This window comes from Halichoeres trimaculatus, unplaced genomic scaffold (assembly GCF_033239565.1).
Source record: "Halichoeres trimaculatus isolate MK-OKI-2021-1 unplaced genomic scaffold, fHalTri1.1 fHalTri1_scaffold_29, whole genome shotgun sequence".
NCBI classification, from domain to species: domain Eukaryota; kingdom Metazoa; phylum Chordata; class Actinopteri; order Labriformes; family Labridae; genus Halichoeres; species Halichoeres trimaculatus.
In genome coordinates this window covers 385,611-457,699 of record NW_027437207.1, presented here as the reverse complement: position 1 = coordinate 457,699, position 72,089 = coordinate 385,611, and the positions used below count along the sequence as shown (strand labels likewise).

Genomic DNA, 72,089 nt, shown 5'->3' with positions numbered 1-72,089 from the left:
AGATTTTGCATGTTTATTATGGGTCAAACTTTTTGAACCACAATACTTGGTCTTTGGCATTACACTTACTATTGAAGCTGGGTGTGGATATAGGCCCGTAAGAAAAGGTAGAGTTCAACTGCCTCCTCGGAAGAATTTGGAGGGTGCAGATAGTTTTCTGACATTGCAAGACAACAAATGTCAAAAATAGTCTCATCACATGGATATGGACCTCTTGGCAGGCATTCCTCTCTACAAGCCTGTATCTGCTGATGGGACACCTCCTTGATGTAGTCCGTGGTTTCAAACAGGTGGGGAAGGCTGTACATCAGCAGTGGTTTTCCACTTGGGGAAACAGAGTCTCTACTGAGGCGAATTCTGTGGCAATTCCACAGGTGAGCAACATCCTGCAGCTCTCTCTGAAAAAAAGAAAAGCAAATAAGAAACTTAACAAACATAATATACCTATAACTTATAGGCCTCTACACTTACTTTAACACCTTACTTAAACTCTTACTTTAACTTAAAAGATCATATGACACCTTTGAGTGATACTACAATCATTCTTCCCGCTAAAGATTGTATTAAATTCTTATAGGGACTGTAGCGGCTAAGCCTAAACTTAAAGCCCCTGAGGGGCTGCATAGACAGGCTAAGACTAACCGACGCGCATGATGCTACTACACGCCTATGAGTGGCGTCTGATGAAAACAAAACAGCTTCCGGCTGCATCATTTGATGCTTTCTTTATTTTTACCATCTGGATCTTCGATCCGTGCAATAATCCATTTGTGCATATAAAGTCTAGCTTTGTTCCCCTCAAACAACAAACAATACATCCATGAACGTGACAGTAGCGGAGCGGTCGAAAAACTGTGTGCTCCTTCCGTCTAGCAACACCTGGACCCTGCCAGTAGGTTTACTTTTATAGAAACACACACACACACACAGTACAATGAGGACACCTACTGGTCAAATTTGGTACACACTCACATAGAAATGGCTCCTACAGGGACAGTGCAGTCTTATAATCATCCTAAATCTAAGCTGAAAATCATATTTTCAACAATTATTTTCAACAATACAATATATTCAAACACGAACAAGTTTAAACTAACAATTATTAAGATAAAATGACTAGCACTCTGGGCTTATAACCAGAATTGTATTAATTAGTTATTGACAGAATAAAAAACAAGTCTTGCCCAGTTAAGTGTTTCTTTAAATGAGAACTCCGGCCAAGCTTCATGTCAGCCTCCATAGCTTCGGGTCCCTGAATGTATACACTGGAAAAATCTGATCGCCTATCTCGCTGGTAACCGCACTTTTATTGCCGCTATGTAGCAAGCAAATGGGACGCGTCTGACCTTTACTACGTTCAAAATACCACAACACCATACACAACACATGCTTCAAAACATCCACCAGCTCCTTTGCTCATGAACACGAGCTTAGACAAACTCCACAAATGAGCGATAGAGCGGCATTGCGGCTGTTTTTCCAGCTTACCTCTGTTTACTAGGAGGAGGTCATAAAAGAAATAAGAAGTGTTCTTTTCGCCAGCCTCCATCCACTTTGCTCAAGGTAATTGAAAGTGTATCTTTTATGCCGCTCTATCGCTCATTTGTGGAGTTTGTCGAAGCTCGTGTTCATGAGCAAAGGAGCTGGTGGATGTTCTGAAGCATGTGTTGTGTATGGTGTTGTGATATTTTGAACGTAGGACCCGAAGCTATGGAGGCTGACATGAAGCTTGGCCGGAGTTCTCATTCAATGTAATCAAAAGGGCAGGAAGACTTACCTCAATTATTTCCAAGCATGTGAACTGTATGAGATTTTTGTCAATAAAGTCCCCCGAGAAGTGGTCATGGTCCTTTAAATCTTGAAAAACATTGATCCAGTACTGAGCATGGTGTTTTCTCAAAAATCCCCACCACTGTTCAATTCTTTGATTGTGATTACTTGAGCCCGCGATGTAGCATCTCTCGCTGAACTCGTCGTCATGGGTATCTCGTAAAAATATCTGCATCTGCTCCACTGAGCGGTCCTCAGTGCCCAGGTCTGCCCTGATTCTTGTGGGAGTGCCGCTCCTCTTTTCAACTTCATCAATGAAGTAACCAGCAATAACGCTGGGGTTGCTACTTGTGGTGTAAGCATGCAGCCACATGACCATCCGCGAAAAACCATCAACGGCACCATTAATACATATTCCGTAAGGTTTCAGTTTGTCGTATGAATCCAAATGCCACAAGAAGTTTGGACCTGGGTTTGTGTACATACGTCTTCTTAGACGGTTCCTTTGCCTCAGCTGTACTCCTTCGGGGGTCAAGGATTTTTAACAGGTGCCGTACAGTAGTCTGAGTCACTACCAACCCCGACTGGATGCATTTCAGATGCATGAATTTGTAGCCATAAAGCATCCCATGCTGGCTCAACTGCTCCTGCAGAAAAACAGCAACATCCAGCACGTCAGACTGGGCTTTCCGCCGGAACAATCCCAAAGCTTTGAGATGCCTACGCAATGTAGACATACTAATGGTCAAACTGTTCTCGTTTTTCAGAAACATAAGCATTTCCCAGTGTCTCAAACCGAGAAGGTGGTAAAAGCATAGCAACTGGGACAGCTCCATCACTGCAGTAGGATACGCGTCTGTACTTCCGTAGAGTATATTCCACGAAGAAGAAACTTCCACTTCCTTCTTTTCTCGTAATTATGAGATCCTTATGTCATAATTACGAGATCCTGATCTCGTAATTATGAGATCTTATCTCGTAATTATGAGATCTTTTCTCGTAATTACGAGATCCTGATCTCGTAATTATGAGATCTTATCTCATAATTATGAGATCTTTTCTCGTAATTATGAGATCTTTTCTCGTAATTACGAGATCAGGATCTCGTAATTATGAGATAAGGTGTCTATTTTTTTTTTTTATCCAGTGAATGCAATACGCTTCCGTAATTTTGCAGAGATTATGTGCCGCGCCGAAGCTCCCTTGCCATGGCCTCCGCGAAGTGCGGCTAAAATCGGTTGGATCTAAATAACTTCTGAAGGACTCCGAGCTGCACGATGTTTGTCTGAATGAGTATAGAGCATGCAAACACCTACAAATAAGGTCCAGGTGTCAAAAAACCCGAGTTGCTCTTTAAACACCGACATTTAAACTGTGATACACGGTTGCAGTATAACGTAATTTACATTAGTCAGTTTTCTTTTGGCCGCCGCCCTTGGGTGCATGGGGGTGGGGGAACAGCGGGCATATCTCCACGGACCTACCTGCTTTATGCAGCAGTCTGGTTGTGCACCGCTGTGAAGTTAGTTTTGCGTTGGGTCTTCGACGGTTAAGCAGTTGTATGGATATAAGGACCAACAGGTGCCTGGGAAGATCCAACCTGAAACGAACTTCACCGAGGTGGGACATGACAGCCGTAAATGATTAATATTGTCCTGCAAAGGCCCAGATTCGCCTTTCATCCGGTGAATTTTAGATTGATTTTGTGATACAATAGTTTAACATTCATTTTATATACCACTTTAGGGTTGCGCATGAGAAAGGACTCTTTCACGCAGATACCTGCTAGTTATAAATGTAGAGAGTGAGGATCAGAAGGTCAAGCTTGAAAACATAGATATAGTTCTCTTTCCTTTATCTCAGACATGTAGATTTTTCACCTACCTTGACATGTTTCGGCGGAAACTTCCGCCTTCCTCAGAAATGTCACCAGATGATAGGTGTGACGTGTTAAATCTGCTGGTGTTACCCTCCTGTCAAATTTTCTGACAGGAGGGTCACGCGTCCCGCTGTCTGTTCTCCTGTGCAGGACGCTGCTCCAGGTGTGTGAGAGCATGTATGCCCCCACCTCCCTGTTCATCATCCCTGGGCCCTGTTTCCTGATCTCAATGGCTTCCCTATTCGTAATTCAGGAAACGGGACCCAGGGACGATGCACAGGGAGGTGGGGGCATACATGCTCTCACACACCTGGAGCAGCGTCCTGCTCAGGGGAATGGACAGCGTGACCCCGTCAGAAAAATTAACAGGAGAGTCACACCTCCATAACACCAGCTGATTTAACACGTCATATCTATCATCTGTTGACACTTCTGAGGAAGGCGGAAGTTTCCGCCGAAACATGTCAAGGTACGTGAAGAATCTACATGTCTGAGATAAAAGAAAGAGAACTATATCTGTACAACTTCAAGACATAATGAACACCTAAGCTTGAAAACAACATTTAACTTCAGCCACTATGTCTGATAAGCATAAACTGAGGCCCAGATGTAGCTCACACAAGACCAAATCCAGTATGACAAGTGCAAATACAGGCCAGGATGTCATTTTTGAAAGATGGGTAGTCCTTATAATGCCCTGGAATGCGCAAGGTCTCAAAACAGGTAGATGATGTGGGGTATCTGCCCCCAATGATTTCCACAGAGAGACTCTGTGGTACGACCTCCCATCCGGTCCAGAATTTCACCAAGTTGGTGAGTTCAGCTGGTGTTGCTACGAAGTAGATTCAAATGGGTGATGATTAGTCATTAGAATAAATAGCCAACTATTGCACAAACAGCTTAACTTAACAGAAGATTAGACAAACTCTTAAGACGAGTAAACTTACCATTGGTTATGAACTGTCGCAGATAGCCTGACATGCGGCACTTAGTTTCGATGGAACAGTCTTCATCATCACTGTCATCCTCACGAGGCCATGTGATTCGCTGAAGAAGTACCTATGTTGAAAAAAAGAAAATAGAATGACTAAGACAATAATTTTGATTCTTAAATCAATACTCATTACACTCTTTGGTCAAACATAACTGGTTGATACCAATGATGTCAATTGTAAGTAATGTATAGGAATACATCAGTAACAAGAACAAGACAAAAATGGACAGTAATGGATGCCTACAAGGTATAAAAAACATTTTCTACAGCACTCAAAGATAATATTAAAATAAATTCAACCTCCGCGCAGACATTTCCTGCCACATCTTTAGGAAAGAGTAGGGCCACTGTGTCAGGTCTTTTGGTCATCAGTGTCCACAATGGTGTCTCTTTAAGACCTCGTCTCAGCTGTTTTATTTGCCGTGTCACACGTCCTATTACCTGTTAAAAGTAAAAAGAGAGTAAGAACAGAAACCATCAGGAAAAAGTGCAGTATTTTTTATTTTTTTATTTTACCAAAAAGTAACTCAAAAGACTCAAAAACAAATGTACAGTCTGTTTGGATAGACATTTATCAAACTAAGTTTCACTCACAGCATGGATCAACAGCTTCTCAAAAAGCCACCTCCTGTTGTTCTCAGTTAGGGAAGGGAGGTCCCATGCAAAGGCCAAGTCCTGGATGCTTTGTTTATCTTTATCAGACAGTATGGATCCCCCTTCAAGCTTTAAGACAATAAGGGATGTAAAATATCTTGTCAAGGACAATGGATACCAGAGATGGCAGTTAGTGATGGCATGTTGTGGGCTGATACAAATACTCTGCTGATATTAACACACATTCCTAATGGATACACAATAAAAGGGATATACGGATTCATTTTGGTGTTGGGAGTATATATTTGTATACATATGTGTTTTTGTTTTTTATAGGGCAGTTACTTTAGTGCATTAATTAGATTAATTACACCACAAATTAGTGCGTCATAAAAATGTATCGCAATTAATCATAGCACACAAACATTTTAATATTGGCCAGCAGGAGGACTCGTACATGGCAGTGGCACGTCACTTCACACATGCGTCTCTAGTCAAACAAAACAAAGCCCAGGTGACAACAGGAATGGCATATTTAAGACTTAGTCTTGTTTTATTATTGAATTGGTTTATCTATATTTTTACTACATTCTTTAATAATGCATCAGGCCTAACTGGTTTGCTGGATGTCCTCAACCTTTTTCTTATTTTGAATTTGATTTATGAAACACACTGAAAGTGAAATTTGAGTTGCCTGATTGAGCTAAGAATTTTCTGGACAAGTTGCCCTGACTTTTGTTTTATTTAATCACCAATAAAAATGTGGATTTATAAATCTTCACTTCTTAGTGTATTCATTTGATTAGTCATGCACAAAAATTTTATAATATCCTAGAATTCAAATTCTTTATTAGGGTACTTTAAGCAGATATGAGATTAAAATGTGATTAATTAGATTTATTAATAATAAATCCGCTAATTAATTAGATTATTTTTTTTAATCGTCTGACAGCACTAGTTTTTATATATGTTTATATGTGTATCCACAAAATGAAGAGTTTTATGCTCTACTGTTAAGTGTCTTGGGATAACACTTGTTATGAATTGGCGCTATACAAATAAAGATTGATCAAATAAAAAGGTATCCACATTGTACAACGTATTACCGAAAGACAGAAAACTGTTTTTTAATTAAACATACAAGCCTAATTGTTTCCCTGATGTCCAGGTCTGGACAGTCCTCCAATGTAACGGTGGCAGTGTCAGGACTCCCACCAAGCAGAATATGTACAAAAGCAGGGCTGAGTCCCTGAAGACTTGGGGTGCGTCTCAATGCGTTAACTTCGTGCTTCCTCCATCCTATCTCCTCCACGACACCGGAAGTACTTTCCCAGTCGCCATTTTGAAGACTGTCCCAAAGCGATAATTGCGCTCAGAGGAGAGAGGAGAGAGGAGAGAGGAGACTGATCGGAGGAGCTATGATCGACGAGACACGAGAGCCGGCTTTGCGGAAGTCTTTTCACTGACCGACACGCCCCCATATGGAATATCACTCTCTGATTGGACGCTGCAGCAGCTCAGACTTCACATGAAACTTCACAAACACAACGGAGTTTAATGAGAGAAAAGACGAGCTGAAGACGGGCACAGAGGATCGTTCAGAAACTGATCATAAATCTGGTATTAAAGGGTTTGCTGTGAGTTTAGATCACAAAACACTGAACACAACCATCATCAAATCAATATAATCAGAGGATTAATACAAAAAACTGACTGATCAATAATATCTTCCTGAGACACAATAAGGTGGGTCATATTGATAGTAATATAACCCACTTTATCTGATCGTAAACTCTGAAGCTTCAGAGTTCACGATCAGATGGGCTCAAGATAAAGGATAAATAATTCATAAATAATCTCACAATTACGCATTTTACCGGAAAAGTGATCCGTGAGCTTCTAAACAGCACACAGAATAAACAGAGAGCAAGTTTTCTTTATGGTTACGTGTGTGTTTAACTGGTTAAAAGAACAGACAAATCTCTGTTACTGTTTCTGTTTGATCAGAGTTATTACAGCGCACGTGCCCAGACGCACAAACAGCTGTTAGAGCTGACTGACAGATGATCCAGAGGTGATCAGCTGATGCCGTCATCACTGAAACTCGTCGCTTCATGTGACGCTCCGAAGGAGAGGATGTCCCATTGCTCTATAAAACGAATCTCCTCCGTTGCTCTCTCCTCTCTTTATTTCCTCGCGTCTCTCCCATGCATCTCTGGTGGGAGGGACTAAGACGCAAGAGAACGACGCAAGTGGAGGAAGGAAGGATGGAACTTTGGAGCTTTGAGACGCACCCATGGTCCTCCATGAAGAAAGGAGTGGCCTATCATTCTCCCCGCCATCATGAACATCTCACTCTCCACTAGAAAGTGAGAAGCTGAGGGGACTAAATGCCCAGGCTCCCCCTCAAAAAGACGTGTAAGCTTTTTACCTGCTGTTAAGACATAAAAAACATTAATCAAGAACAATAAGAAGAAATAGGCCTTGTAGTATATTGGATTACCAGAAGTGCTATACTAAGTTTGGTCCATAGGTGGCACTGTAGCTTTGTGGTGTTGTTACTTTGTTGATGTTGAGACCACAGAATAAATGTGGCGATACACTGAAATGAACATGGCTCTGTCCGCATTTGTGTTTCCCCTGGGTGTGTATGAGAGTGATTCCTCAGAAACTGCATTTTATTTTGGTGATAGTCTGGCCAACATTAAGAGGAGCTTTTAGAAATTTGACAATGCTGAAAATGCTAAAAAAAAAAATACATACCAAAATTTATGCAAAACCCTGACTTCAGTTTTTCTATGCATGTTGAGAAGAAAAAATGGGTTACGCCCTCTCCAATAGCAGTATCTCCTGTAAAACAATGTCAATTTTGGTAGCAAAAGCACAAGGTAAATAAGTGAGTTAGATTTTGACAATTGTAGCTTTTAACTGAAGCTACCTTCAAGTTTGCAATTGAGGGGTCGTCCCCATTCCACATTAGGCCGCTTGTAGAAGGAGATCAGTGCCATGTCCTGTTCTTCAAGGCTTTTTCTGATGTCCATGCTGAGAAGTAAGGGACTCTCTGTATCATGATTACGCAGAGAACTGCCAGCACACTGAGAAATGGCCTTGCTGGGGTCAGTGATGGTTAACCAGTCTAATATGAAAACAAAGGAAATAAGGTTGTTTCATTACCAATATTTGTTGTTGAGACAGCAAAAAGAATTCAAAATTTCAGATGTAACATTATATCTTCCTTAACTTTCCTATGCTACTGCTAAGCCTGAACAGCACCTACCATCTGTAATAGCTGTAGAAGATCTGGATGGTCCAGGCATTGCTTCTTGGTCTCCCTCAAATGTAACGCTTTCATGTGTCACCTCTTTCCCTGCCCTTCTACCCTCACAAAATTATTTTTGTTACAACTGTAGAATAGGCAGGACAAAGACTGAAAAGACAATGAGAATAAAAAGTACATAGATACCTTTCCACACACGAGGAAGTATGTACCTCAATGATATCAGTAGGAATCATCTTCGTGCAGACAGGACATTCCTGCACACCTGCTGATTAGAGGTTGAGAAGAGTTTCAAAAAAGGGGTTTCTGTTTTTTCAATACCAATACTCACAAAAGCTGAACATTAAGAGTTCTTACACTGTCTCTCTTCAAGCCGACTGGTTTCCCCATTGGCCAGGTTATCGTCGCTACAGAAATCCATGACGTCACAAGATTTGATGTGCTCTGTCAGGAGTGGAAGGGGAACTTCTAATCCACACTTCTGACATGTGGCTTTTGGCATGTTGCTGAATGCTACATCAGTTAGTGGCAGGGGGTTTGTGCTGAGTTCTTCTTGGATTGGGGCAATGTAAAGGTTTTTACACCCACGACTTAAAGATTTCAGCATCACGCCAGTATAGCCAGTATCACTGGGAGTCACAAGATTGAGTTGTCGGCTCCCCCATCCACCTACAGATAGCAGGAGTGGAAGATTACATTACAATCAAAAGTTATTAGATAATCCAAACATTTAGTCAAAGCACCTAAATATGTCATCAGAACAGACCAGGCTGAAGAAGTAACCTAAAACAAACCAGGTGTTTTTTTTTTGTTGTTTTGTTTTTTCCCACTTCTGCCAAGGAAGTTATGCAATAATCAGCATCTGTTTGTTTGTTTCTCTGTTCGTTACATATCTAAAAAAAAAAAATGGACGGATTTCAATGAAATTTTCAGGAAATGTCAGGATTGGGACAAGAAACAAATGATTACATTTTGGGAGTGATCCTGATCACCGTCTGGATCCAGCATGATGAAAAATGCAATTTTTTTGAATAACCACTGAACTAAATTAGATATGATTATGAATCCACTTGCTAATGGTATGTTTTCATAGTCAATGATTTTAAATAGTTAGATGAAATAAAGGTAGGACTAACATTAATGGTGAAAATTACAATCTGAGTGAGGACTGTGGTGCTGGTGGAGGTCTGCGCTCTCTGACCTCAGCTCAGATATGCTTGATATTAAACATGCAGAGTTCAAAGTATAGAGGTTACTGTGAAGAATACATTTTAAGTATTTTGTTTTATGAAAAAGTACCAGTATCACACAAACTAGTGTTGGCCTACCTGAAGGTTTGTAGAGCAGCCACCCACCAGTAACTGACCCCAATTTTGGGAATAAAACTTTGAGGGCATCACATAACTGTAAGCAAAAAATGTATACACATATAATCTTTCCCAAAAATAGTGTCAAAACTTGAAATCATGAAGAGCATCAATAACACTGCATGGAATTCTAAAAAATCCATATAACTTCAAAACCTACAATACTAAGTTAACAATTGCATGTTTTTACCTCCTCATGTGTTGTGCTTTCATCTAGATGAGCAGTCCTACGGCCCAGTCCTGCATGCATATGGACTATTTGCTCCTCCTCTTTTGGAGTTTTTTCACATCGCTTTGGCAACAAATAGAAAGCCACATCCAGTGGCCTAGGCCTCCTGGCAGGAACAGGACTTGCTGTGGGAAATCGCCTTTTTCCCCTGTCCCTGGTGAAAATACCTGGAAAGGACCTACAGAAAACAAACAAACAAAAAACACTAACTACAACCATATGTGACATTATTAGAAGATTATGTATTATCAAGTCCTGCTATAACTTCGCTCATTTCATAATTACTTTAATATTAGCCTTAAGTGAGAAGTTTATGTTTTAAACTTAAACAAACTTTTCTTCACCTGGTCATTTCCATTTGAACTGGTTCTGTTCGTCTCTGTTCTCTGCAGAATTGTATCCAAGAAAATCTATTAATAATCAATACATCTAAAATGTATGAGTAGTATAAGCCATATGTACACAAAGTAAATTTCAATACTAAACCTCATTTGTTGATTTGTGACTCCAACACTTGCTGAACCCTGCTGACCTGATGAGTTGAGTAGTTGTAAAAGGCGGTTGGCTGACTGTAAAATATTATCAGCATGACTGCCCTGCAACAATGCAGAAAAAGCAAGAGGAGCATTAAAAATTGGCAGAACGAGAACATGAATACATTTTACAAAGTTACTCGTTACTGCACTATAATTATGGTGACCCTACTGTGGTTTCCAAAGGGTGAACACTTAAGATATGCGTCCTACATTATACAACAATTTGAAACAAGCTATAAAACTATTATCTAGATGGCGCCGCGGATGGTCGCCTCGGTACTGCGCTCTCTCGTACTTTGTGCGTTTTTGTGTTTTTTCAGTGCACTCTGCTCTCCTTCTCTGGTCACTTTCACCAGGGAAGAGCTCATAAACATTGGCCTGACATCTGGTACAATTTTTCCACCGGTTTTCACTGAACCAGGGAACTTTACAGATGTTTTGGTCAGAGGAGCAGCAGCTCTGTATGGAGTTTACAGAAGACGCCGGCGCGGGAAGCGAGCAGGCGCGCTCGTGAAACTGAGGCAGCGGGGATTACGCACTGCGCTCCCGTCTATCCACCTGGCCAACGTCCGCTCTCTGTCAAACAAGATGGATGAACTGCTGCTCCTCAACAGGAAAAACTCAGACTTTGGCAGATCCGCCGCCCTGTGTTTCACTGAAACTTGGCTCAGTGAACACATCCCCGACAGCGCTCTACATCTGCCCGGCTTCCAGCTCCTGCGCGCGGACCGCGTAACGGAGCTCTCAGGGAAGACGAGGGGAGGCGGAACATGCTTTTATATTAACGAAGGTTGGTGTACAGATGTCACAGTGTTGAAGAGGACATGTAGCCCCCAGTTGGAATCCTTTTTCATAAACTGTCGCCCGTTTTATTCACCGCGGGAGTTCTCCTCGTTTGTGCTGGTCAGTGTTTACCTTCCACCTCAGGCGTGCGTAACAGAGGCGCAGCAGCAGCTCGCCGACCAGATCACAGACGTGGAGAGGAAGCATCCAGACTCCCTGCTCATCATTTTAGGGGATTTTAACAGAGCAAACCTCAGCCATGAACTCCGAAAATACAGACAGCACGTCACGTGTCCCACCAGGGACGCGAACATTCTCGACCATTGCTACACCACAATAAAGGACTCATATCGCTCTGTTTCCCGTGCAGCTTTAGGACTCTCTGATCACTGTCTGATCCACCTTATTCCTACCTACAGGCAGAAATTAAAATCTGCAAAGCCTGTAGTGAAGTCAGTGAAGAAGTGGACGGATGAGTCAAGGCAGGAGCTCCAGGCCTGTTTTGACTGCACAGATTGGAGCGTCTTTGAAGCTGCAGCCACAGACATTCATGGACTTACATCAGTTTTTGTGAGGACCTGTGTGTGCAAACCAAGACCTTTCGCACATACAGCAACAATAAAACTTGGTTTACTGGGAAACTGAGGCAGCTTCGCCAGGCCAAGGAGGAGGCCTACAGAAGTGGGGACAGGCTCCTGTACAAGCAGGCCAGGAACACACTGACAAAGGAGATCAGAGCAGCTAAGAGGAGCTACTCTGAGAAGCTGAGAAGACAATTCTCAGCTAACGATCCTGTGTCGGTGTGGAGGGGCCTTCAGGAGGCCGTCAACTACAAGAGACCATCCCCCCACCCTGTGGAGAACCCTCATCTGGCTGAGGAGCTGAATCTGTTTTACACCAGGTTTGAAACAGACTCCTTCACACCCCCCACTCATCCCATCAACAAAAGACTACCTGCCCCCCTGGACAGCTCCCCCCCCTCTGCAACCCCACCCGTACTGACGATCCGTGAAGAGGATGTGTGCCAGCAGTTCCAGAGACAAAAGATCAAGAAGGCTCCAGGACCTGATGGTGTCTCCCCCTCATGTCTGAGGGCCTGCGCGGACCAGCTGGCCCCCATCTTCACCCGGATCTTCAACAGATCTCTGGAGCTGTGTGAGGTGCCCTCCTGCTTCAAACGCTCCACCATCATCCCAGTCCCAAAGAAACCCTCCATAACAGGACTGAATGACTACAGGCCCGTCGCCCTGACTTCTGTAGTCATGAAGTCTTTTGAACGCCTGGTGCTGAGTTACCTGAAGGACATCACAGGACCCCTGCTGGACCCCCTGCAGTTTGCCTACCGGGCAAACAGGTCAGCTGAGGATGCAGTCAACATGGGACTGCATTACATCCTACAGCACCTGGACTCTGCAGGGACGTACGTGAGGATCCTGTTTGTGGACTTCAGCTCGGCATTCAACACCATCATCCCTGACATCCTCCACCACAAGCTCTCCCACCTCTCTGTGCCAGCCCCCACCTGTCAGTGGATCTCCAGCTTCCTGACTGGCAGGACCCAGCAGGTGAGGCTGGGGTCCATCACATCCAGCACACGGACAGTCAACACCGGCGCCCCCCAGGGGTGTGTGCTCTCCCCACTGCTCTTCTCCCTCTACACTAATGACTGCACCTCAAGGGACCCCTCTGTGAAACTCCTGAAGTTTGCGGACGACACCACCATCATTGGTCTCATCCAGGATGGTGACGAGGCCACTTACAGACAGGAGGTGGAACAGCTGGTCCTCTGGTGTGGTCAGAACCACCTGGAGCTGAACCCGCTCAAGACTGTGGAGATGACAGTGGACTTTAGGAGAAACCCCCCTCCTCCGCCCCCCCTCACCATTCTGAACAACACTGTGTCTACTGTGGACTCCTTCCGGTTCCTGGGATCCACCATCTCCCGGGATCTGAAGTGGACCTCCCACATAGACTCCATCAGGAAGAAGGCACAGCAGAGGTTGTACTTCCTCAGACAGCTCAGGAAGTTCAACCTGCCCCAGGACCTGCTCATCATCTTCTACACCTCCATCATTCAGTCTGTCCTGTGCTCCTCCATCTCGGTTTGGTTTTCCTCAGCCTCCAAACACGACAGGCACAGACTGCAACGAACTGTCAGGGCTGCAGAAAAAATCATCGGAGTCAGCCTGCCCTCCATCCAGGACTTGTACAGGTCCAGGACCAGGAAGCGGGCTGGCAACATCTCTGCAGACCCTTCACACCCCGGACACAAACTGTTTAAACTGCTCCCCTCTGGTCGGCGTTACAGAGCTCTGTGCGTCAAGACGTCCAGACACAGGAACAGTTTCTTCCCCCAGGCCGTCACTCTGATGAACACTTAACCTGCTTTAAAAAAACTCATATACCTCATGTACAGCCACAGTCTCTCTGTTTCTGTTTCTATTGCACATCCATCTTCCATTCCCTGTTGCAAGTTGCACATTTTTTTATGACATTTATTCAGTGCACTATTTTTTCCTAACTTAAATTGTGTATATATTTTTGTATTTACTCTGTGCAGAGTTTTTTATTTAATATTGTAATAATTATTATTCTTTTTCTACTACTTAAACTCTATTTTTCTACTCTTGTAATTCTATCCACATTTGTACTGAGAGAGTGCAGTTTAAACCGGAGTCAAGTTCCTTGTATTCTTGAAAATACTTGGCCAATAAAGGTGATTCTGATTCTGATTCTGATTCTGATTCTGAAAACAATATTATGTATTTCTTTGGGAAAAGACACTAATTCAGGGTTATTAGACATGCTTAACTATGCCCAAAATTATCTTCATTCAACTCTCAGCAGAAGAAACATCACATGGTATGATATTTCAGTAAAAAACACTTCTGTGTCAGATAAACAACACGATAAACCAGTCCCGTTAAGTGAGAACGAACTCGAATCTGCGAGGCTCAGGAGGCTAACACACACCGGGTCTACGAGGTGAGCTACCGCAGCGGCCCCACACCACGGCGAAGAAGTTTTAGCAGGCCGAGATTGTCATTACTTGCCAGATAACCCAGCGATTGTTTACAACAATCAGATAACGACATCGTTGTTCCTCAAATCAAAAACGTTCATCCGTGTTGCCCCAAAACACAATGTACGTACCGTTAGCAAGCTGCTGACGCAGTTTTGGCGAACGCCACGTAATAAAAGTTGAGTATTGTTATCGTTCAAAATAGCCGGTTAACGTGCAGCATGTTAAGTCATAGCTATAATGCAATTTTCAAAACACAAATGACAAATAGCATAAACAGGCTTACCAAAGCCGCGTCATTGGAGTTGGTCGACATAGTTCACTCGAAACTGTCATGGTGTCATAAGACCAGTGGAGCGCAACCTGATTGGCTGAGCGTTGTACGACTTGACCAAGGGATCGATTGCTTCCCCTTGGTTACCCGGATGTTGAGACTGGATTATTTTTGACACTGAATTTCCTGACACTGAATTTTCTGGCACCGAAATTCTCGAGACATAGATATTTCTTTATGTTGAATTCTTTTTAACACTAATTTTTTTTCGACTGGATTTTTTGAGATGTTGATTTTTTTTACACTGAATTTATTTCAACATGGACAAATATAAAAGGGGGAGAATAACCAATCAGCGCTTAAAATTCGATGTTTTTTAATATTCAAAGTCCAATTTCGATGCTGAAAAAATTCAGAGTTAGAAATTCATGTTCAAATCCTGATGGCACAGTTATACTTCCATAAAAAGGTCAATTCATAATGAGGAATTCAAAGGCTTCACAAAGTTTTATGGCTTTACAGAACAATTTAAGGCAATGTAGGTATTCTGTACTTGTTACATTTACTGAAGGTAGTCAACTTATTAGTGTACACACCACTCTGTGGTCGTTGCCATGGCCAAGCTGTCTCCTGAGACAGAATGGTCTCCAAACACAGAGTTCCTGTACTTGGTCCCATTTTGTTGTATTTTTCAACCACAGAACTCAGGATCCCCTTCTCCTCCCTGATTTTGCGGCGGATCCTGGCACGACCTTTGTTGCTGTCTGTATCTTTGTAGAGACGCTGGGAACGTTTCCTGATACTTGCCACCAGCAACTCAATCCTGCTTGCCAAGGCATCCGCATCAGTCAAGGTGTTGGTCTTTGCTGTAGAGAGGGTATATTTGTTTTGCACTTCAGTGACTTACAATATCAGTGCAATTCAATCTTAATTTTATTTAATTCTCGAATGGCATTATAAGTTAATGGCTTGCAAAACTGAGTGTTCCATGCTTGCTCTCAAATGAAAGCCTACAGAGACCATACCTTATTTTAAGAGATTAAACCGGATGTCATGTGTCAACATAACATTATTGTGTATTTCAACATGAACAGGTATCAATTACAAAGTATCAGACTAAACCCTGAAAGCTTCATGAACAGTTTTCTTACTTTCTGCCCACTCCTTCACATCGCTGATCCACTCTTCCAATTGGCTCTCAGTCACTGCCAACTGGGCTTTCATGGACTCCAGGTTCTGCAGCTGGTTTTCCAGAGCTTTTGAGGTCTACAGTCACAAACAATCACAGGTAATAAAAATAATGAAATAAACACTCAGTTCACATCCCCAACTATTCCTATCAAATAATATTTCATACTTGAAAGGACAAATAATACTTATGTAATAATAAAGGATATAACGTTATTACTTTCAGATTGCGGGACAGTGAGGTGGCCAGGTTGTGAAACTTTTGCTGATTCCAGCGCATGGCCATGTGTGTCAGCATGTCTGTGCGTCCTGTAACAGAAAATGTGTTACCTCTATCCTGTACCATTTGGTATACCTGAGTTTCTACGGTTTTCACCTCACCTCCTTTTGACATATGTTTGGTGGTCACTGCTATCCGCGAGAGGAAGGCATTGCACTGTTCCACCTCCTCGTCAAGTGTCAACCCAGCCCCCTCCTGATATGCCCCACTCCATTTCACCTTTTTAAAATATATTCCAAAAACAATGCCAATTATAACTTCTCAGTGCTGATATTGAGATGTAGACAGTCATTTTGTCTGATGCTAATTGTTACTTACTTCACACTTGAAGTCATGGGCTTTGGCATGAAACACTGAGAGGAAGGGCTTCATGTTTAAAAGATACTGGAGCTCTGGGCAGCTTTTTGTGACTCTTTGGAGGTAGGGCCAGTACTTGCAGGTCACATCCATGCAAAAAAATGTTATTTGCCTATTTTCTAGCTTATTTTGTAAGTACAGGGGATAGGCAAAAATTTCTCCTCTGTACATATTGAGGGCACACAGGAGCACTCCATGCCAACAGACTGCAAGTTCCAGTCCCTCCTCATCTAGCTTGCTGGCAGATCTTTGGGAGGTCTCTCTGGCTGCTGACCACTCCCCTCCACAAATACCTCTCCCAGAGACCTACAATATGAAAATTTATTCATTAAAACGGTCGAAAGACGGACCTCAAAAAACACTTCCATAAAACACAATTGTATTCCTGAACATATATAATTACAGTCTGCAATATTACATGTTTGGTTGTGCTCTGTATGTAGTCGACAAATTTTGAGACGTCTTCATCCTTTGCTATGAAGACGCCTTCAAAGATGGCCTGTTCCTCAGATCTAAATAAAACAAAGGGACAGGTGATGATATCTCACACTCTCGGGTTAAAAGACTTACATTGTTATTAATTTAAACACTGTGAAGTTATATATATACTTTGAAGTACCTAGCTGCATTTTTGAAGCAGTAATGCTTGCGGTTTCCATCAACAGAAACTGCAAGCATGTCCGGGCTGCAAGCAGGACAGGCGAAGGGCTCCTCCTTGCAGATGCTGTTGACCTCAAATTGAACAGCCTCCCACTCAAAAAAACTCTTTAAAAAGCTATCAGCTGAGATCTGTCCACTCTATCATAAAAAAAAAACATCAACAGGGAAATTACAAACAATGATACTAAAACAAATGCATTTTAAGGACACCAGTTTTCAACAAAGATATACAAATAAATAACATGGGACAAAGACCTTCAATACTCACACGGCCAAAGCGGACAGTTCGCCGATCCAGCATTCTTAAAAATGCCTGACAGGACAGTCCTGGTGCAACCATTTTACTTTCTTCAAATGAAATAAAAGTAACAATGGCAAAAATGGTGGAGAAGTGAAGGGTAGCTGGCCAGTAGTCACTTCGAAGAAGGTCATCAACTCCAGCAATCCAACTGACCTGGCCTGTTTCACATACCAACTCAGGCATGCTGAGCTCATGGCGTCCTGGAAAAAAAAAAATGGAAATCCACTGTAATGTTAACTGCCCTAGATAATCATTTTTTCCCTCTAACGCAGAATGCATCACTCGATGTTCATGTGATTTTTTTTCCTTCTAACAATGTATGGCAACATGTGGGAGTTGTTGAGAAGAGACAGATCTTATTAAACAAACATTTCAATCAGGACCAAAGTTCATTACATTCTTACCATTCATTGTGATCACTGCCACAGTCTTCCCTGGTTTGACACTTAATGACAGTGTTTGACAATCACAGACTTTGTCAGGGATTTCCATGGGTACAAAACGCACTGAAAAGCACAAGAAAACACCATATGAATGACATGAGAGAAGAATTAATTACTATATTGCGTTGTGACAAATTTCTGACCCAATTCAACTACAGTTTACCTAAATGACAAAAATGTGACATGAAGCACATGACTGAAAAGTATTAAAGTCACCCAGAAGAAGCTGCAATTGAACCCTAAAGTGCTCAACAAATCCAGTAAGAAAATATATTTTTGAAACTTACAAACCAGAACATACCACATGGGCAAAGGGTGTTACACTTTATAAAAGTTGTTGGAGGCAAAGGCTGGAAGAATCCTGCTGTACAGGCATCTCTGTTGTGAAGCACATGTCTGGTGTGCATGCTGACATCACATTCAGAGCAGAAGAAGGGGGATGGCTGGCAATCACGACATCGGACAACAGCTGAATTCCTTCCACACTGTTGGCAGACACGGTTTGCTGCATTTTCTTGTGCTATGGTTGTGTTCACAAGACGTGGTCTCTCTGCCCTCCAACTCTCTGAAAAGAGAGTTTTCTTGTGCTCCAGTTTGATAAAGCCAGAAGAGAAGCTCTTGGGGTTGGCTCATCCACCTCATCTCCAGTGGTATCACTGAGGGATTGCTGCAGATCTTGTAAGAACCCCTCTATTAAAATGGTACAAAAAAATAACAAAGATCTTTTCAATTTTAAAATGTACCATATGAAGTAGCTTTGAATGGTGTAACTGTCCATTATTCAATTCTATTTGTATTTGTGATGTAATACAAAGATGTATTATAAATTGCAGTTCTATCAGAAACAAGTACATATTACTCAACTTTATGCTGTGGGATAATGGAGAATAAATTAAGTAAATACCAAGTGTCTCTGGAGAAATGGCTGGGGCAAATACAATCTCAGGAGCATCAGCAGGAGGATCAGTCTTCCGAGTCAGCCGGGCTACACTCGAAAAAAATATAGAGAAAAAAAATTGTGACATTATAATGATTGTTTTTTTTTTTTTTCAAAATCTCAGGCTGTATAAAAAGAAAAAGATCTTAAACATTGTGAAACATTTGATATGAAAGCAACAATGCTACCCCATTTAGGTCTAAAGCCAAGACATTTCGCAAGACTTCAAGACAATGTAATAAATCTGACAGCAGTGCTAACTTTTGTAAGCTCATACAGAACTTAATACTCCCTTTGACACAGAAGTCAAAGTGGCCTTATTGTGTCTCTTTCAAAAATGATCCAAGACCAGTGATACTGCATTTATTTTGCAAGTTAAAATCTGGATTTTTTTTTAATATTAATAATGTAAAAACAATACTGACCTTGATTAGACTGATTCCTTATTGATCTTGGCCGTCCGTGAATTAAGTCTCCTTCACAGGTTCTCTTTCTCCACTTCACTGTAGGTCTTGGTGCTTCTGGTGCTGCTGCAGCTTGTTCTCTCTGCAGCTCCCTGAGCAAGTCATCTGCACTTGCTAAATCACCACTGACCTGTGACTGATCAGTCAGGCTATCCACAGCCATAAGCAATTCCTGAAGTTCAGAATCACTCATGGTGACTGTGCAGATACAAACGAAGAACAGAACACAACACAAGGATACGGACAAGGGACAAAAAGTAAGACAGAACACGATCACAGAAACAAACTTGGAAACAATAGACTTATGGACAGGTAAGACAAATATAAACAGAAATAGAGTCAGACACAGGCTAACAGGTGAGACAAGTCAACAGCAAGGACAAGTTAACAAGAGAGACAGACAGGGCTCTTAAAAGTGCCTTTGGGTTGTTGTGGATTTTTCAAACCAAAATATATGAGATGACAAATTTGAAGGATCTGTTGAGGGGAAATAACAGACACAAGTTACCAAAAACTAAACAACCTGCATCAGCCACTTGTGTTTATTACTGGCTACTGACCAACTATCTTGAGATGGTGTTACGCAGTGAATAAAAATATATCATTTATGGAGATTAGCCTATATACTTCCTCAGAGCAATTTTATTAATATAAATTAAAGGTAATATTTTGAAGGGGTTTGCCTAAAGCAGGATAGTTTGTAAAATAATGCCTGCATGATCGGCAAGTACATTTTTGGAAACGTTCAAAACAACATTCAAAATAAAATCATTACATGATTGACTCATAAAACACTCATAAAGTCTGTTTTATCTTCATGAAATTAAAAAGTAAACTATTACCTACAAACAACTGAATAGACAGATAATGAAATTAATGTTTTAAATTTCCTCAGTCATTTAATACTTACAGGAAGCAGGGGAGAAATGGGGACAGCGGGAGGTGAGCTTTTTTTCTCGTAGGATCCATCCGGGTATTTCATAAATATTCATGCTGCGACTTGATCCAATTTGTCCGTTGGGTAATACGTGCAATAGCAACAGCCAATCATGAAAGCATCTGCCTATAAGAAGACGTAACAGTATGAGATTCCCGCATCTATCCTACAAAAAAAAAATACGCAAGCGGGAAGCACTCGCAATCGTCGCTGGTCGTAGGCTATGTAGGCTATACCATGGCGTCATAACACGTCCCTAAAACATTTATTGAAACAAACTATTTAAGAAAGCGTTTCAATGATAAGTAAATTCACTTCACATCAACATTTTAAATTATTTTTAAATAAATAGTTTTAAAAAGATTTGGTGAAGCAAAGCTTTTGGGTGTCGTCACTATGGAAACAACCCACGGGATTGTGGGTAGTGTAGTACCTTCGGCCATCCAAAAGTGAGATCGAATTCATTATTTCTCTGAATCGAAAGGAACATAAAGACAACTGATGGACTTAAACATTGACACATCTTATTGAGCAATTAACAATGACAAATATATGTTTTTTTGTAGAGAAATATCGCGTATAACATAGTAAAATAGCGACGAACGTGAAAACTGTCAGTCAGGATAGTACTTCCGGATGTTCTTTCCCCCGTTAACCAATCAGATGTGAGCTCACAGCGTTGTAAAACGCCACAGTCGGTTTACATTGGAGTGAACTGGAGACCCGCAGCGTCTCATGAGGACGCAGAGGGAGAACTTTTGCGTCAGCTTCTGACGCCAAAGGGCCCTGACCAAGCGTCGGTTTTTGACACGCTGGGAGTGAGACTGTGTTGCAAAAGCATGCTCAACAGCTATATTGCCTGTAGGTGTAAGTATGAGCGTGAAAGGTTTTCTGTCTATGTGTCAGCCCTGTGGTTGGCTGGCGACCAGTCCAGGGTGTACCCCGCCTCTCCCCCAATGACAGCTGGGAAAGGCTCCAGCCACCCTCAACCCTGAACAGGATAAGCAGTTTAGAAAATGAAAAAATAACTCCTATCTTATCCCTGATTGGTGGAATTGGTAGTATTACAACTCTCCCCATGTTACAACCATACCTGGTCTCCCCTATTCTAAAAACCAAAACCTGAGTCAGGATCAGGAATCTTTGTTATGGTTGTTATTTGTGTTAGTTCAAAAGATGGTGTCAAACTGCACTGCGCTGTTCCAGATGTGAACTATGCAAACGTAAATATAACTTAAGAATAACCTCCGTTCCTGAGGGTGAAGGTAACTCTAATACCGCGGCCACACCAAATGTGAATTTGCGAATTTAAACGTGCGTCATGCCTGTAATGCGTTGCATGAACACCAGGGTCTCAACGCTGGACTATTTTGACAGTGCAGGCAGAATAGAGAGCCCGCTCACTTATAGACCAAGAGCCCAAATGAGCATCTGAAAAACAATCAGCTATGGTTTCAAAAGCATGACAGGAGAGTGTGTGAAAGCCTTGGAGATCACAATCAAGGCCTGCTGCCTCTTCCTGTCTCCTCAGCGACTTTCACCCAAGCCTGAAAAGTTCTTTCTTTTTGTAAACAACGATGCTACCACGTCGTTACTGAAAAATGTAGTTAAATTACTAACTAGATGCTATTTGATGTTACTGCCCAACACTGTACCTCTCAAATGTCTGAATCCGTTTTTATCAAGTTACAATGAATGTTGTCTCTGTCCTGTTCTGCTGGAGCTACAGGTGACACGGAGATGCAGCGTGCTCATCTCATGGCTCTACTGATCCCAGATCTGCATGGTCACTGTTTTTCCAGTGATCAGAAATCAGCTCTCTGCAGCCTCAGTCCGACCATATTGTGGTAGTTAAAAGTGTAAAACTGACTCTAGATCAGTCAGTCAGCCATCACCATTGATTGACAGCATTTCTCTTGTTTCTTGTGTTAACGAACTTGGCCAACTACCTATCAGATCTGAGGTGGCCAAAGGGGTGGCCAATGAGTTTTTAGGGGTGGCACCAGGCCACTCCCTAAAATCACCACTGCTCAAAGACTCCATGAAACCCATAGAAATCCTCAGGTCAACACCCAACAGAAATTGTTTGATTTTAATGAATTTGTGTTTGCTAGGTTGTTTTTGTTTATTTTCCCTGCTGTTGAACCTTCAACTTTATTTTCCAAATATCCATTCATTCTATCAATCTGCCCTTCATGGTGATGAATTTTCAGCCCGAAGAAGCCCATGGAGTCTAATGTTGAGGCCTCGTGCCTGCAGTAAACAACACTCTCAGCATACTACTGGAGAATTAATCAAATGTGTCACTTTTCTAAAAGTCTTTCATCTGGAATCCTAAAAAAAGAAGCTCCACTTTCTACCTTCCTCAGATTCATCTATACATCCCTCTTTCATGTTAAAGCCTCTTAGTCATTACAGACAAACAGTGTGGATAGGTGGGTAGTAAACCTAAATTCCTCCAAACTTCACTCTTCATTTGGAAAACCAGCAGTGCTGCAGACTGACCACATCAAAACACTCCACTGGCTTCAGCATCACAGAGCATTCTTTATGTGCAGATGATGTTGGATTGCTCAGCGTCTTTGACCTCTCTACAAAGATGACTGGAGTAAGCAAACTTCTCATTAAAAATAACATCCAGTAAAGCTCAGACTTCTCATAATGAACCCATCCTTACTTTAACTTAACAAGATGCATCAGAGAATATATCTCATAATGCAGTACAAACATTTTTGCTTCAATGTTTAAGGGTGCACTATGGGGAATATTTAGGTGTATCAAGTGGTGCGATTCTTGACTGAAGGGCTACTTTGCTTGCCCCTTTAGAAAATGAAGTGATGGTAGCAGGAGGTACTGCATACTGCTTTTGAGGGTATTGAGTAGTGCGACTTGTTTTCTTGGGTCTGTTTTTTAGCCTCACTGGTCTTCAGATTCAGAAAGTGGGACTGAGATTAATAGCAAAATTTCTTCCGTGAGCCTATAAGTATTTTATAGGTATGCTTATATATTTTGTTGATGTGAAAAGATTCACTGGTGTTTTGGGGTGGGTATTGATAAGGGTCAATTAGAAATGGTTCAATCCATCAACATCATCAGCGTCGGTGGCGCAGCTGGAGAATGCGCTTGGTTGGTAATCGGAAGGTTGCAGGTTCAAGCCCAGCTCTGGGCGACACATGGCGATGTGTCCTTGGGCAGGACACTTAACCCCTACTTGCTCCCACTGCTGCGCCAGTGGTGTGTGAATGGGTATGAAAGGGCGTGACTGTGTTAGATGTACTGATGGATAGCTGTCATAGTAAAGATTGGATCCATCAGTGTGTGAATGTGAGAGCAAATGGGTGTGGATGGGTAAGTGTGACCTGTGGTGTACAGCAACTTAGGGTGGTCCATGACTAGAAAAGCGCTATATAAGCTCAAGTCCATTTACCATTTAATTTTAAACATTCCCTTGTTGATTCTTTACATCACCCTGGAGGAGCCAGCCTTACATTGGCTATTCTGCCCCAGCTATCTTAGCTTAGCAGATGACAGTTTCTAAGAAAACTCTGATTCAGGATTTTCTACTTGAAGTTTGACTAAAGAACTGAACACAAAAAGAAATTTACATTACCCTCTGACACCAGATTCCTTTTCAACATATTCAACATGTTGCATCTAATAAAAAGCAAATACAAAAAAGCAGTACAGAAAACACAGTGCTTACTTAGTATTTGCTTTAGCTTTGTGATCTTGTTGCTCGTATACAGGAAATTGCAATGATATTCTAGCACCAGTAAGCATATATCAATGATAGAAGTGATGACATGGACCTGTCCATGTCATCAACGATGTTCCATCCATCGTTCTTTAGAATGTAAGATCTATCTCCAATAAGATGGAAGAGCTAGCCATGCTAACCCAGCAACAGAGGGAAAACCAGAGGGCGGAGTAGCATCATGCTTTTCACAGACATGGCTAACAGAGCTAACATCAGACACCAACGCCATGTTGGAAGAGCTTCACCTACTGTAAGCAGACAGGATACAGAAGACAGAGATGGAGCATGACTGAAGAAGCTCAGTCCTGGACCCTGTGGAGGTGGAGGCTGGCTGACTGGAGAATGATGGACACGCTGTCATCACTTTTTCTTATGGACCTTTTTGCACTTTCTACACACTTTCTTACTTTTGTTTTCTTGATTGCTGCTGTGACTTCAATTTCATTGTACTCGTTACAATGACAATAAAGTTCTATTCTATTCTATTCTATTCTATTCTATTCTATGTTTTAATACTTCATCTATCACAGGCACTGTCCAAGACATTGTGGTTTGAATTTGCCCTCTTTCACTGGCTCAGTCAGTCTCCTCCAACTACACTCTCTCCTGTTCTGAAGAAAGAGTGCTGTCGTGTACACGCGCAGCGCGTATGCGCATCACACATCAAAGACAGACAGAGCTTAACAAAGGCAAGCGTTTCACTATTTTAGAGTCAGCCTTCTCACTATAAGATTCACGCTGCTCTAAACTCTCCTTATTGGAGAGGATGCTGCGTTAGAGCAGAGCTAGGTTAGTTTAACTCACGACATGCCATGTCAACACCAAAAAAGAAAGAAAGAAAACAGTTGAGGCTCTGATCAACTCTGCATCAACAAGTGCGGCATAGTTATCTGTCTCTGTCTCTGAGGTGTCCTGCAGCGTCTTTGGATCAAACCAACTAAGAGAGAGAGTGGTGGATGTTTTTTCAGTTTTCAATATAACGCCCAAGTACGGGTCTTGATTGACTTGGAAAAATATTAGAGCTCACTGAAATATACTTAAAGTTGGGGGACAATCAGGAGAAACCACAAGCCAGCAGACCAGCGGGGAAAAGGGTTAAAAAAAAAAAAATAGGAGAGTGCCTCCATATTCAGGAGTGTTGGCAGCCTGCCAGCACTCTCGATTGGTAAAAGTGAGTTCATGTATGATGCAGATTGACAAAGACGAAAAGACATTTTCTCTATCATTTAAGGATTCAATATTTGTTTTTGTTTTCTTATTTGACCTATAAACCACAATTTCACTTAACCCAATATAAATATTTACAGAGTGCTTTATTCTTCTGATTATCAGTATCAGCTATTCAAAACAATTCATTTTACAATGAAAGAAAGTTGATGGCTCTCTGACACAATTTAGGTGTCTCATGTGGCTCCTGGTTAAGTGTGTCAGCCCCCCCCCCCCCCCCCCCCCCCCCCACTGTAAGAGGGCTTGAGATTGAACCATTCATTATAACCACAACCACCAGAGGTCTACACCCAACTCTACGTATATATAAGGGTAAAAATTAGCTGCTGCTCACCTGACACACTTATTCAGGATCTAAACAGTCACAGAAAAATTTTGATATTATCAAATGTATTTGTGCCACTTGCCACTTTAGTCTATTTTCATAGTTAGCTTTGTGATCTGAATTTAAGATAAGATAAGATAAGATAAGATAAACTTTATTGTCCCCGGAGGGAAATTTGTCATGGACAAAGTGCAGTGCTGCTCACATCTGATGCACATTCGCTCATACGTACATTCATACTGACAACAGAATACAATTAAAATACAAAACCATGCCTGTTGTAAATAAATAAGTAACTGAGTAAAAGCTGTGTTTGCTGTGGCATGCCACCAATGACACAACATGTGAATAAATACAACAAGCCGGTACAGTGTTAAAATCAGTGCCAATAAAAGGAGATTTAAAAGATTGGTGGGAGAAAGAATAAGAACCCCCTTCTTACTCGTGCACTAGACTATTGTGTTATGTCACCGCTGATTGTTTATTAAGTAAAGTTATGGAAGTAGGGAGGAAGGAGAGTTTGAAGCGATTACTTTTCGCTCTACTGGCTCTGAACCGTCTTCCGGAGGGCAGTAACTCATATTCTGAGTGGAGAACATGGGAAGGGTTGTTTAAAATATGTTGTGCCCTGCTGACAACTATTTTTTCAAAGGTAGTTTGAAGGGACAGGTAATCTTTTTTGCCTATCACTTTCATAGCGCATTTAAGCAGTTTGTTGATCTTCGATTTGCACTGAACAGATAAGGAGCCAAACCAGGCTGCCATCCCATATCTGATCAGGCTCCCCATAACAGCGTTATAGAAAGTCAACATCACATTCTCACTGACACCAAACAATCTGAGTCTACGAAGGAAATGCAGTCTCTGGGCAAGTTTGGCACACAAGAAATCAACATGCACATCCCACTTTAGTAAGATGTCTATCTGAATGCCCAAATATGTGTAAGACTCCACCTGCTCAATTAGACTGTGACTTATTAAAACAGGGTCATGTGATCTAACTGCCCTTGGATCGAATATCATCTCTTTAGTTTTGCTAGTGTTCAGAATGAGATGATGTTCCTCACACCAAGCCTGAAATGAGACAACCTCATTTAGGTAGACAGAAGGGCAGCCATCAACATGCAAGAGGCTAAGAATAAGAGTGTCATCTGAAAATTTTATGACAAAGTTATCTTGATGACTGGCTCTGCAGTCGTTTGTGTACAATGTAAATAAGAGAGGGGAGCTCACAGCTCCTTGGGGTTTAATTTATATTTAATCACAGTATGTTTAGAGAGTATGTGACCAAATCAAAGGGTGACACATGCAGGTCAAGTCTTATGCTTGTTAACACTGATTGACATTCCCTTCAGCTAGCTTCTGCAGGCTGTTTTCAATCAAGATAAGTCATGTCTAATCTGAACATGGGCTGGTGCATGTTTCATTGCTTGTAGACATATACTTTCTGCTTAGAGAAGAAGAAACAATGTAGTGTAAAATCTATAAATAATCTTTGTACAACTCCATTCAAAGTGAAAAGCTACAAAAAGGATTTCTTTCCTGCCTTAAAAAAACTTGTGGTAATACATGATAAGTGAGCTCTTTAATGCTGCATGAGTGGGAACACATCCAAAACTAAGAGTCATCCATTGACTGTCTTGCATACAATCCCACTCACCTTCTCCATTTCTTCCAATTACATTAGAGAAGTTATATTCGGTAATTTGGTTGGAACAACAAATTATTTTAGGCTATGCTAAAAATGCAACTTGAAATGCCAACTGAGCTCGAAAGACAGAGGGGAAGTTGTGCCATCTGCTCAGGCAGAGGAGACCTCGCTGACCTATAATCACAGAGGTGCATGTATGCAGTTATACTGTATATTTAGCTTGTCTTCTCTGTCCTGATAGCTGGTCACTTGTGGTTAAACCAAACTCATGCAACAGTGACATGAAGTTAAGGAGAAGCTAAAAAGTAACAGCAAGAAACAAACATGCATTTATACATAGTTGCTAAATGAAAAACAACCATCCTATTAACCAAAAAAAGCAGATTAAACAAAAGGGGCCACTTACTAATCACAAGTATTGATGGAATGCTTTCTTTTGGAGACAAACATCACTTTCACTTCATAAGTTCATTTCCATGTCTTAAGACACTGGTATTCTCAATATCTGTTTACAATGAGAGGAATCCTCTTTAAAAAGCTGCTAAGACAAGTTACACAACAGAAAAGACATGACAGGGCTTACCTTTCTCTTTCAGTATGTCGTGATGAATGCCACAGTGAGGAGAGAGTGGATAGAGTGAAGCTCTAACTTGGTGGTGACAGTCCTCCCTCTGGTTGGCAGAAGGAGTGGTGGGAGTGTCAGGAAGCCCGCACAAATTGTGGCTATAGCTTCACCACAGAATAGGACACTGAGTGACTGAGTGGAGACACACACTCACTCACTCACTCACTCACTCACTCACACACACACACACACACACACACACACACACACACACACACACACACACACACACACATAAAAGTATGAACAGCACACATGCACATACTTCATTGCTTGTTTTTATGAGTGCCTGTAATTTCGGGTTTTATCTAACACCTGCAGTCCATTTGGTAGTAGACTGAAGCATGTACATCGGGAGAGTTTTAAACGTTTTTCTTTTGTTTTGGTCTGGTTTGAGTTCTTTTGGTCATGTTTTGGCATATAGAGACACAGCAATTCCATGTTAGACTGCAATATTTATCTTGCTATTATCTAGTATTTAATAAAGGCATCATGGGTGAAATGTCACCAACAGGAGAGCTGTGGTTTAACAGCGAGCACGTGTTCTCATGCTAAAGTATAGGGGTTAAATCAAATTACACATTGCAGTGCCCTGTGGTGACAGACCCAAGACCATCTGCTGCATGTGTGGGATCCCTTTGATTATCTCTGTATGAAACGAGTTTACAATTACCAACTCAAAAGTAATCAAAGTAACATCTATGCACAGCACTCATTTCTTGATGTTTTAGAATAACTCTGTTAAAGGAATGCTTTTGTTGGATGAAGTGTCTTTTTTTGCCCTCTACTCAGGCATGTCCAAAGTCAGGCTTGAAATTCCATTTCATCTTGCAATGTATTAATTATGTCACTGCTACCAATCATGTTTTAAATCATGTTTACATTTACATTTTATGTCAGAGTCACAAACCAAACCAAAGTCTATCTGTAAGATCTCACTAAACTCCATCTGGAATGTGCAAAGGCTGCTGGTCTGAAGCTAAAGCTCTGTACATTCAGCAGAACTCAACAACTCTTCAGCTGATGTCTTTAAAAATTTGGATTCATCGGGATGTGAAAATGTGAGACTTAAAAAAAACACATCAGAAAACACAAGCAGATTAAAGTTAGAAATGGGGCAGAAAAAAAATGTTCAGAATGAAGAAATCAGAAATACAGGTACATCTCAAAAAAATAAAATATCATGAAAAAGTTCAATATTTTCTATCACTTATTTCAGAATGTGAAGCCCATATATTACATAGATTCATTACAGATACAGTAAAAAATTTCAAACATTTATTCCTTGAAATTTTGATAGTTGTGTCTTATAGATAATGAAAACCAAAATTGCAGTGTCTTAGAACATTAGAATATTGTGAAAAAGTTCTCCTGTAAAGTCATGGTGTCACACCCTAATCAACTAATTAACTCAAAACACATGCAAAGGTATCCTGAGTGCATCAAGAGCCACTTCACACAGACAAATTTTAGAAATGGGCTTCAAATGTTGTATTCTTCGTGTCAAGCCACTCCCAGCTCTGATCCTCTGTTTCACTGACTGACTGTTTTCAAAATGATTACTTCATCCTGAGGTTACCCGGGTCTCATATTCTTCATGATAAAAGAGCAATGTTTGAAGGATCGAGCTTCAAATTCAATCTACAAGTGCGGTGGTTCTGAACCTGTTGATGGAGGCCCATAAGTAGGTCTCAAGGCTGTTTTTAGTGGACAGAATCAGAGACGTCTGAAGCATCTTACCTGGGCTTAGGAGAAAAAGGGCTGGACTGTTGCTCAGTGGTCCAAAGCCCTCTTTTCAGATGTAAGCAAATTTCCCATTTCATTTGGAAATCAAGGTCCCAGGGTCTGGAGAAGGAGTGGAGATGCACAGAATCCATGTTGTGAAGTCCAGTGTGAAGTTTCCACAGTTAGAGATGATTTGCAGAGCCATGTCATCTGCTGGTGTTGGTCCACTGTGTTTTCTGAAGTGACAGCACAGCCATCTACCAGGAAATTTTAGAGCACTTCATGCTTCCTTTTGCTGACCAGCTTTATGGAGATGCCGATTTCATTTTCCAGCAGGATTTGGCACCTGCCCACTCTGCCAAAGGTACCAAAAGCTGGTTGGACCATGGTGTTACTGTGCTTGATTGGCCAGCAAACTCAATTATTGTCAAGAGGAAGATGAGAGACACCAGACTCAACAATGCAGATGACCTGAAGGCTGCTATCAAAGCAACTTGGGCTTCCATTACACCTGAGCAGTGCCACACACTAATTGCTCCCACGCCGCATTGATGCGGTAATTCATGCAAAAGGAGGCCCAACCAAGTACTGAGTGCATGGAAATGAACATACTTTTCAGTAGCCTGACATTTTGTTTAAAATATCTTTTTTTATTAATCTTAAGTAATATTCTAATATCCTGAGACACTTTTGTTAAGTGTCTTGAAATAACATTTGTTATGATTTGGCGCTATATAAATAAAGATTGATTGATTGATTGACTTTAAGTTTTCATTATCTATAAGCCACAATTACCAAAATTTCAAGCAATAAATGTTTGAAATGTTTCACGCTATCTGTAATAAATCTGTATACTGTATGGGTTACACATTCTGAAATGAGTGATGAAATGTATTTAACTTTTTCAAGATATTCTAATTTTTTGAGATGTACCTGTATTTTGGTCTAGAAGTCTTGTTTGAGGTCGGAATAGTATGAACATGAAAATCAATCCTGATCAAATCCAGATCCTGATCATGACATAAAAACATCCTGATTTGTATTGCTCATATTGCCCCCTAATGGAAAATGTGTTCCTGGTTCAGAAGCAGAGTTTACCGATGTATAAGCAATCACGTAATACTGCAGAAAACTGACCACTGATCATCTGGGATCAGAGACACCTGAGGGACAGGTGAGCTTTGATGTCATTAGTCTGTGAGATGGAACAAGGAGGTTTGAGTTCACTGAGGGACTGATTTTACAGAAATCACTCAAAGAAAGAGTTCACACAAAGCATTCAGATTATACTTTCAGGGTGAAACAATACATCAGCAAAAGCTGCCTGACCTTGTCCTTTTTCAAAAGTAAGTTTGGGCACATTTGCTCTGGCTCATAGCTGCCCACATCTATAAATAGTTTGAACTAGATACGTAAGTAATACTTAATGTTTCTATTTACATTACATATATATATATTATAATTCAACATAACTAATAATTAAATACCCAATTGCAAAACCAAATTCAATTTGTAATAGCTGTTCTCTTTTCTAATAATTCAACTCCATGAATAGAACTGCATCTAAGAGGACACATAGGAAAGTCAGGTGTTGTCCCAAGCACACCTAATGCAACTAACCAAGCACTTTATCGTAAGCATCAGATGGGACTTGATGTAGGCTCCTCCTGGTTAGCTTATGCATAACAAAATAAATGATAAAGCTTTCTGTAGGGGTGAGATTTAAAAGCTGGGGCATTTTAGGGGATAAATAATCCTTAAAAGAAGAGTGATATTTATTCCAACACAGAGTAGACTGACAGAGATGACAGAGCAATAGACATTGAACACTGAAGTATCGTTGCCCTCTAGTGGAGCACAGAGTAAAACACTACCCCCGAACTTAACTGACTTTTATATTGGATTTGTTGCTTCTTTTCTGGACTCAAAATGTAAATGGAAGAATCTGGCAAAAGCAGCAATGATCATTCAAAAAAAAAAAAAAGTGCTCCTTTATGATGGACCAAGATGAGGGCAATTGTCAATAGTGTTCCGTTTATTAAGCTGAGGAATGTGTGTCTCCTTTTCATGCTGCAGATCATCTGAAAGTAATTCTCTGGGTGATTATGCCTTGTGTTGTCTAAAATAAGTGATTGGCAGTGCAATCTGCCACACTAGGTTAATTTCAGCGATTATCATTATCCTTTTGGGTCAAATAAAAAACCCACACTTTTTTCAAGAAAAATACTCATGGTCCCTGAAGATAAGATAAGATAAGATAAGATAAGATAAGATAAGATAAGATAAGATAACTGTGATGACCCCTACTGGTCGTCTTTGACTAACAGTTGTTACTGTGTCTTTCAAGGTGCTGGGGTGATTTGGAGCACCTGGGCTCATTGCTCTACCCAGCATAAAAGGGGGCATTTCTTGCTCTTCCCCCCTTCCTTTTTCTCTTCTGTTCTGCCTAGGCCAGGAGCTGGAGTTACCCGTTGTTTTAGTTTGGATTTTGTTAACGCACTCTTCAACACCGCATACACTCTAATGCCTTCACACACACCCACATGTACACCACTGACATTACTGATTTCATACACCCAATACTTTTTGGTATAGTTTAGTTTTCTGTTTGTATTTTGAAATGAATTAATCGTCACTTTTCGTAAATTCCTGTGTGTAATACTGTCAGTGATTTAAGTTATCACAGCGTTAGAGATTAGATTAACAAAAATGCAAGGCAGGGAAAAATTGATGATCTAGTTGGGAACTCCCATCAATCACAAAATGCACAGAAAAGGTTTGAGGGGCTTGAAGAGAAAACCAAACGCTGCTGCTGTGCCACCGTTCAAACAATAAAGTAGAGGTGAACACATGAGATCCTGTGCACGCGCACATCAAACAAGACATACCAAAATCACACCTGTACCGTTAATTTCATAAATTGGGTTTGGTGGGTGTTGTATCTTTAATTCAATATTGTTCAGCCTGAATACGAGGATGACATTTTTTGCAGTGATTTCTCTTGTAGTCACATGCTGCCATCTTGTGGTCACAATGTAAAGGTTTGTTTTCTATTCACGTTTTAGTTCCAAGTACCTTAAAGACAGTACAACTTGCTGATATTGTATTATGAAGCAAATGAAAATATTGTGAGCGTTGATTAGTAAGTTTCTCACTAAAAAGCAACAACCCCTTTATGTTTTTAGAAGCCATAGCTGAGTTTCTACTCTACAGAGTGAACTAGCACATCAACTCAACAGCAACAACTCATTCAAAAAGTATTACTTAAAGCTATGTGATATGAGCTTAAAAGGGATAATGTGTTAAATACTTAGCACAACAAAGAGAACATTACAGTTTAATGCATAGAAGTCTTTGTAGAGCAAAAAAAAAAAACACCACGACATGATTCAATTTATGATTTAAGATACTGAAGATATCTTTATCGCTTCTGTCAGCTTTTTGTGGGTACCTCAGGAGTTTGATGTTTAATTTTGAAAGCTTTTTGGAGCAAGTAGAGAGCACAAATGTGGCATTGATCACAACACAGAGCATATCAGTGTGCTGGATGCACTGATAAAAAAGCACTGTGTTGAATGAATTGAATGAATGAATACATTTTTGAAGACAGGCCGACAGTGATCAGTCGCATAATGAATCATAAAACACATTTAGAGTGATACTCTGGAATGGAACAAGTTGGGTCCTATCACAAGGTTTAGGGCAGAAATTACCCCTACAGCAGTGTTTTTGTGCAGCAGAAGCCCAGAGCACTCGCACCAAACACCCCCTCCCTGCTCGTCAGCCGGTTTCCTATGCATTCAGACGGGGCCATATTTTACTTCAACAAAAACACAAATAAACAGACTCACACCGAAAAAATCTCTCGGTCTGCATTCACGCTTTATTTAGGGAATTTTCAGCGCATTACTTTCACACAAAAACACAGCTAAATAAGGCACTAGTTCTCATCATGTTGTAAAACGGCGCTACCTCAGCTGCAGAGCCACAGCTGGCTACGAGATGCTCGCCGCTTAGTGTATCAGTCCGCGTGCAGCGTGCCAGAAATAAACAAATGCAGGTAGTCTGCCAGGATGAAGAGACACGGTGACAACTAGAGCCCTATTTAGCTGTGTTTTTGCGTGACAGTAACACGCTGAAAATTCTCTAAATAAAGCGTGAATGCAGACCGATATCAGATTTTTTCGGTGGGAGTCCATTTATTTGTGTTTTTGTTGAAGTAAAATATGCAGCAGAGACGTTCATCAACTGCGGAAATGTCTGAAGATCCTGCACAGCAAATTCAGAAGTGTTGATTCAACTCCTAGGGAGTTAAAACCAACACTTTAAAAGTGTCTATAATTGGTCCACACTACATACCATGTCTTAAGCAATCTTAAGATGTGAATGCCTTCAAGACAAAGGAAGCATGTCTTAAGACATTCAATGTCTTGAAGACACTGAGTGTCTTCAGACATCTTAAGACATTCAATGTCTTGAAGACACTGAGTGTCTCAAGATGTCTTAAGACACTCAATGTCTCATGTCTTAAGACATCTTGAGACACTCAGTGTCTTCAAGACACAAATTGGTCCAGGTGCATCTCATGTTCTGCTCTGACATGTCTTAAGACGTCTTCAAAGTTTTGTCTTAAGATGCCTTAAGACGTCTTGACATACAAACATGTCTTGAGACGTCTTGATCTCTTTATCAAGACATCTTAAGACGTCCTAAGACATATTGATGGCTGGGTATGCATCACCCTCATTACCTCTTGTGTGTCTTATGCGTCTCACTGTCTTGTTGCCAGTTTGTTGTACTTTACAGTCTTTATCCCAGCCTTCACTCACAGTCGCAGTCAGGGTGCGTCTCAGCGATAATTTCATGCCGCCTCTCTCTTCTCTCCTCTGAGGCACCGGAAGTACTTTGAGTCGCCATTTTTAAGGCTGCCCCAAAGCGGAGGGGAGAGGAGGGAGGAGACTTATTGGAGGAGCCATCATCGAGAAAACAGGAGAGCTGGCTTTGCGGAAGTCTTTTCAGTGACAAACATGCCCCCATATGGAATATCACTCTCTGATTGAACGCTGCAGCAGTTCAGACTTCTCTACATGAAACTTCACAAACACAACAGAGTTTGATGAGGAAAAAAAAAGAGCTGAAAACAGGCACTGAGGATCGTTCCGAAACTGATCATAAAGCTGGTAATAAAATGTTGTAAGTTTAAAGCACAAAATACTGAACACAACCATCATTGAATCAACATGACGGATGATTAATACTGAATACTAAAATTTAGTAAATAACATCTTCCTGCGACACAATAAACTTGGTTTTATTAATACGTTTCAGAGTTCACGATCAGATGTGATCTAGGTAAAGGATAAATAATTCACAAGTCTAACAATTACACATTTTACCGGTAAAGTGATCCTCGAGCTTCTTAACTGCACACAGAATAAACAGAGAGCAGGTTTTTTTCATGGCAATGTGTTTCTTAAACTGGTTTCAGGAACAGACAAAGCTCTGTTACTGTTTATGTTTTATCAGAGTTGTTACAGCACACATGTGCAGACACACAAACAGCTGTTAGAGCTGAACGACGGATGATCCAGAGGTGATCAGCTGATGCCATCATCAATGAAACACGTTGCTTCATGTGACGCTCTGGAGGAGAGGATGTCCCATTGCTCTAAAAACGAATCTCCTCCATCTTCGCTCCTCTCTTCATATCCTCGCCTCTCTCAGTGCATCTCTGGTGGGAGGGACTAAGATGCAATTGAACGACGCAAATGGAGGAAGGAAGGATGGAACTTTATTGCTTTGAAACGCACCTCGAGTTTTGCAGTGTTCTGATCCTTGCCTGCCTTTTTTGACCTTACTTTTAGCCCCATGTCTGCCTGTTTCTTCTGCCTGTTTTGGACCGCCTTTTGTAATAATAATAATAATAATAATAATAATAATAAATTTTATTTATATAGCGCTCTTCAGGAACTCAAAGACACTTAACAACTGTTAAAATCAATACAAGCAATGAACAGAAGTCAAACAGAAGTCAAACAGAAGTCAAACAGAACAAAACAAAACAAAACAAAACAAAACAAAAAAAACAGTACAATCACAAGTTAAAAGCTAATCTAAAATGGTGATTTTTTAACAGAGATTTAAAATAAAGAGAAGTCGGAGCAGTTTTGGATTTGTGTGGGGAGAGAGTTCAAGGGAGTGGGGGCAGCTATGGAAAATGCTCCGTCTCCCCAGGTTCGGGGCTTGGTTCTGTGAGGGGGAGACATGAGGTTGGTGTGTGAGGAACGGAGGTTATGGGAGGGAATGTGGTGGTGGAGGAGGTCAGTGAGGTAGGAGGGGACCTGTGGTGGAGGGCTTTATGGGCGAGGAGGAGAATTTTAAACTGTATGCGGAAGGTGACAGGAAGCCAATGGAGATGTTGGAGGACGGGGGTGATGTGGTCACGGGAGCGGGTGCAGGTGAGGAGGCGTAAAGAAGGCTCTTTGTGTAGCGAACTCTGCCTGGACTCTGATTATACTCTTTTTTGCCCACTGTTTTGTGTCTTGCATTTGTGTTTGTATTTCTGTGCTCAAGTTCTTAACACTTAAGTGAGCATAGCCCTGAATAAAAACAGCAGTAAAAGGCAACATACACATCTATGCAACAGTAATATTAAAACAAAATACTATAAAATGTTTTGTTTCATGGTTTCCTCACATATTGTACATACTATTTATGTACTATTGTACTATCGTACTATTGTATGTACTATTGCAACCCCTTCCCTGTCTCTTTCTCTTTTAGGACATGCTCTTGAATCACTTACTGGACAGGCTGTCCATAATACTTTCAAGTCTCCTTGACCGAGCCCCACTGGACCTATGTGGGTCTTACATGAGTACGAATTTCTATGACTCCGGTAAAATAAAGTATCGATCCAGTGATATTGACACACAGAGACCCGTATTTGTCCATGACTCCGCATCTTTTTTGAAAACGGGTCTACAGGTGCATATCTGTGTATTCGTCTTCATGCTGTACTTGGTATAAACCGATAAGTCCGGAAAAGACGGTGACCTCATAGTACCCCTCCTACTCCCCGCCCCCCAACCCACGATGTCACACACAACAACAACAACGATGGTGACAGGCGGACTGATTCTGGAGCCTGTACTACGAAGCTGGAATAGCTCTTAGAGAGACAACTTCCAGGATAAGTTTCGGGTTTTCCCTACTACGACTGTGGATTATCCAGACACGTTGCCCCGGTAACTGATGCTGAACGCCAAACCTGGGCTGTTTCCCAAAGCCAAGGTACCTTGCCTTGCCTTGGTCTGATGTGGGCGTGGGGTGGGCGTGGGCAGGCATCCACATCATCAGTCGCTGCCCAAGTGCTGTTCCAATGTTCATGTCCTCCGGAGGCATATGTCCTCCGTTTGGTTAGCATGTGGCTAATTGACCAAGGATACACAGGTTTATCCTTCGCTGCCTTGCCATGGCTATAAATACCCAACATGCAACGCGTGAATCTACAAAAAAGGAAAAAAAAAATGGAAGGAAAAGACGCACCAGCGGAGGCGCGTGGTAAATTCCAAATTAAATGTAAGTAACAAAATACACCTCTGAAAATAACAACTTATACCATGTCCACCACTTAACTCTTTTGTGTGTCACTCACATAACTATAATTACTGAGAAGCTGCACCTGCAGAGTGTCAATGATGTGACAATAAAAAAGCAGAAAGTGTAGAAAAGTGGCAAGTTATGACAATATTTGAAGCCGTCTGAGCTCCTCCCACAATATGCCTTTGTAGGCTGTTCCATTAGCATCTCCTTTTGAGCAGAGGCAGGACACTTGCCTTGGATTGGAAGGAAGTGGCTTCGGAGGCACCGCCTACCAAGGCAAGGCAAGGCAAGGTACCTGGGCTTTGGGAAACAGCCCTGGTCCAGAGCAGGTTAAGTTCCAGGATAAGAGCTCACAGGGTGTGACAGACCGCCCGCTGACCAATTGGTTCTCTCGGGCGGGCATGAAAGACCACTCAGTCACCAATTTGCTCAGCCGGAGTGAAGTCCTCCGGTGCGGGACCGCCCCCTGTCTTTTTGGCCCACCATTTTTTCTTATGGGCTGTGAGAAAACGATATCTTACTGATTATCATAACTGAGACATTGTCAGGGAAAAGTAGAAGTGTGTGCAAATGGAATCTTTCATGACATGAAACTAAATGAAAAATACCAAAGAGAAATTCAGGAAATTCATACTGACCACTTGGAAGGATGCTTTTATATCTATTTTTTATGGGCTCCCACGTCATTTTTTCCCCCACTGCTATTGCATCTGCAATACAAATTGCCTATAATGAGCGTTTTCCTTGGAATTTGTAGGAAAGTTGACTCTTTCTAATTATGAGGTCGGATATGATGCTGATCACACACACACTGACTGACAACATTAATGAATAAGGACCTAACTGCCCGTGTCGTCACGTGATGAGATAGGTCTATTAATATCAGCATTTTGGAAATTTACGCATTCACAGAGTCGGTGATTTTTTGCAGCAATCCCTCCAGCCTGGATAATACTGCAGTACTCCTCGTATTTTTTGCAGGATTATTAGCTGCTCCTCAGCCTTAAAGTAGGCTGCTCTCTTCTCCATTGTGGAAAATGCTCTGGGGCCGCTAACCACGCCCATTTAATGTGTGCGCGCACAGCTCCCAGCCAGATTTACTTATTGAGTTGATAACGAGCTTTGTAGTACAGCAGATCTGGATAACGGAGATCCGGTGAAGTTCAGCGAGTTGTCACAGAGTTATCCTGGATGACTTAATCCAGCTTCGTAGTACAGGCCCCTGATATTGTTCCAGCAGCTACAAATATTGCTTCCACTATTATATCAACATTTTCTCAGAGAGCATGAACAACACCAGCTATGGCAACAACAACAAGTGCTCATGCAGAGACGCAGCATGTTACGTGTGCATGAGCACTTGTTGACGTGGAATCCGCCTCGGAGCAGAACCAGACAACCCGACGACAGTTTTGCGTTATGTAAATGCACAAGCCTATGCACAATACGATGTGTAAACAGTGATACATGTTTTGATGCCGACTCCAAGATGATACGGGGCCGCCCTCCTGTGAGGAGGGCCCTAGACTATCAAGAGTTAATTTTATTCAGTGCATTGTCAAGCCAGCTTGACACCGCACGAGCTGTTAATCATGCACTTACAGCTTTGCATCACCTAGTGACTGGTCAGAATAACAAGGAGACCTGTGCAACTGTTGTCCTGGAGAGGCAAACTGGGGGGTGCCCCAGAGTTGTGCTCAATGACGACGACCGGTATGTAACTCAGCTTCTCAACATGGGCCTGTCAGTTCAGTGCATTGCAAAGCTTGTCAGGGTTTCTCAGCGGACTCTGCGCAGGCGTATGAATGATTGGGGGTTGTCTGTAAGGGCTCTGTATAGTGAGCTTACTGACGTTGAACTTGACAACCTGGTGTCAGCCCTCCACTCTACTAACCCACATGCAGGATATAGCATGATGCTGGGACTGCTGCGGGCACAGGGGCACAGAGTGCAGTGGCAGAGGGTCCGTGCAACAATGCACAGGGTTGACACTGCAGAATGTAGTATTGAGAATGTCAGAGTTGCGGTGTGTTGTGCAGAGAGCATACTCTGTCCCAGGCCCCAGATCATTGATGCACATTGACACAAACCACAAACTCATAAGGTAATCATGATTTTTAACTCCTCACCTCTTGATAGATTTTCCAACAATGTGAAAAACAGTAATAGATGATAATGCCTTTTTGTCCCCTCTTATTTAAAGTACAATATAGTACTTTTTGGAGGGATTGATGGATTCTCAAGAAAGACATTGACTATTGAATGACAAAAGCATCATTTTTCCTTATGTACTTGTCAAATCCAGAATGTAAAACCTACTTATATATGCTTTAAATCATTTGAAGATCAGTTGATTCATGTTTTATCCATGATAAGAGATCTTATTTCTTGAAACTGCCCTCAAAGGGTTACTTTTTTTTTTTTTTGTTAAATGCTTGCAGGGCAGTATTGGAATGGAAATTTAAGCAAAAAAGTAGAAAAAATATTGATCTGATGTGTTTTTAGAGCAGTTAAAAGTATAGTAGTATTTTTTTCATTTATCTATATTTAGGCCATTTTAAGTAATAAAAGCATTCAAAACATTTTCTACCATTTTTAAGAAATAATTGATGTAATAGAGGGTTAAAAATCAATGACGCTACTAATCTTTGACATATTGAAGACTATAATGCCATGTAAAAAAAAATTCTGTCTCTGATCATATTTCATATTGAAAAATATGTCATTTGATGCTGCACCCTTACCATAATCCATCCAATATTTCTTTTAATGGCCATTAACAGGTTAAATGTTTTTTTTTTTTTGTTTTTGTTTTTGTTTTTTTTTCAATGCTTGGTGATTTTGAAAAAAGCAGAAATGGATTAAGAGATCAGAGAAAGAAAAAAAAAAGTAGAAAAAAAATTGATCTGATATGTTTTTAGAGCAATTAAAAGTATAGTGACTTGAAAACAGCCATCACAGTACATGCCTAACTTCTTGAAAAAAAAAATGATATTACAAATTAAATGAAAGATGATTAAAAATCAATGATACTTCTAACCTTTGACATATCTAAGACTATAATGCCACGTAAAAAAAAAAATTGTCTCTGGTCATGTTTTTTTTTAATTGAAAAATAGGTCATTCGATGCTACCCTTCCCATAATCTGTGCAATATTTCTTCAAATGGCCATTAAAAGGTTAAATTTATTATTCATTTTCCAATGCTTGGTAGTTCTGAGCAGGGCAGAAGAGAATTAAGATATATAAGTGAAGATAAAGTAAAGAAAAAAATCGATTTGATATGTTTTAGAGCAGTTAAAAGTATAGTGGCTGAAAACATCCATAACAGTACGAGTATACGGTAAATTTGTCCACAGTGATCTTTTTACATTTTGAAGAATTTGAAATCGTATTTGCATAAATTATGTAAATTAAGCTTTCTGCCCAAAATGTATTCAAGTTGCTGCAATACAAGAAAAGTTATGGTCAAATAACTGAGATTATTTTTAATGTATTTTTTGGGCATTCTGTGCCTTTATTGATAGGAGAGAGACAGTGGATAGGCTTGTTAAAGGGGGTGAGAGAGTAGGGGAAGACACTCTGCAAACTGGTCACAGGCAGGATTTGAACCTGGACCAGCAGAAGTTTGTAAGTGCCTGGTTGCTAACCACTGTAACGTAGGTCAGGCTGGGACCTGGTTTCGCAGCTCTGACCTGGTCTCCAAATTAAACCCCCCCCCCTAAGGAAGGAGAGGTAATACAGCAAGTTTTGAAAAAACAGACCTCTGCGCTAAAGTGGTTTTCTCCCGAAGTCTGCCTCATCCCTTCTCTGATGTTTGCAAGACTGTAAAACATTAAGACATCGCTGTCAATTCAAAGACTTTTTGTTGACACCTGACGGACATGTGAAACTGTACAGACATCCTGCTCTTGGAGAGACCTCCCAGCCTCCATCTCGTATTTTGTGACCCTCGACCTTTCTCTCTGGGAACAAGAGAGAAGGAATGCCAAGGGGAAGATCTGCTTCCCTCCTTCTCCTAAAAACAAAGACTCTTTGATTAACACAGTTGAGAACAGCACAAAAATAATGTTTTTACACAAAGACTTACATGTACATCTTCACCTTTGCAAACATGTACTGTGTAATGAAAATCATTGATAATGTGTGTGTGTGAAAACTGCTGTCTTGGAAACATATCCCATTGTAACATCTTGATTTTTATTTTATTGGGTTCTTAAAGAGGAAAACCTGTCATGTTTAGTCTTGATGTGAAGCTTAAATCATAAGAAATGTGATTTTGACTATTACATGTGGGAATCTCTTTACAGTTTAAAGTTATAGTTAGTTAATAATCTCTGGGACAATCTGATCCACGTGCAGAAAGATGAGACGTGGAGGGGCGTCAGCATTAAGTGACCTTACTGACTCGGCGGGAAAAGCTGAGTAAAACTCCACTCCAGGACAAGAACATTGGCTCTTTCTCTTCATCCTTCTTCGCGAAGGCTCGGCTCTCTCTTTTAATCCTTCCTCCTGAAGGCTCTCTCTCTTCATCCTTCTACACGAAGGCTCTCTTCCTTCCTCCTTCTTCGCGAAGGCTCTTTCTTCATCCTTCATCCAGAAGGCTCTTCTCCTTCTGCACCTGAATCTTCACACGTACACAACTCAGCACCTGCTCCAGACTCTCCGGGCTGAACTGAGTCACCTCAGCCCGACTGCGTCATCTATTGGTGCCTGGGTCTCTCCCTCATGTGCTGACGTCAGGAGACGAGCGCTGCTCACTGCTTTCCCTGCAGTGGTTCTCTGCCAAAGTTTCAACCCGACGCCCGGCATCATCGCCGCTGTTCCAGCCGCTACTGTCGTTGTTAGAATCGACTCTACGGACTCAACTCATTGGACATCACCTCCGTGACGCTCAGATGACCTGCAGTAGGCCTCTAGCCTGTCCATCACCCCTCAACGGACATCCGCAGACATCTGCAGCGGGACCCAGTCACCTCTGTCGCCGCCTCCGCTCTCACAATCGGCCTCAGAACTTGCGTAAGACTATCTTGCATTTATTGGTATATCGTGGTCAATGCCCCAGAGATCTTGGGTGGGTTAGTGAGATTTATGTGGGTTGGTTTATGTCCTTTTATTCCATTTATTCCATTATTTATGATCAGTTTCACTTTCCATTCATCAATGTATTTATCCTTTTATATCTTTTACCTGTTCATTTATTCATGCACATATTTCTTCTTTTAGTTAATAAATAAACTTTTCATATATAAAGAAATTGGTTTCTGTCTTTGTGTGGTTGAAATTAACGACGTCTGTACACCGTTCAAAAGAATTCACAATTGATGTAGCGTCCTTTTGTTATTGAGACTTGATAATTAATAATTCTATGAATTATTAAATGACAAATTCTTACAGTAAACCTTTCTAGAGTTTCCCTGTTTTCTCCAAAACTGGGTGGTGCCCCGACTTAAATTTAAACTCACATATTGTAAGTTTAGATGTCTTTTGAAAGTTAGCTATACTTTCGCTCCAGTGGAATGCTGTTAATAATTAATTAGTCATTATCAGTGGCGTGGTGTGGGGATTTTTTTTTTTTTGAGGAAGCCAAGTGAGACAAAGCCTCTAATCTGTATGATTTTTAGGGAGTGGGGTACATAAAATACTTTGTTGCAGCTTGTATATCGCTTTTTCATGTAATGGAATGACCTGTTAGAGCGCCCAGAGAGCGCTCATTTTACTTACTTTCAACACCGACACACACCTTTCACTCCCCCACCCTCAGTCACTCATTCACACGCGTACATTGTCCTCTTGACTTAGCTTAAATGTATTATTAATTTACTCAACCGCCCACTCAAACGCACAACCGGCCGCTTCATGCACACTGCTAATGTGCTAACCTCGCTGATTTCATTCAGTGGCTTGATGATGATGATGATGATTCTGTCATTTGATTGGTTTGAGGCCAAAGACAGGGTGGCTTCCCTTGACACGGTCTTGGCCAATCACAGGTGAGTAGTGTCATGACCGCAGCCTCATCTGATTGGTTATTTTTTTTTTTTTTTTCACCAAGGGACGCCAACTCTGCTTGGCTTCCTTGCAGGCAACAGTGTGCAGTATCATATTTTCACCACTTATTCACAGCATAACATTTAGGAGGGCGCTGTTTTACACATTGTAAAATGCTCAATAAGTAGAGGAGAGAAATAAGGAGGAGATGACAGTGACGAAACACAGAAGAATTATCGAAACTGTTATAAAGGAGTATTTTCATTAAAACACAGCTACAGTCTGAAAAAAGTGATGAAGCATGGCTTCCCATGGCTTTTACGGTTGCTAGGCGCTACCCGAGTAGCTGCCTGTTGCAGCAGCTCTCTCGTCTTTGTCCGTTTCTTGTAATTTTTTTGTCTCTTTTTCGTCATCTTTGTATTTGGAGTGGATCATCACTTTGTATGGTTCATTGTCGGTCACGGACACCAAACTTTTTGTGGCTTCGGCGGTATTTTTTACTACTTTTCTCCTGTGTTTGTCTGGAGATCCTACATGTAACCATGGCTGCATTGTTTACATGCGCAATTAGCTGTTAGCAGCAGTGGCGGCCCGTGATAAAAATTACCGAGGAAGCCAGCTTGGACAACGAATTTAATTCAGTATTCACCTGTTATTTCCATGCAAACAATGTAGCCTACTGTTACAGTACTTTTATTCTACCCACTTCTCATTCATTCCAGTGAAAAAAAAGAGGACAGCATGTGTGAGAGACAGTAAGCCTGCGGGGGCGGACGTTCTGGAGAATACCTGAACCGAACTGATCTCTGGAAACGGCTTTTGTTGGCGGCAGAAACGACTTCGTCTTTACAGCGCACTTTTCTTGAAAACGGCACAGAAAATAGTTGGACAGGAAAATGTGCGGCTTCGTGTGGATGTAGCCTGAGTTTGACTGACTTATTGACTGTTTTGTTGACATTCCCTTTAGCGCAGCTCCATCTGGTGTATGCATAACGCAACCCCAGCCACTACTATAGCTTCTAATCTATGCGCCCTATAATGCGGTGCGCCCAATATATGAAAACAGTTGTCAAATAGGCCAGTCATCGAAGGTGCGCCCTATTTCCGAAGCGCCTTGTAGTGCGGAAAATACGGTACATTATGCATAAGAAAAAATGTGACAACTCTGTCATCAAAAAGGCCACGGCGGGCCATGGTGCTGTCCACGGTGCTGAAGCTGGACAGGTACAGGGGCATGGCAGCCCATTTGTCACAAGATGCATACATTTTTTTAATGTAACTCACCGCTACTTGAAGAGCAATGGCATTCTTCTATCCTTCATCGTGGCAAACCGAGTAGTGATTCTGTCATATAGCTCCCCGCGGGACTTGAGGTCTTGTGTGACAGAAGACTCCATGGAGATCTTGGCCAAATGTCCCAGTCTGTCTTGTCCACAGCTGTTTCTCAAGTAGGTTTTGATCCTTTTCAAGCAGGAAAAGGACCTCTCTGCAGACGTGCTTGACACAGGTATGGTGAGCATCAGCCTCAGTAGTTTGCAAACTTCGGGCAAGGCAGAGGTCAGTTCATCTTTAATGAGCATCTTCAGGAGCTCAGCTGGTGGCTTGTGAAAGAGGGTATCTGCATAGATGACTTGCAGCTCATTTCTCAGTCTCAGTTCATCAAAAACTGGGTAGGTTTTAACCAACTGAGAGATCTCAACCCCCGGGAATCCTGCAGGCTGGGAATACGTCTTAAATGACGCATTATCCAGGACACAAAAAAAACTTAGACACTTCATGTCCTCAAACCTGTGTGTCATGTGCTGCACAATACCATGAAGCAGCTGGACAAAGAGGCGTCGGTAGGCATCCACAGGCCCTGTGTCCTCATGTTCCCCATCCGGAGTGACTCCCAGCTCAAAATCTGCCCAGGCCCGGCAGCGCTGCTTGCGTCGCAGCTGGTTTGGCATCCCAACAGCCTGTACTGTCTCCTCGTACAGCTGATTGAAGGTTTCGGTGCTCCGGGTTGCTTTTAAAGCAGTCAAAGTGCCATTGACTCTTTCCTCACATTTTCTAATGTCCAACGCTCTGCTCTGAAGCACCTGGAAAAGGGGCTCAGTCAGACCAAAAATCGTCTTGAAAACCCCAAGCATGAACATGAAATCAAAGTCATCCAGCTTCTGTCTCAATGCCGAGCTCTGTGCTATTGCATCCTTGTCCCAACCAGGTTCAGCTGTGATCCGATCCAATGCAGTGATCAGTGATCCTCGGCCCTCATGCACTGCGTGCACTGCGCGGCTTTTAAAGTTCCACCGAGTGGTGCTGCCGCCGGGCACGCGGATGCTGTCCACTTCTTTGAGCAGTGCTGTGCGCTTAGGTGAGCGGCTGAAGAAGTTGTGGAAGGAGTCGAGAGAAGCAAAAAACAGTCTTGATTCCCGAATATTGCTTGTCCCCTGAGCCAAAACTAAATTAAGTTTGTGTGCATAGCAATGAACAAACAATGCGTGCCGACATTTTACTTTTACGAGCGCCTGAACGCCTCCTCTCTGGCCACTCATACAGCTGGCGCCATCATAAGTTTGACAAATCAGCTTTGTCTCGGGATTGTAGCTGCCAATTGTTTTCATCACCACTGCAGCAATGGTTTCAGCATCTCTCTCCAGACTAATATCATGGAAACCAAGAAACCTCTCACATATGATGCCGCTCTCGTTTACATAGCGGACTATGACTGTCAGCTGGCACCTGCACGATATGTCAGTGGTATCATCCACCTCAATGGCTATGAATGGAGCAGCATTTATTTCTTTATCAATTTCTTCCTGGATGACATGAGCAGTGCTTTCGATGATGTCATTCTGAATTGTCTTTGATGTGCCGGTAAATGCGGTTGCTGATGATAAATGCTCCGCCCTGGTGGTGTCAAATTCAGCAAAAGTCTGCACAAGCTCCATGAAGTTTCCCCTGTTGCCGGAGCTGCTGGTCGATTCACTGTGGCCCCGGAATGCCTGCTCCTGGCCTCCGAGATATAATACAGCAGCAATCAACCTCTTCAAAATGGCACGGTTTTTCTCCACCTGTTGGTTGTGCCTCGTTACGCTTATTGCAGCCGCTTGATCCAGTGCTTCATCAATCCGTACTCGTCCGAAAAGTTTAAGTTTGAGCTCAGATGTTATATGGCCTCTGGACTTTGAATGCCTCTCCATGGCCCTCGCGAGGTTGGCCAGATCCACGAATCCTGTGGTGCTCCAGGGGTTGTTCAAGGAGCCTGATCTGTCAAACAGCAGACATGGCCAGCAGAAAAGCCGGTTAAGCCTGGCACTCCCTGTTAGCCACTCGTTTCTAGCATAGTTAGCTTCACAAAAAGAGCGGACTTTTCCATCGGCTCTGCCCTTCGTTAAGTGGAGCATTGGAGTCGGCCTACCGTCCCGCTTGACCTTTAGTTGAACCTCAAAAGGAAGTTTTTTGAAGTCATTTTTTACAAAAAAATCAAGATCTTTGTCACCATCCATAGCTGAACTTTCTGTGTGGGCTAACACTGACACTCACACTGGCGCCGGCACAGTTGAATCAGTGTGTTTATTTTTTCGTAACGGTGTGTTATTGGCTGGAAGCCAGATTCGATCTGGCCTCCCTCATATCTTTTTTAATGATGCATCAACCAGTAAGCGATGAGCCTTGCTTCAACCTGATTGGCTAATACAGGCTGTTTTTTTTTCTAAGGGAGGCAAAGTGAAGCGGGCCTCCGTGCTGACTGACAGGGCAGAGGGCATGAGACACGTAGTGTAATACACAATGAGAGCTTGACAGGAGGGCGCTGTTTTGCTTCTCACGCTAAGCCAAAGCAGAGGTGCGCCAATGTAGTGTTTTGACAAGGAAATGACAATATAAAATACATTGTGGTTAAGCTTGTTTATAGGCTATTTTTTTTCTTTCTTGTTATATTTTTTGGGGAAGCCAGGCTTCCCTTGGCCTCCGTGAAAAACCGCCACTGGTTAGCAGCCTGTAGCATGTCAATGCTAACTAGTGTAGGGCTTGATGATTTCCCTCGAGCTGAGGAGGAGGCGGTGAGGACGAAATGCTGGTTCTCGGATGTGAGCTGGGAGGTGACGACGTGGACCTGTCCTTCCATCCATCGTTGTTGGGAACGTGGAATCTCGCTCCGGGGGGTGGATGAGCTAGCTGTGCCAATCCAGCGGCATCATGCTGTTCACGGACGTGGCTGACGGAGCAGACATCGGACGCCGCGACACATCGGAGGAGCTTCGCCTGCTGTGAGCAGACAGGATCCAGGAGACAGAGACTGAACAGACTGCTGGGGAGGCTCAGTCCTGGACCCTGTGGAGGTGGAGACTGGCTGGGCTGGAGAGTGGTGGACGAGTGGTGGACGAGTGGTGGACGAGTGGTGGACGGGATGTCGTCATCTAATTTCTTATGGACATTTTTGCACTTTCTATACTCTTTCTTACTTATGTTTTCTTAAATGCTGCGGTGACTCCTGAATTTCCCCTCGGGGATAAATAAAGTATTTTTCTATTTCTATTCTTTCTTCTATTCTATTCCCTTGGCCTCCGGGAGAAAACGCCACTGGTCATTATTTGACACCAATTCACGCTACACCACTCAGCCAAACCAGCACCCCAAATAACAGAAAATTTTACTCAAAGTGGCTGTTTTCAACCCCAACAGTCCACAAGGGTCAAACAAAGAAAATGGTGCTGTAATAACTAGAATGTTAATTTCAGTGAAAATGGTAACAGGCAGCTATTTAACCCTAGCATTTCAAGTGAAAGTGATTAGTGTTGACATAACATAACACAGGATCACATTGTTCTTTAACTGTAAAAAAAATTAATCATCATTAATTTTGAAATTAGAAAGAAGAGACGACACTCCAGAAGAGGTCAACTGAAATCGTGACTTTTTAATAATGACCTCAGAATCCTGTCGTTGTTGAGTCAAATGAACCCTTTAACACAGCTTGCCTACAAAAGTCCAAAACCACTGTCATTTGTTGAGATGCAGCTCTCCAACTGAAAAAAAAGATCTCCATAAGAGCAGATATGACCAGGCAACCTGAGGGTGCGGAAGCATGTGGATGAAGTTGGATGCTGTCCTCGGACAACCTCCACCTTCATGTCAGTCATGGGTATTTCCCATCCAACCTAGAACTTAAAAATCTGCTTCATTTTTTCTTGGGATGCTGAAAGTACACAGAAGCAAAGCACAACACAGAAATGTCAGATAAGATCGGAAACTGAGACAATCAATAGAACAATAAAAATTAAGCTACAGCTTTAGGGGATAGTATGGCTCTTCTGATGTCAGTTGTATAAGGTGCTTGTGCCTTGCACCTGGAGAAGGAGGGAGAAAGGTGGTCTTTGTATTTGTAAGACATGCCACTATTCAATGCAGCACTATGCTCCACCCTGCATACACTTTGCACTATTTCACTAAACAGTGGGCAAGCTGAAGTCCCTTATTTACATCTCATCAGAAGAGCTCAACTCTGTCCTTAAAATCAATAAAAAAAAAACTATTTAAAAGGCACACTTCAAAGCAGATGGGTTTTGAATGCAGCATACCTGTTCTCACAAATTAATGCAGGTACCCAATTGTTCTATGTTTGCAATCAAGTGGCTACCCATCATCTGTGTCATCCCCCAACTCTGCATCCTCTGGCCATCTGATATGGTCAAGAAAGATCTAAGGAAGAAAACAGAGCGATCGTGGTAACTTTACAAAAGGTGTGTCATCACTTGCAGCCATTCTTGTTAATGTTAGTGTGCTTGTTGGTTTCTGTCAACACAGGAAGATCCCATGCCAGTGCTAAGTCAATTATGGCTGCTCTCTGATCCTCTGTGAGTGTACTGTGTTTGCTGCATTCTCCTCCTTTCTTGTCTGAGCCTTGATCCTCATAGAGCTTTTGAAGAAAGACAAGAAAAAGCAAGATCACTCTCAAATAGTAAGTTAAGATGTATTAGATAGAACTATAGTGTAGTCAAGTATTATCAAACATGCAAATGTTAGCTTGTGTATTGGAAGCATCACACTTAATATAATTTTGATTTCAAAAATCAGAGCAATGTGGTATATACTTTGATTTGGGGACATTTACATACTTGTGCTAAATTACCTTGTAAACATTTTTCAACATAACACTAAGCTTAAACACAACTCTGTTGTCTATCAGGATGTGAAAAAGAACTTTAACATTTAACATTAATCAAAAAGTGGTAAGAACAAAGAAAACTGTACCACCAAAAGTATGAATTTCTCCTGTATAGACTTACAGGTTTTAGAGTCTCCCTGACATCCATGTCTGCCACATCTTCAAGGGTAATTGTAGCCGTCTGTGGATCATCACCTAACAGCACATGAAGCACTGCTGGACTGAACCCAGGCAGACGAGAGCCACCGTGTAGAAGAGAATGACCAATCATCCTTCCTGCCACAACAAACATTTCACTCTAAACCAGCACTTGAGAGGTTGATGGGATTAGATGGTCAGCTTGGCCCTCAAACAGCAGAGCCCCAGTTGCATTTCCTATGAAGGTAAATATTGAGCATTAAGGGTGTTACAAAAATGACATTTCAGTTATTACATCTGTCAGACAGTTCAGCAGATAATAAAGAAATACACAAAATTCATTCATTTTCTGAACCGCTTATCCTGTTCAGGGTCTCAGGAGGCTGGAGTCTATCCCAGCTTTCATTGGGCAAGCAGGGTACACCCTGGACTGTTCGCCAGTCAATCACAGGACTGACACAGACAGGTACACAGCCTTTCACACACACACACTCGCACCTACAAGTTTTTCTCTACAATTTAGTGTTCAATTAACCCTGATGAGCATGTATTTGGACTGTGGGAGGAAGCAGCAGTGCCCAGAGAGAACCTACGCATGCACAGGAAGAACATGCAAACCACACAGAAAGGCCCACCTGCCAAGCTGGAAATCGAACCCGCAACCTTCTTGCTGTGAGGCTGCAGCACTAACTGTTGCGCCATCCGAAATACACAAAATACTACATAAAAAGTTCACGTGTATTGTGCATTTACACAGGATTTGGTTTTGTTGGTTTATTTCTTGAGGATATACTATGAGTCTAGGTTGAGAGAAAACTCAACAAGTCATGCAAAGTCAAAATGTGGCCTACAGCAATTTACAAATTTTATGTCAACGCCCATAATAGATTCACATACCACTGTAAAAAAGAGGAAACTACATTGGTGCTGCCAAATTGTACAGGCCTACATCACATTCTACAGACTGAAAAAAAAATATTTGTTTGAGAATAATTCATTTGAATAATTCATTTGAATTATTCTCATCTCTTAAAATAAAAAGTTTTTTTCCCAGAACTATTAATGTTTAGATGGGGAAAAAAACCATTTCTTTAAGAGCTTTGAAAAACATTAAGAATGTTGTCTCAACTTATGTAAAAATCCATGGTCCAGGAGTTGCATTAAGCAAACGTGTTCTTTTTCTTATATCACTTTGTACAACACATTTGTCTTGAGGACTTACCTAGATCAACTTGGAAACCATGATGCAATTTGTGCATTACCATACTGAAGAAGTGACGATTTACACCATCTCCAATAGCCACATCTCCTGGAGACACAAGTAATAGTACATAAATGCAAAGAGTGACCTCCTGTATTGTACCAAACTTGACTGTTCTTTTTCTATCCACTTTATTGTGTGAGGTACCAATGCATAGTCAGTGTACCACATGCAGTGGATAGAGGTGTTCAAATCAAGGTTTTGAGAAGTAAATAGAAGTCCCACCAAAGAATCAATGGATCTACTGTCCTGAGAGTGGGTGTGAGAGTGAGTGGTTGTTCGTCTCTGAGTTTGCCCTCTATGACAAAATGGAGACCTGTCAAGGTCACTCATCAAAAGTCAGCTGGGATCAGCCCTGGCCTCTCACTTCCCCATCAGAGATAAGTGAGTAAGATGATGGATGAAAACACTATTACAATAATATGTCAGCTGCTGTACTGGAATTTCTGTGTGCTTCTTTTCTAAACTGGGGGTGTGCCAACAGCCAACAATAATGGATAAGGACAGGATGAATATCTCATCCAACCACCTTCAACAAATCAGAACTTTCTCATCAAAGGATTAATGGAAAAGTGAAGGGCAGTTTGTGATTCAGTATTGGGCATAGCGTACATCCAGAAGCTGTTTCATATGCAAATGATATTTAAATAAAAAGCATTGTTTATATACATTTCAAGCTCCAAATTAACCCGAAAGTATGCTTCTCTGGTCTTAAGATAGAAGAGAGAAAGAAAGTGAAAAACCAACATGCTTTCAGACTTTTAAAACAACACAGTACATCTTTTTTGGTCAGGTATCAGTACCTTGTAGCTTTGCTTGAAAGGGTCTTGCCCAGTCAATCCTGGGAGCTTTGTAAAAGCTCAAAATTCTCCCTTCTTGCTCCTCTAGGTCTTCCCCTATGTCTATCTTGATCTTGAGGGTGGGCTCATCTTCACTGCTCTGAATTAATGTCCTTTTGTAATGGTCCGCTGCTAGTTCTGGATCAGCAATCGCTTCCCATGCTGAAAATTCAAAAGTAGTTTACAAGGTACCTGAAACAAAGTGGGCAGTATACCTTGCATACTCTATGCACTGTAGTAAATACTGAACAAACCAAATATTAGAGTCTTTATAGCAATTTTTAAGGTGCAGATCTATGATTTAAGAGAACATTCCTAACAATGCAAATCTTTCATTTCATTATACTATAATTCCAACTACCTTGAACATTACATTCCATGGGTGTGGGCTCCAGTGGGTTATCCGCTTGTGAAGAATTGCAGATAATCCCAGGAAATCTAAACATTAAAAAAATTCAAATAAATAAACGAAAACACACAAGGACAAGCAAAAATATACACCTCATTTTGATATTTGAAACAACAAGTATTCCTACTACCAATAAGTTTTTGCAGGACCCCCATGGCAACTGCACACTCATAGGTATCCAATTTATGTCTGCTATACCTTTCCCCATAGACATTATACACGTAGACGCCTCATTGACTGGCGATGCCTATTGGAGCTGACATAGCTGCCGGCCGCCATCTTGGATGGGTCTCACACACTGCCCCAGCACGTTCATTATACTGAGAAAGGTGTAGAATGCACAACTATTATGAGCATAACTCAGCGAATTTTTACCTGATTTTCACATGAAAACGTTAGTTATACTGACATAAAACGATAAATGGTCAATAAAACAAAATTATTGTGAAGTCTTACTTGTGAATGGTAATCCCACATGATCTACTCTCAAAATTGCGCTGGTTATAGCAACCGTAGGTGGCACAAAATACCGGCATAATTAATCACTTTGCGCTCAATCCATTTGTGTCTGCTGCTGGAATGTAGTGAGGAGACCCATCCAATATGGCGGCGACACGCTACGCGGTTCAGTACGTAATGAAGTGTCTATGTATATATGTCTATGCCTTTCCCCACATGAACTTGCATGGAATGCCAGGCTCTCAGCTGGGAATTACTCATATTGGACAGGAGTCCTAAGGGCACATCCTTATACGGGGATACACACACAGTGGTTATTGAACTACAAAGAACTTACAAAGAATGAAATAAAACTTTGTTTTTAATATCAGTTTTGGTAATTTGTCACTGATTTTGCCTTAAAGTGGCATATGAGTGGCATCTTACCAAACCAGCATCCTGCTCTGATGTTTGGTCCTCAGTGGCATCACTCCTCTTGTTAGTAGAATATAAAAAATATGAAAAAAAATACTTTTCCGGCAGTTACATTGTCAACCAAGGTACAGTATTCAATCCTGTGATGGTTAAAAAATTAACAAATGTGCCAGGGTAGATTAGCTAATTTAGTTATAACAGGGTTCCTACAGCTCAACCCAGGTTAAATCAAGACTTCGTAAGACTTTTTTAAGGTTGTTTGAAATAAAATTTAAGACCAAGTCAACAACGAACAACAATTGAAACAAAGAAAACAAATAAAAACATCACATGAATTACCTGGCAATTTTAACCCAATGTTTGTTTTTTAATAAAACATCACTTTTTACCTTCTTTTTAACCCCATGTTTACAAATGTATGCCTATTTTCACATGTCTTTTGAAATTTAATATCAAATTTAATTCCCAATTTTGCTGCCATAATCATTTTTCCTAAGCCACTTTTGGACCAATTTTGCCATTTTTTGCGATTTTATACCTACTTTGCATCTATTTATTAACCTTTTTCTACTTTCATACCATTTTTACCCATTTTTTACAATTTCATGCCTATTAACCTCAATATAAACACTTTTTTCCCACTTTTGGACCATTGTTTTACATTTTTTAAACCCAATTTTAGAACTTTATGCCTATTTTGCAGCAATTCATCTTTTTTGGCCACTGTCAGAGCCATTTTTGCAATTTTTACATGGTTTTTGAAATTTAATTAAAAAAATTTAATTCACAATACTGCTGCCACAATCAATTTTCTCAGGCCACTTTTGGATTTTTTTTGTCAATTTTTCCCCATTTATTTCTATCTCCTGGCACTGTAGGTAGAACCAATACATGCGTCTGCTCTAAAAGATCCTGGTGCAACCACATCACCGTTTTGTTAGTTCTGCTATTGTGATCATGCGATGTTGCTGTGAGAGTAAACCGGTGAATTATTTTTGAAAAATAGATAAATGTTAGTAAATATTTTTTAGTTCAATCCAACATAAATCTTACTGATGTGTTCAAAATTTTAAGACTTTTGAAAATTGGATTTAAGACATTTTAATGCCAATTAAGGCTTTACTTTTAAAATAATGAGTTTAATGCCTTTTAAGACTTTTCAAGGATCCGCGGGAACCCTATATAAATCATTCATAATCCAACTTACATGTTCCTGACAGGACTGAATGTGAACTGGAATAAGTGGAAGGGGAATCAACATTCCACAGGTGATACGAGTATTTTTTGGCATCCTCTGAAACTCAGCTGCATCGAATGGCAGTAGACTGGTTGTTAGTTTGTCTTGCAGTGGGACAATGTAAAGGATGTTCTTTCCATTGTTTGATGAGCTCTTCAGAATTTTAGCAGTATACCCCTCAGACCCCTGAGGCAATGGAGTGTTTTTTTCTTTGACCACTACCTCCTATAGATTAGATTAGACAAGACAAGACAAGACAAGACAAGACAAGACAAGTATAAGTTGCAAGACACTTCACCCATGTTGCCTGTGTACAAATGTGACTGAATGTCTGGCAGTGATTGGAGAGACCATAGACCCAGTATGGCAGCCTCAGAGCAGCTGTAGCAACAAATGTATAGCTTACCAACACCACTGTGATAATGTGAGAGTGAATGAATAATGTATTCAGTAAAAGAGAAAGGTTTTACAAAAATACAATGCATTATCAATATTATTGTTATTATGAGTACTAGTCACATAATATAAACTAAAACTCTACATAAGTGACAGGAGAAACTCACTAAGAGCTTTTTCAAGCAGCCAGCCAACACGCAAATCTCACATTTTGGGATATTCTTCTAGCAGCACCCTGCATATCTGGAATAAGATATTGTGGCTGAACATATAAAGTAAAGTAACTTGGCTGATAGGAAATTCAGCCTGGCTGTTATATGCCCCTATGCACTATATAAAAAGTGGATAACGCATGATTAAAAAATTTACAGTAGGAATATGTTTGTACATCAGAATACAATCAGCCCATCTTTGTCTCTCCTCATGAAATATCTGCACAACCATCTTTTCAGTGCCGTATGATCTTGTTATTTGTCAGTCTTTGAGGCTCACCTCTGTGTGATCTGCATCATCTGCAATATTTATAGTCCTTCTTCCAAGACCTGCCTGGAGAAGCACTGTTTCGTCATGGGGTGTTCTGTCTGTGTTGGCAGGCTGCAGGTAGAACTGCAGCTCCATTCACCACCCTCGTCTGCACATCTGCTGGTCTTTTTTTGCGTTTTTGTCCCCTTGAATACATTGCTGGGAAACATCTTGAGTAAAAGTTTGACAATAATCAATAAGTGAAATTTGAAAAATAAAATGATTGATTTCTTCAATAAATGTAATTTTAAGATGCATTGCACCATATTGTTGTATTTGTAAAATTCTGTGTTAAGGCTTTGTTATGCCCTGTCCAGCTCTTAATAACCATATTATCTCCATAGGAAGTAATTAATAAGCATCCTCCACTGACATACAGATGTTCAATAGCACTTAGCCTTGAACACTAGTAGGCAAAAACTTGAGGCATGGATACATTCAACCTGTGGACTTTTTCCCCCAATTTATTTCACAGACACAGTTATAAGGAGTTAATTATGTAAACTTATTCATCACAGCAATTTTGATCTAATAGGGGAGACTGGGGACAGTTGCAACACTTTTTACATTACTCTCAGTTACTCAGAGAATATTTTGGACTAGTCTCACCAAATCTTTACCTACATCTGTCTGCCAAATGGCCATACCATTTAAAGATGGCTACTTATAACATATTAATCAGAATATTTATTTGAATAGAGGAATTCAGACGTTGCAACTGACCCCAAACCTGGGGACAGTTGCAACACAGATCAGGGACGGTTGCAACATATAAAAAAACATTAACTTTTCACCTCAGGGTTTTGTCTAAATAGGACAAATACTAATGTGGGCTCAAATTCAATTTTCTTTTTTGTACAGCTTTAAGGTATTTAATTTGTTTTGTTTTGTTTTGTTTAAAACATGGGCCTACCTTGAGTCAATGTGCAGATATTACTGAAGCTATAAAAACTCAATATTGCATTTTTGGGACAAAAAGAATGGAATAACTTGCAATATTATGTTTTGATGCCGTGCTTGCAAGATTCTTTTTTTTCTTGTGGAACCTGAACAATGTGGTGTGGCATATGTCAAAGGCCTTGGTCACTGCCCTCACTGATTTGCCCTCAACTGTAATAATATCTAAGGCTTGTTCCAAAATACTGAGGGGAACCCCTCTGTTAGTGACTCTCTTCCTCACTCTTTGCATACTGAAAATAAACAGAATACAATTTCTCTATTTAGATGATTCATTCACTCTATGACAAGTTTATATGACACATACAACATACAACAATAACTAAGTGCTAATTTTTGCTTTACAAGTTATTTGGGAAATTATTATGTTTATCATTAGTGTTACTTTCTTCATATGATCGCCTGTTCTGTTCATCATGAGCAATAAAATATATTAATTTTGCCTATTTTGAACTAAAAATGTTAAAAAAATATGGTTGTGTGGTCTTTTCTAATATGACTAACCTAATAGCATGGGGACAGTTGCAACAGTTGCAACTGTCCCCATGGTACCAGTCATGACAAAACACCATGTGCTAGCTAGCCACATTGACATTGACACATGCTCACCATGTCATTTAATAGTCAACAAACAGTGATTCAAACTAGATAGGTTTGGATTCATTCATACATAAGGTCAGGACAGTATGACTAAACAGCTCATGAAAAAAGCTATTTTCATACCTCCAAAACAACTTTACTTGAGAAAAGCAGGACCAGATGCTCAATATGGCCTCTCTCTTCTTGGTGGGTAGAGGGTCTAACTGAGCATGTGCAGTGTGAGTGTCATCACTCTAGCATGTTTCTGATTAGAGAAATAAGGCTTGTTGCAACCGTCCCTTGTTGCAACTGTCCCCAATCTCCCCTAATAAAAGTGTGTATCTGAGAATTTCTTCACAGCTTAAGATAAAACAACAATAACATGATTTAAATATAGTGGACACTTGCCGTTACATCTCCTGATGGACACTGGTTGGTCTTCCAGTCCTGGGAGTGACAAGCCCAGAGGTGAAGGGCTGAGCTTGTGCACTGTTAATTGTGCTCAGAAGTGCACGTACTGCAGCCTCAATTTCAGTGGTACTCTAGAAAGATAAGGGTTTTGTATATTATTTGATACTTAATATTACAATGTACAGTACATTTAACTTGCATAACTCATAATGTGGTTGTTTGGGTTTTGAGTTTTCTCGTGGTTGTGGGTTTCTTATGAGCTTTAATTATGGTATGGCATTTTTATTTTTATTGATAGGTCAGTTGGTCTTAAAAATCTGTTGATTATGCCCAGATAAGTCCTGAGATACTTCGATATGACTGGCTAACAAAACCTTTAGCTATTATCGTCTCAGAACATTGGCCATGATAATGTACTCACCTGAGAGGACCCACCCTGCTGTCATTTTCTACATGGTAAAATAGAAAAAAAAATGTGAGGCATGGTTCATGCTAGCAAAGAGGCTCAATATGTCCAGGGGTGTTTTTAACGGGAACGGGAGGCTAATTTATATGAACTTGTTTGTTAGCTTGCTAAGTTTATAGCAAACACAAGAAGCTAATCCTTTCAAGGCGGTCATGTTTAGCTATTTACATTGCTCACTGAGCGACCAGTGTGCATACTTATCCTGTAAGTTAAAAGTACTATGGTTTGCAATACCTTAAATCACTTGATGCTGGCGGCGAAGGGTCTTGTTGGTAGATTCACTCCATGTCCACGCGCAAGCGCTCTGACCTGCCAGGGTGGCCCCGCTCTGATTGGCCAAGGTGGGCCGTGCTCTGATTGGTCATAGTAGCAGCCATTCTCCAACAGACCCCGCCTCTGTATCCTGCAAGTGCTCAAATTACTTTTGCATCAAAGATCTCAGACAAACCGGAGCAAAAGTGAGAGTGCAGAAATTGCTGTATGAGCACTCGCAACAGTGGATTTGTGCACTTGCAAAAAAATAAATCTGAAGACCTGTAATTGTTGAAATGTATTTGCAGAAAAAAAATATCTTCAGGTATGCAAAAAAAAATTCTTCAACTACACAACTCTTAAAGCACTTTTATTTGTGAATGCAATTTTTTTTGTTACACATACGCAAATTTCTGGGTATCTTTTACTGAGACTTCAGATTTGTTTTGCACCAAAGATCTCAGAAAAACAGGAGCAAAAGTGAGAGTGCAGAAATTGCGATTTGAGCACTCGCAACAGTGGATTTGTGCACTTGCAAAAAATAAATCTGAAGACCTGTAACTGTTGAAACGTATTTGCAAAACAAAAATATCTTCAGGTATGCAAAAAAATACAACTACAATACAATTCAACTACACAACTCCTAAAGCACTTTTATTTGTGAATGCAGATTTATAGTTACACATACTCAAATTTATGGTCATCTTTCTCTGTGACTTTGAAGTCGTTTTGCACCAAATATACCTTCATATGGACGACAGAGAAAGCCAAAATGTGTCATAAACAGTAACACTAACCACAGCATGAACAGTGATTTTTTTGTCACATAATACCAAGGATGGCAGAGTTCCACATGAACCTGCAGCGTCTTGTACGTCGTGTTTGTGCCAAAAACGCTTTGCAAAAAATGAAAAATCATTCCAAAATCACACTTAAACACATCTTTTTCGATTGTTTTCTCCTGGATTTGAATGCAACACAAGAAAAAGCCTTGGGAGGGCAGAGATAGCAGAAATTTGAAATGATGACAGTAACCACAACAATACTATGCCGGATGCCAAAACATAACTAAAAACGCACAGCAGTGATTAAGATGGAATTTGTATGACAAAGACACATAGCAGTGATTAAGTCACAAAGTAGTGAGGATGGCAATTCAGATGAACCTGCATTACAGATTCGTGTTTAGTAAACGAAAAAAAACCTTGTAGAGCGAAAAAGAAACTAATCATGAAGAATTATTCAAAACCGTGCTTTTAAGCTTTGATAAACACATTTGGAATGTTTCCTAAGCAAATTTGATGTAACTCATGTATTTTGTGTCAAATATGATAGGGTTTGCAGAAAACAGCTAGGGAGGATAAAGAAAGCAGAAAATGTGTTGTTGATCACCGTTAACAATTTTTCCGTGTTGGATGAAAACGCTCAGAACACCTATTTTGGTCAGCAGTCATGATGAACAATTCAGACACAAGCTCCTGTGGCTACGGCTCTTTGATATTCATTTTCTGATTGGCTCACCGTGAGAAATCACGTCCACATGATATGCACATGATCGCAAAGGACGAATCACAGACCACTTTTACTCATCAATATTAAAACGCCTTCCCTGATCAGCCAATCATAGACGAGTACTCACGTGAATATTAAAGAGCCATGTGCAGCAGCTCAGGTGAATTTAGAAAAGGCTTGATTATGTGATATTATTTAATCAAAGAACAATAGTAAGTAACAGAAGGTATGAGGAAAAACTGACCCATTTATTATTAACCAATGGGTAACAGAAACTGCTTATGTCGGAGTGCTTATATCAGAGATTTTAATTGGATTCCGATATGATACCGATACTTTTTTTTTTTTTTTCCGATATCAATATCAAACTGGGACACCTCTACTTTCAGTAATACTAGAAGGTTAATAAACATTCAGGGCAGGTGCACCTGCAGGTGCACCTGCCCTGCGCCAGCCTTCGCTGTGCGCACAGGGCGTGACCGGCGCACTTTGCAAGTTTCCTGCAGTGCCAAGAATGGCGCAGTCCAGGCACAGATGAGCGCAGAGCTGCGCGTCCACGCCTCCCTCCGCGCAAATGGCAGTGAGGGAGGAGAAAAGCCGTGAGTGGGTTTAACACAGCCGAGCGCTGTATTCACCAATTAAATGAGCGCCTCTCCTCACCTTTAAATGCCCTGCGAGGCGCAGCGTCTGATTGGTCTGACTGATCTACAGCTGATTACAGCTGCGTGGGGTGCGCTCCGCCTTGTGCCGAGGATAGACCAGGTTGGAGCTGGCGAGCTTTCAGCGCACTTTTTTGGCACAGAATTGTCACTGCGCCAACATGAATCTGCTGACACCTCCCCCTGGTGCGCCGTCAACTCCCCCTGGCGCGCCGTCACACCCATCTCTGCGCAGTGGTCTACCAAATTGTCAAATTGGCAGCGCACGGCGGTGCGCTGCACGAAATTAGCACTGCGCAGGCTCGCGCCCCCTGCACTGCGCCACGAAATTAGAGCCCTCAGACTCCATCCCGGCTGAAATCATCCTATCTCTAGACGCCGAAAAGGCTTTTGATCGGGTGGAGTGGAGCTACTTGTTCCATATTCTATCTATTCCCCATCTCTGTTTGCTCTAGCGGTCAAGCCCTAAGCCGTATGGCTTCGTTATGAAGATAAATTTGAAGGGATTTTCTCGATTTGGCTTATCTCTTTATGCAGATGACCTTCTGCTTTACATCACCAATCCAACTTCATCACTTCCTGTTATCTTGGATATTCTAGAACAATTTAGGAAATTATCTGGCTATAAAATTAACCTACATAAAAGCCAGTGCTTTCCAATTAACTCCACTGCAGAGAACGTCCCTCTAGCAACTCTTCCCTTTTAGGAAAGCGACCCAAGGATTAAAATATCTTGGTGTTCTTGTAACAAAACCATTCTCTGAATTTTTTGCAAAAAACTTTCAACCTTTACTTGAGCACTGGAGATCAGTTCTATTTCGTATAGGCTTCACCCTTTAAGGCTATCGCTAGTTGGTTTACCCTAGTGCGTCAGCGCAGCACTGAAAAAACTTGGTCCACGCCCACCCACGTGATGGGCCTCCCGCGCTACCTGCCTATAAATAGCCACAGGTTCATACAATCTGCTTCCTCTTTTTCTTCAGCAGTCATGAGCATCACTAGGAGAACTTCGGTAGCAGTAGGCTTGTCACGATACTGGATTTCTAACTTCGATACAATATTTTGAAAAATATAAATTTTCGATACGATTTTCGATACCACGCAACCAGGGCTTGACATTAACATTTTTGCCCACCAGCCACTGTGGCTAGTGGTTTTTCAGAGTTACTAGCCACTCATCATTTTCACTAGCCACAATTTTGTTGTTGGATAATTAAGTCTAATATGATGAAAGCAGACAAAAACATGCTAAAGTTTACTTGAACTAGATCTAAAACCTTTTTAAATGTGAATGACCTCTGTTTACACTTAAATCAAGACTACATAAATGTTTAACCCCATTATCAGGAATTTAGTTCTAAAATGGTTGTGCTCCTTTCATATGAAAATTTGCAGACAATTAAGACAAAGTAATTAAAGGAGGAGTTTATTATTGCATTGACTGAAATTTGTTATACTTGAAGGTTAATTGAAAAGATAAAAAATAAACTGAAAAACTAGCAAGAAAAAATGTTTGCTTAGATATTTATTTACAACAGTAATTTTTCAGTAATAAACTAAGTACCATACTTTCTGGGCTATGTCACTTAGTAGTATAATTATACATTTTTTAAAGTCGTATCAAACAAAAGAAAAAAAACGTCATGAAGACGAAAACAGCAGATAGGCTATAAGTCACACTGGGGCATAAGTTTCATTTATTTAGAATGATTTGGTTTGTTTACAGTATTCCCAGAGTGAACTTTTTACATGTAACTGTGATAAATGTGTGTACATGTGTGTAACTCTTCGGTTAACGAGCAGCGCAGCCGCGAGTCATCAAAGCAGCACACCGCTCCTTCACACACGAAACGCTCCCAGTTTGCTCCGGCTGATGCCAAATTAAATTTTCATGAGCCCACGGACAGAGATTCTCTGCCCCGTGTGGACAGGTTGGCTACACCTTTTTCCCTCTCTTCACAGACAGTGGAAAACGAGCCTGATCAGCCCTTTCGGTCCGAGCCCCCCTATGGGCTGCAGCGCAGCTTTCTCTGACGCAAGCAGCAGCGGCAGGGGCTCTAAGCTGGCTCACCTCTCTCTCGGAGGAGTAGCCACAGCAACATGTGCGCCCACTCTCAGAGCGTTGCTCAAAGTGCCGGCGCGTATGTTCGCTGGACAGGTGGATGGACAGGCTGATTGCTAGGGGCAGTTTGCTTCGACTCCTCCACCGTTCAGCGGGATTCTGGAGACACACCTGTCCTCACAGGACCAGTGTGTGTTCCTCCAGAAGGAGGTGCAGGAGCTTCTGCTAAAAATGTAATCTCCAGAGTCCCACGGGGAGAGGAGAATCAGGGGTTTTACTCCCGCTATTTCCTGGTTCCCAAGAAAACGGGAGGGATGAGACCCATTCTGTACCTGTCACTGTTCAACAAAGTGATAATGCAGCGTCTGTTTCACATGCTGATGACAAAAGAAGTACTGGAATGTATCCACGAAAACGATTATTTCACTTCGGGGGACCTGAAAGACGCATACTTCCACGTCTCTATTATTCAGAAACACGGGAAATTCCTTCGTTTCTCATTTCAATGGGTCCAATACCAGTATAATTGTCTCCCCTTCGGTTATTCTCTTGCTCCCCGCATGTTCTCCAAGTGTGTGGAGGCAGCTCTGCAGCCACTACACAGGAGAGGGATGAGAGTTCTCTTTTACCTGGACGACCTGCTTTTGCTGGCTCGATCCAGGGAGGAGGCTGCAGCACAGACCCGGTGTTGGTGTCTCACCTGTCAAAGCTGGGCTTCGCTATTAAGAGCTCACTTTTTCCGTCTCAGCAGATAGTTTATCTGGAAGTGGAGCTGAATTCAGCCACAATGAGCGCGCGGCTATCTCAGGAGAGGTCGCAGACTCTGACAGCCCTCCTCAGACGAGTTGTCCCCGGCAGAGTGGTGACAGCAGTCTCTATTATGCGGCTGCATGGCACAATGTCAGCAGCTCACGTGATAGTACCGTTGGGACTGCTTCACATGAGGCGGCTACAGAGGTGGTTCATCCGTCTGTGCATCGACCCGGTGCGTCAGCCAGGGACCCAGTCCCGTTGTCACGTTTCTGTGTTCACGGATGCTTCTCTCTTGGGGTGGGGGAGCACGTGTCTCTCTCAGGTAGAGGGGGGGCAGTGGCCAGCTCACATGTCTCTCCACATAAATGCGTTGGAGCTTCTAACAGTGTGGAAAGTGGTCCAGCATTTCGCTCCTGTTTTACAGAAGCAGCATGTTCTGATCCACACAGACAACCAAGTAACAGCGGCTTATATAAACCGTCAGGGCGGTGTGCGCTCGGCGCAGCTGCTAGACATAGCCAGAAAGTTGTTATGTTGGGCGCACAGACATCTCCTCTCGATCAGAGCGGTGAACATTCCTGGTGTGCTAAACAGGGGGGCGGACATCATGTCGAGGGGAGGTCCTCAGGCGAGAGACTGGAGCCTGCACTCCGAGCTGGTGTTTCAGATTTGGTCTATGTTCGGAAAGGCAGAGGTGGACGTGTTCGCAGCGCGAGAAAACACTCAGTGTGCCCTGTGGTTCTCTCTGAGCGCACGAGACAACCCCCCTCTGGGGGTGGATGCGTTCTCACACCGCCCCTGGCCCCAAAAGCTTCTTTATGCTTTTCCGCCCGTCCCTCGGATTGCTCGGTTTCTGAGGAGGATTCAGGAGGAGCAGCTGTCAGCTGTCCTCATAGCTCCGGAACGCACGGGAGCGTCATGGTTTCCATGGTTACAGCGCCTGCTAGTGGGTCTGCAATGGATGATCCAGTGGCGGGGGGATGCTCTCTCCCAAGCAGGGGAATGATCAGGAGTTTCCCAGTGATAGGTCTGCGTCTGTGGGCCTGGCTGCTGAAAGGGAGCGCTTAGAGAGGCTCGGACTCTCGCCCGGGGTTGTGCGCACAATCCAGAGCGCAAAAGCTGCATCCACGAGAGCAGCTTTTCAGCGCTGGTGCATGGAGTCAGGCTGGGACCCAGTGACTTGTCCCCTGCCTCGCGTGCTGTCTTTCCTCCAGCTCCTAATGGACAGAGGATTGGTTTTAGAACGGTTAAAACTTATGCAGCTGCGATTTCAGCTTGTCATGAAGGGTTTGGTGACAGAACTGTGTTTAGTCACCCGCTGATGAAACGCTTGCTCAAAGGCGTGAGGAGAGACAGACTGATTTCTCGTTCTTTTGCTCCTCGGTGGGATTTATTGCTGGTTTTACGGGCGTCGAGCAAGGCTCCGTTTGAACCCCTGTCTCAAATCTCACAAAAGTTCTTATCACTAAAGACAGCTCTACTTTTAGCTCTTACGTCAGCTAAGAGAGTGAGTGATATGTCAGCTCTCTCGGTCGCTCCATCTTGCCTGCGCATTCAGGGAGATTGCAGCTCGGCTGTTCTACGCCCTAATCCTTCCTACATGCCTAAGAATATTAATAGCTCTTTTAAATGAAGAGTTATCAAGTTGGAGGGATTTTTCCCTCCTCCACATGTCTCTGGGGAGGAGACTACATCACACCTTTGGCCTGTGCGCGCTCTGTCATGTTATGTGGAGCGCACGGCCACACTGCATCACCCTCAGCGCTTATTTGTGCATCATAGAGAGCACTCGCAGGGGCGCCCTCTCTCTGCTCAGCGCCTGTCACATTGGCTGTGTGAGGCTATTTCACAGGCTTATGTGTCAGCTGGTTGTGTTCCTCCGGAGCACATCAGAGCACATTCTACGAGAGGAATTTCTTCCTCTGTGGCTTTGCACGGTGGGATGTCAGTGGAAGATATTTGCGCTGCAGCATCTTGGTCTTCCCCATGTTCTTTTGTTCGGTTTTATTTGAGGGATGTCTCTCTCTTCTCTATGTCCCACTCTGTGTAAGGAATCCTATCAGAGTGATAGTTAGGACATGAATGAATTCATTTTGTTTTTTGGATGAGACAGATGTGTTATTGAGTCTGTTCTGTTCATTGTTTGACTGTTACAATGCGTAACGGTCGTCTTCTCTGCTTTTCAGCAACAGAGTCGCAGAGTCAGCCCTTATGGATCGTGAGTATTCATTATCTGGAAGCTGATTAGGAAACACATCATCAGGCAGTTGGTTTTGCGCACGTATGCGCATTCAGGGCACAGGAGTTCACATGATGCAGAATTATGTGAATGGGTGTGTGTGCGGGCCTGAGTTAATTCTTGGAAGCTTTGATGCTGGGCTCTTTCGGATGAGGACCCAGTGAGGCATTGACTACATCCTGCTTTGCCTTTAACCCACAAGCGAAAGCCTTAAAGAGCGAAGCCTATACGAAATATAACGTTAGTTACGTATTGTAACTCCAGATTCTATGGGTATAGGTGCAGCCCTTTAAGCCATGTGCCTCACTGGTTCCCTTATCAGCTGAAGAAAAAGGCTGTTATCGGGAGCAGATTGTATGAACCCATGGCTATTTATAGGCAGGTAGCGCGGGCGGCCCATCACGTGTGGGCGTGGACTAAGTTTTTTCAGTGCTGCGCTGACGCGCGAGGGTAAACCCGCTAGCGATAGCCTTAAAGTGCTGCGCCTATACTCATAGAATCTGGAGTTACAATACGTAACTAACGATCCGACTAGGTGGTCCACTATCCCTTTATCATTACCAGGTCGTATCAACCTGATCAAAATGATGGTACTTCCCTGCTTTCTTTATATCTTTCAACATGTTCCAGTGCTCATCTGAAAATCTTTTTTTCTTCACTTGGCCAGCTGAGTAATTCCTTTTTTTAAGGTGCAATAAATAAGCTAGAATAAAGATCAACTCTCCAAATTCCTAAATCTCTCTGGGGTCTGGCCTCACCTGATTTTTGCCATACTACTGGGCTAGCAATATCAGCAAATCCTTTATTGGAATGTTAAGGTCGCTCCTAATAATCACCCTCTATGGGCCTGCATGGAACCAGCCTCCTCACCCGTTGCGTTATGGTCAGTGATTTGTTCACAGTTACGTTCACCAATCAAGCGAATAGCACAGAACGCCATTATTTCTGAGACCTTGAAAATTTGGAGTCAATTAAGGAAACAATTTGGCCTACATTCCTCATCGAAACTTGCTCCAGTTTATCGAAGCCTTTTTTTTCTTCCATCCTGCTCCAACTAAGCTTTTGAATCCTGGTCAAATAAAGGTCTGCAAATTCTTGATGACTTTTATATCCTGGGTGTTTTCCCTTCATTTGCAGAACTATCAAAAAAAAAATCTCTACTTTAATCTCACTTATTTTTTAGATCCGTCATTTGTGAAAAATCAATTCCCTCACTTTCCCAAGATCTTTCTTCTTTCTTTCCCACTCTCCCTAAAGATCCTTAAAACCCCTTAAAACACTTAAAACCCACAGAGAGAGAAAAATAACACTGGTGTTTAGTGTTTAAAAAGCTCCTTGACCCAATTAAAACCGAGGTTCAATATAAAAAGGTCCTGTGAGGGTACTTAACTCAGAGAGGGGTGCATCCAACGTTGCTTCCCCTCAAAGCCAATGCCAGTGCCTCACAGCAACGGTCCCCTTGGCAACTCCACGGTGACTACCCAACATCAGCCTCCACCCAACCGTAAAGGCCCACAACCTGCTGCTGCTTCTTCTTCCTGAGCAATCGGGTCTTTTCAGGGTTGCTTCTCGTGCTTTGCTGCGGCCCTGCTGTCGTCCCTCTCTGCTATCTGTTGCTCTTTTTAGGTGTCTGTACTGAAGTCTTGCCCAACGGTCCCCAATGAGCTGGTTTTAGGGGGGATACTTCAGGGCCAGTCAGAAAAGTCATTACCTACCCACACACTTCATAAAACACAGCATGCAATAAAAATGTGAAAGACCAACCCTGTCACACATACACAGATTCTGAAGATTGTCGTTTAGGCTCCTGTATGGCAGCTGTTACTACTGTCAGTCATGTCTGTGACTTTTGAGGAGCTGACTGCACCCGGCGTACTGCCGGTAAACATCAGAGCAGGTTATTTTGACTTTTTTTTCTCGTCCTTTCGACTTTGATCTCAAATTATTTTTTGACTGTATTCTTGACATTTCAACTTTATTCCCGTCATTTCGACTTTAATCTTAAATTTGTTTTTCAACTTTATTCTGGTCATTTCCACTTTGATCTTGAAATTTCAATTTTATTCTCGTCATTTCAATTTTATGCTGCATTCCATTTGTATTCGGAAGTCAGAATTTCTGAGTTCCAGGTGGGAACGCCCAACAGGAACAGCTGCAGTTGCTCTGCAGCAGGCGATGTAGCTGATGCCGAAACAAATTGTCTTAAGGCTGCCAGAATAGCTCTTCCTATGCTCTCAGCCATACCAGTCTCCCTCCACATTTTGTGCGATATATGTCTTTTTAATTAATTCAGCTAAAACACCACAATTAAATAAATCGGATTCTCTCTATCAGCTGTGATAGCAGCCGTTTATTTCTGACACTGCATGATAACATGTTGAACACCACAATGGTACCTCTATGAGCTTTTATTTTGGTACTTCTTGTTACCGGGAGTTTCAATTTGTTTAAGATTTTTTGATGAAGGAATATGCAAATTTCTGTTCTTAAAACAGACCCAATGTGCAAAGAATTACATCATAGGTCTGTTGCCCCACCCTACAACTATATTAACTTTTTTGCTTATATGACCAAAATATGCAGCTCATCGATGCAGATTTTTCTCGACAACATATCAGTTGTAAATACTGACATAAGCATCCAATATTGATATCATCCAATATAACTGTGTATCCCTAATGCCATTTAACCAAACCTGAGCTTCTTTAGGCATAAAAATATGGTCAATCTAGAACTTTTTGTCAGTTATGTGTGCTACTGCAAGATGACTATCCTAAGATGTGTTGTGACTGCTTGTCTAATGAATGAATCCAGGCCCACGCAGTGATTCAGGAGTTGGAAGCCACCAGCTAACTGTATAATAATACAGTTAGCTGGCCACTCTCAGATTCACCTACACCCACTTGTGCCAAGTTTCAAACATCCATTCTGCACTTCCAGTTACCACTGGCAGGCATTTCAAAATAAAAGTGCATGTTTTACCAAACATCACAAGATAAAGGGGCTAACATGGATGGCTACCCTGCAAGTCTGCAGGTTATGCAACACCAATTGGATTAAAATGTTGGAAACAACCGCTACTTTAATTATACAATATATGTCATATTTCCAGGTGGTCAGTGCGAAAGAGGACCAATCACGATTCCACCTGATTCTAGTGGTGTCAAGGGGTGCGTCTCAATGCGCTAATTTTGTGCCCCTACCCACTCTATCTCCTCCGCAGCACCGGCAATACTTTTAGTCGCCATTTTGAAGACTGTCCCTAAGCAGTAACTGTACTTAGGGGAGAGAGGAGAGAGCATGTAGGAGACTGATCGGAGGAGCTATGATCGAGGAAACACGAGAGCTGGCTTTGCAGAGGTCTTTTCACTGACTGACACGCTCCCCATATGGAATATCACTCTCTGATTGGACGCTGCAGCGGCTCAGACTTCTCTACATGAAACTTCACAGACACAACAGAGTCTGATGAGAGAGAAAAGGCGAGCTGAGGACAGGTACAGAGGATTGTGCAGAAACTGATCATAAATCGATTATTAAGTGTTTGCTGTGAGTTTAAAGCGCAAAACACTGAACACAACCATCATCAAATCAATATAATGGAGGATTTTTACTGAAATCTAATAAATAGTATCTTTCTGAAACTCAACAAACTAGGTTAAATTAATAAGTTTCAGAGTTCACGATGTAGATAAAGGCTAAAGTATTCATAAATCTAACAATTACGCATTTTACCGGTAAAGTGATCCTCGAGCTTCTTAACTGCACACAGAATAAACTGAGTACAGGTTTTTTTCATGGCAATGTGTTTCTTAAACTGGTTCAAGGAACAAAGCTCTGTTTACTGTTTATGTTATGTGCCGACACACAAACAGCTGTTAGAGCTGACTGACAGATGATCCACAGGTGATCAGCTGATGCCGTCATCAGTGAAACACGTCACTTCATGTGACGCTCTGGAGGAGAGGATGTCCCATTGCTCTAAAAAGGAATCTCCTCCATCCTCTCTCCTCTCTTTATTTCTTCGCATCTTTATCGCTTTGAGATGCACCCAGGGCCTCCAGCTCTGCTTCGTAGCAGCCTCTCCCTTCCCCCCTCCTTCCCTCTTTTCCTTTTCCCAGGTGGGCATGAGTAAGGTGTGCGGAGTGCAGGCAGGTGCGCGGAGTGCAGGCAGGTGCAGGCGATTGGTAATCACCAGACTGGTTCACCAGCAGTCACCTTCCTCTGCCATAAAACCAGACTGCAGCCGCTACTGTGAGCTGGATCTTTGCATACCACTGTCAGTAGTAAGCTTAAACTCAGTCTTTTCTTTCATAATGCTCTGGATTTTAACACCCTGTTTCCTCAGATCCTGGACCCACTCTGCCTGACTCACCTGTATTTTCTTGATTATCCAACTCTGAAGCCTCCCCCGGCTCGCTTGCACACCTCCTCAGCCTGCCTTCCTTAAAGCTCTCCCCTCTCTTTGGCTGTCTAAGGTTTCCCCTCTCTCTCTGGGTCAGCTAACTCTCTAGTGCGAGCTCTGTAGTGTGGTTGGGTCTGTTTGGTTTTAGTCCGTTTAGTTGTGTCCTTTGTCATGAAGGTTGTGTGTTTCCTAGCTCAGCCTCATTTAGTCTGAGATAGTGTTTTCTGTTTATCTTCCTTGAGTTAATTTCAGCATAGCCTTCGTTTTGTAGCCTCCTGTGTAGCTCCTTATTTTGCCTGACTTCTTTAGTTAGTATTCTTCTCCAGCCAGTGTTTGTTTACCATGTGTTCTTTTTTTTCCTCTACTATATATGGTGTCTTTTACCTTTCCACTGTTTTGAATTATTCTTATTAACGAGTGTTTTAATTGATTGTGTTTTTATCCAATGTGTTTTTATTGATCCTGATTTTAAGCCTGTACAGCACTTTGGCCAACTGGGGTTGTTTTAAAATGTGCTATATAAATAAAGTTTGACTTGACTTGACTTGACTTTGGTTATATAAATAAACTCTTTACTGCAAATTTTCTGGTCTGCTGTGTCTCCCTGTTGTCCTGCATTTGAGTCTCTGATCCATTATTTGACAAGTGGATGTACTGGGGCCTAATCTAAAGTGTCACGGTGTCAGGGAAGAACACTCTCTTTATTGTGCATCCAACGTGAGTTTGACCTCCACTACCACCAAATGCAATTGAATTTCGAAGCATGCCAATAGCGGAATGCCCATTGTGCAAAGTAAGTCTTCCTTTGCAGATTTTGGCTCTTCATGTTCAGGAGTGCATGGAGTCTCAATCTGCAGCAGAAGATAATGTGGTAAATGTAGCTCTGGTATACTTGATTTTGCTTTGTGAATGTGACACTAATTTTATATTCTAACTGTTCTTCAGTTTTGTTGTAACACAGATATTTGTGGGTCATATTATAGACATGTCAAAGTGAGGTCCAGATGGTTCCTGCAGATGACAGCCTCTCCTCTGTGGCATGACACAGAGACATTTAATTGAATAGTTGCAGTACTTATAGTTAATTACTATATGACCTTTTGAGATGCCTGCAATGTAAAGGATGAGGGGCAGTATTTAACCCTTAGGATCCCAAGCAAGGAACAAAAATTGAATTTTTCTGATTTAAAAAAAATCTGGAAATAAGTTGGGAGTATACACAACACACTTTTAGGTTCCCTCAAGCATCAAGAACACAGGAAAAAGTGGTGTGGCCCTACCCTTACAGAATCTACAAATTCTGAGACCTAAGATAAGTTGATTGGAATTTTTAGGCCATTTTTGCTTCTGTCACATTTTTACTCACTGTGGACTTATTTTTCACTGCAATAATAATTTATACACTTCTATGAGGTCAGACGAACCAGGGCTGAAGCCAGATGTAACTCAACAACCTCTCATTAATATAGCATAACCAGAATACAAGAAAGTGTTCAATAAAGAAAAGCGGACATTGAAGTTTTCTGAATATTTACTTTAAATCAATGAAAACTGTGAATACCTATGTACAGAACACTTAATTCAAGTCTTGGATCAAAGAAAAAACAAGTTGTTAAAGTATCTAAAAGCTCTGAACACACAAACTGTTGCTGATTGGTGCAGAGCAGCCCCAAGCTGAAACATGACACAAAGCAGATGGAAGGCAGTTCTCAAGAATTATTTAGATGTAAATACAGGACATATATCGAGGGCTTGTACAGAGTGTAGAATTACTTGTTTTTGTGCAGAATTGAGCTAGGGCAAATGGTTCATTTTCTGCAGATTTACAAAAAGGGCGTGTGAATAAACACTGCAAACGATGTCGATGGCAGTTTCACAAAACCATCGTTCTTTCCGGCATTTCCTCGGCATGTTGCTGACATCGCGTGTAATACATCAAGGTACCCTCGGAAACTTGAGAATCTGAGGATAACGCCACTTTTTACAGCTTATGAATAGGACAAACTGTTTGTACATGCCAGTCGGCCTGAGATCTTCAGGGTTACTCATTTATTAATCTCCATCAGAAGTTCTGATGCCATATCTGTTTCATCAAATTCACCCCAGAGTTCTTACAACTTCATGCAAGCACGTGTGGGGAAAGGTAAAATAGATAACATTATATAGTGAGATGCTATTACGACCTACTACCAATAGAGGTTGCTAGTGAGTTGTTTATACAGGGGTATAACCAGAAGAAGAGTGTGAGTTGCTATGATAGAAAACCTGTTGTAAGTTCCCCCCAAATTCAAAGTCAAGTCGAATAATAAGTAAATGCGTGCTTCTCTTCATAAATATCTGAAGATATTACATATAATATGGGGTTATTTTACATGAAGATGCAACTTACATTACCCGTTTTTGCTATTCTTTTCAACCAAGATTCTTATTGTACTTTTGTAGATGAATAGACGATCTTGAGACGGGTAAGGCAAATGCCTTGAGCCAGGATAATAGAGAAGAAGTCATCAAAAAGTAAATCTAGTGTTTAAATACATGAAGTTATCCTTGTGCATTTGTTTTCAACACAAGTGGTTTACTTCTACTGATTATGCTTACTGTTTGACAGTGTTGATGATATCTTGGAAACCATTTGTCGAAGAGTTGATGTTGAAAAGCAGTTCCGTATCCAGATCTCAACAAACATCCTTGAGAGAGGCCTTCTGTAGTGGTAACGCCAGCAGAAAAATTCTCCCACTGCTACACTGGCAGTCACCTTCTTTGGAGACAC

At 41.7% G+C, this 72,089-nt stretch overlaps 2 protein-coding genes across 2 annotated transcripts; both read right to left on the bottom strand.

Annotated features, from left to right (window-relative positions):
- Positions 1-3,887: 3,887 nt before the first annotated feature.
- Positions 3,888-8,767, bottom strand: LOC141786449 (uncharacterized). The gene is made up of 7 exons (XM_074665097.1): positions 8,701-8,767; positions 8,176-8,373; positions 5,238-5,366; positions 4,944-5,084; positions 4,597-4,708; positions 4,268-4,481; positions 3,888-3,972 (listed from the first exon to the last, which is right to left on the bottom strand). The coding sequence occupies exons 2-7, from the start codon at positions 8,212-8,214 to the stop codon at positions 3,888-3,890; spliced, it is 720 nt and encodes a 239-aa protein (XP_074521198.1). The 5' UTR covers positions 8,215-8,373; positions 8,701-8,767.
- A 35,717-nt stretch (positions 8,768-44,484) lies between these two features.
- Positions 44,485-46,587, bottom strand: LOC141786448 (zinc finger MYM-type protein 1-like). Its single transcript, XM_074665096.1, has one exon. The coding sequence runs from the start codon at positions 46,585-46,587 to the stop codon at positions 44,485-44,487; it is 2,103 nt and encodes a 700-aa protein (XP_074521197.1).
- Positions 46,588-72,089: the final 25,502 nt, after the last annotated feature.

Excerpts from the sequence above, each read along its gene's own strand:
- LOC141786449 (XM_074665097.1), bottom strand. The coding sequence starts at position 8,214 with ATGTGGAATGGGGACGACCCCTCAATTGCAAACTTGAAG. Across the intron at positions 5,085-5,237 it reads AGAAGCTGTTGATCCATGCT|GTAATAGGACGTGTGACACG; the intron begins GTGAGTGAAACT and ends TACTTTTAACAG. Across the intron at positions 3,973-4,267 it reads CATACTGGATTTGGTCTTGT|GACGCTGCTCCAGGTGTGTG; the intron begins GTGAGCTACATC and ends TCCCCTGAGCAG.
- LOC141786448 (XM_074665096.1), bottom strand. The coding sequence starts at position 46,587 with ATGCTCCACTTAACGAAGGGCAGAGCCGATGGAAAAGTCCGCTCTTTT.